The 53857-nt window shown below is 40.4% G+C and overlaps 3 protein-coding genes across 3 annotated transcripts; all 3 read left to right on the top strand.

The window, feature by feature from the left end:
• The first annotated feature begins 14819 nt into the window (after positions 1-14819).
• LOC122822061 (prostaglandin E2 receptor EP1 subtype-like) lies at positions 14820-23088 on the top strand. Its single transcript, XM_044100424.1, has 3 exons — positions 14820-15388; positions 17181-18043; positions 20026-23088. The coding sequence occupies exons 2-3, from the start codon at positions 17228-17230 to the stop codon at positions 20305-20307; spliced, it is 1098 nt and encodes a 365-aa protein (XP_043956359.1). The 5' UTR covers positions 14820-15388; positions 17181-17227; the 3' UTR covers positions 20308-23088.
• Positions 23089-23876: 788 nt separating this feature from the next.
• On the top strand, positions 23877-41378 carry ilf3b (interleukin enhancer binding factor 3b). The gene is made up of 17 exons (XM_044100287.1): positions 23877-24001; positions 25683-25780; positions 28640-28857; positions 28934-29108; positions 30016-30163; positions 32438-32534; positions 34668-34834; positions 34920-35017; positions 35092-35203; positions 35298-35411; positions 35500-35705; positions 36378-36545; positions 36621-36902; positions 38021-38126; positions 38202-38249; positions 39693-40070; positions 40580-41378. The coding sequence occupies exons 2-17, from the start codon at positions 25778-25780 to the stop codon at positions 40699-40701; spliced, it is 2442 nt and encodes an 813-aa protein (XP_043956222.1). The 5' UTR covers positions 23877-24001; positions 25683-25777; the 3' UTR covers positions 40702-41378.
• A 472-nt stretch (positions 41379-41850) lies between these two features.
• farsa (phenylalanyl-tRNA synthetase subunit alpha) lies at positions 41851-49650 on the top strand. The gene is made up of 13 exons (XM_044100423.1): positions 41851-42046; positions 42240-42377; positions 43564-43662; positions 43754-43872; positions 44923-45015; positions 46039-46167; positions 46253-46368; positions 46439-46523; positions 46599-46698; positions 47652-47820; positions 47994-48071; positions 48770-48884; positions 49315-49650. Exons 1-13 carry the CDS (start codon positions 41900-41902, stop codon positions 49418-49420), a joined length of 1494 nt encoding a protein of 497 aa, XP_043956358.1. The 5' UTR covers positions 41851-41899; the 3' UTR covers positions 49421-49650.
• Positions 49651-53857: the final 4207 nt, after the last annotated feature.

Below are 53857 nucleotides of genomic sequence, written 5' to 3'. Positions count from 1 at the left end.
CTATGGTCAGATTTGTGGGATTTTAATGATCTTGAATGGAACTCTGGATAATCTAAGATTATCTGAATCTCAGGTCACGTAAAGACTTTCCATAGACCCCTTCATGCTGCAAAACCACGTAATCCCCTTCTTTCATCCAAATCTGGTGTGTGCGGTCAGCAGGTTATCTCACACTAGTGACCGGTAAGGCGACAACTTGGTAACCCATTGGGTTTCAGTTCACATGCGCAGTGGAGAGTTGACTCTGCTGCATCTGGTCTCAATTGAAGAGGCCACAGGCAGGAGAGACTATTCCAACCCGACTGGCACTGGCTGAATGAGACCTTTATGAGACGTTTGGCTATACGTCCATGCACCAAAAAAAAAAAAAGAAAAGCTAAAAACAAGCCATTCAAGCCCAGCTCTGACATTTTAATAGGTTTCCGGCCAGAAGCTTGTCCTGCAACAAACAACAACTTGCTGGTAAGATGTGTGTGACGCTTTAAACAAACCCAGGTACTTCCTGTAACATTAACATATGAATCTTTATGTAGTGGCGCTCAGTAACATGTTGGCATCGTTGCTCTGTAACCAGAAGGTCTTGGGTTTAATCGCTGCCCAGGAGGTTCTTCTTCTTCTCCCCATGCATACGTGGCTTCTGTCCAGGTACTCCGCCTTTCTTGCACAGTCCAAAATATGACTGTTAGATTAATTTGTGATAACACTGAATTTGTGTGCATGACTATTGAGGGTGTACCCTATCTCTTGTCCAATGACTGCCGGAGCACAGAACCGGCAGCCCCTTAGCTCTCCTTGTGCCCCTCTGTATGGATAAAGTACATAAATGTGGAGGTGTGTAGGGGTTTGTTTATCTGGAAGGCTTCCTACGTCACACAAATTTGACACTAAAAAAAACAACACATTTTCAAAGAAGCTGTTGAGCATGCAATGTTGGAAGAATTAGCAGATGCTAATGGAGATCTGTTGAAGAAGTACCAACATAAACTCGATTTAAAAAAAGACATCCCTGATAAACTGGTGGCAGTTTATAGCATGATCAAGTAACTATGTCACCTTCAGTTGTTATAAAAATGCTACATACAGTACAGACCAAAAGTTTGGACAGACCAAAAGTCTGTACCAAACTTGGCTCTTCTATTAACCCTTTAACAATATTTTTTACCAGTGTTGCACTGAGAAGTAGCTCCTGTGAGCTTAGCAGATGCATCCATCAGGTGTTTGCTAATTGCTGCTGGCTAGTCTGAAGGAGCTGAGTAGGGACATTACAGGGGGGCTGCTTTGTGAGGTGGAAACTCAGAAGCTTGGAAACTGCAGCTCTGAGAAAGAGGTGCGCTTTGAAGGAAGAAGCTAGGTCCAACCAGGTGTTCTGCACAGCTGAATGGTTGCCATGGGAGATGAAAGTATTTCCCTAACTTGCATGAAGGAATCAAGACAACACTCCAGGAAGATTTTGATGATTGGAACAACATGATGTACACAAAAGTCAATTTTACATGCTACTGCCCCTTTAAAAATAAATAAATTAATTAATTAATTAAAAAAACTACTGGGTTCTTTTGTTCATATCCTACTGTCTCTGTCAATAGTTTTTCTCATACATGTAGGCTTTACAGAATTGTAAGACCTGCCCAGCATGTTGTTGGATGTCCTCTGCCTTGTCTAGAGAAAACAACTCCACCCAAAGGGAAACTAAAAACATTTGGAGGGACTACTCACACCCGCCCTCACAACTTGTTCCAACTGCTGCCGTCAGAGTGGAGACTCAGAGGCACTGAAGCCAGGAATGACCGACCAGAAGCAACTTCTTCCTTCTGCTTTCCGGGGCCTTAAATTCCAATGATAGTGATAATAAGGACTTTCTATTTTATTCCAAAATACTTGAACATTTTATTCTAACCCAATCATAACACCCCTACTAATCATTGCAGATTGCTTTTCATCACCTAAAGGGTAAAGACCCTTTTGGTGGCCTGTTTGATGAGAGACCACCAAACAGCCCAGCAGCAACATCAGTGTTTCATTGGAGCAAACTTTTTTCTCTCTCTCTCTTCTGACTGCTGTACTGTAAATCAAGCCACTAATAATTACATAGTAATTATCTTGTTTACAGCCGGATTATAAATTCCACACTACTAGCTGTTGTGTTCACTGCCTCCCCAATCAAATGCGGAATATCCACACTTAACACTCCGCCTCAGGCTGCGAAGCGATTTCACCATAATGCGTGCTGCGCAGGGAGTCAAATTATGTGTGATTGCTCAGGGTTTCACGCCGTCCCATCTCCGTGAAGCATTCATGGCATTCGCTGCGGCGGATTTTGGTTTCCCCACTTTAAGAGAAGTGGCCCCGCCGTCTCTCCTCCCATTGGGCGTCGTGTCAGGAAATCTTACGACCTGCTAAGTGGCAAATGGACACACACACACACACACACGCACCCACCCACACGCACACACACACCCACACACACGCGCGCACACACACACTGGCATGTAAAAGTTGAAACTGGATAAAGGAGCTGTCCGGTTTATCAAACAGTAGATTCGTAACATGATGAACAGATGTTTATGTAAGGGGATAGTTTAAAAATAATAATCTAAAGACAAGAAAAATAACACTTCTAACAAGTTTTAGTTGCTACACTCCTGAAATTTTATGTTTAAATTGATTTGTCATCAGTTTATTAATCAATCGACCCTTGCACGATCAGGGCTTTACACTGGAAAAAATGGAAGGTGATGTTGAAAAACAAACAAACGCAACACTAGTCATGCGTTAAAATGGCAAAAAAATAGATGTTTTAGACAATATCAAAGCACAAATGAAAATTTGTTGGACAATTTAAATTTGGAAAATGGCAGTTAATTAACTAGAAATTACTATTATTTCATCATTTTTTAAATTTGTTGATGTACTTTTTCTTGAGTACGTGGAGTCTGAAGTAAATTCCCGTCATGATAAAAACGTTTTGGTTTGATACTGAAGTCCCAGTCAAGGTCGTCTCGAATAATTGGTGAGGGTACTTCTAATTTATCTCAATTTCCAGCAGATTTTGTTAGTTTTCTTGTCAATTTTTTTTCCCGTTTTTGTAAAAATCCCAGCCCATTTTTATATGCTCAGCTTGCAAAATTGAGTTATAATGTGCATCCATTCCCCCCAAAAAATACATTTGGTTTTTACCTAATAGGCTAAGTGTTTTTTACTCTTCAGAATGACAGAGACACTGAATTGTCTGCTGCTGCTTTCGGTCAAACATTTGACCTTTGTGCTCAATCACATGTTTACCTATTTTGAGATTGATGATTTTTTTTTTCCTAGTGTTATAGGCTTGGTTAGCCAAAGCGCAATAATCAACAACCAGAATTAAGTTAATTATTGACATTTATTGTTGCATAGATAAAAAAAGATTCCCCGCTAACTTCATCCGTTCGTTGTCAACCCCGGTAATGGGGATCACGCCAAACGAGATATAAAAATTCAGGGAAGTGCCCAAAACAAACAATTAAACAAAACCAACAAGATAAATGAAAAGTTGTTAGCCCGTCCTCACACAAGTAGCCTACTACATGAAGAAAACAATCCTAACTGGGCGGACTAACAACAAAGAAAAACCAAACGCTAAAAGGACAGCAGGAGGCAGTGCAAAAACTGTAAAACAAAAACACAAAAATTGTTAAATGCTTATTAAATCATTTTAATCAAATCAACCTAAAACACTGCCTACCTGTGTTGCATGAATCAACACTCCCAGTTCAAACCGTGGAGTAGCCGATCTGGTGTAACCCTGACAAATAAAAACAATATATAAACATACAATTAGTTTCATTAAAAAAGACCAAGTATAGAGGCGACGAACAACCACGCCCAGGTAATGATACCGTCCGAACACCATCAGCAATCAACTCCACAGCCAGCGAACAACACCCAACACACAGCTGGTCTGACACACAGGAAATTGATATTTTGCCACCATCCTTATAGCTTCCCTTTTATGGAGGCTGAAGCAATAGAAAGAGCGGCACCTATTGGTGCCACCTGTTACACTAGGTTGAACAAAACCAGGGAGGCTGAATAAAATTTCACAATATTATTATTTATGAAAAGGTTTTAAAACCTTTCACACTCAATTAAGTTCTACTTTGTGTTCAGCCTCACAATATCTGAAAAAGTTCAGCGGGTTTAATGACTTGAGAAGGATTTTTTTTTTTTTTTGACTTAAAACGTCTATGTCTTCATAACTTTCCCTTCTTACTTGGTCATTTCCCAGCAGGACTTCTGTTTATTTAAAAGCAAAGCATTTAAAAGCCGATAAGCAAGAGCAGCAGCTCTGGTTTTTAGCAGCCTTCTGTTTACTCTGAGTGTATTTCCATCCGAGGTGAAAGGCACGATTCATCTCAAAGCCAGGTTTCACCTGGCAAAGGGGAGCACTGAGAGCGCTTTGTTCAATTTGGGGGGGGAAATAGTGACCGGATCTCGGTTTATACAACGGCACAATTTTGTAAGATGGAACCAAAACAGAACGCAGACTTTTCTACATGAACTTGGAGACCAAAGTTCATGTAGAAAAGATAAAGTGAGTGGTCCCCCCCAACTCACTTTATCATAACTGCAGCAATCAGCTCGCCTCCACATGCAAGGGCACAAATTAACTTGAAACCGATTTTTGCGCTCAAAGGTGACTAGACCAGATTTTCTAGTTTGAATTTCAGAGACGACGAAATGGTTACAAAAGTAACATTTGTGCAAATAAACAGTGGGACATCTGTGTCTTATTATTATTTTTATTTTTTTATTTTTTTACACCACCCACCACGATTTGCAGTGTCCACAGCGTTTAGTGTGATTTGCTGACAGTGCAGAACTCGGCAAGCCCTGGTCGGTGGACGCCGGTCTGCTGTGGTGCAGATAAAAGAGCGCGTGTTTAGGTCCGTGCCGGATCCTCCACGCTGCGTTGCTGGGCCTGACCTCAAACAAGTGGGTTTTCTTTTATGCCCAAAATAGCAGGAGAAAACAGGAAAACACTGAGCGGAACCCAAAGACGGCGTCTTAAAGTGAGAGTAATGGAAAACCGTGGCTTGGACTGAAATGTCAACACGGTCAGTCAGCTGGACGATCACATCTGTAGCGTCACCCAACATCTTTAACATCCAAATGTTTGCCGTCAAATGCCATTCAAAAATATATTTTTAATGAGCTTTTCGCAAAACACTGCCGCATTTCTCATTGTATTTCGGCTTGTGAGAGCAGTCTGACAACCTCAGCTTTACATCGCAACCATGCACCGTAGTGCATCTCAAAGAATTGCATATCTGTAAAATTGAAGTGCTGTTTCTACCAGTTCTGCACGTCCAGAGATCGAATTTGCGGAGCGCTTTCTTTCCGAAATAAATGAGCAAAGTCTTGTGGCACATTTTCAACTCATATTTAAAGGGACAGCATTATGTAAAATCAATGTTTTTGAGATTTGCATCATGTTATAATGAAAAACATACTTTGATTCTTTCATGCAGGTTTGCGAAATCCTTTAATATCCCGTGGCAACCATTCAGCTGTGCGAGACACCTGGGTGGGCCTAGCCCCGCCTTCGAGAACGCAGTTCCTCCTCAGAGCTGCTTTTCCAAGCACCTCTTCCAATCTGCTCCTTCAGACTAGCCAGCGGCAATTAGCAAACACCTGGTGGAACTGAGCATCAGCTGAGCTCGTTACAAGAGCCGCTTCTTGTTAAAGGGTTAATAGAGGAGCCATGTTTTGATGACTTCCAGAAGGCGGAGTTTCAAAAAGAGCAGGAGTTTCTTAAAGAGACAGAGACCCAAATTCAATTCATTAATTCTGAAGGTAAATTTCTTTTAAGTCTCATTTGATATATACACCATCTTCATAACAACTGAAGATAACATATTGATGTAATTGTGCCATAAAATGACACTAAGTGGCTGGAAAATACATAATACTGCCCCTTTAAAGGCTTCATCAACACTAGTCAAGGTTTTGACTAGGTCGTTATAGCGTATAATTATGGATTGATCTAAGTCATTTCATTGTAGCTAAAATTCATTGTCCTGATAGGAGATGAACTTCTACCCTAGTTTCAAATATTTCATTGAATCAAACTGGAGTTTTTTGGTTGTTTTTTTTTAGGATTGCCCAGGATAAAGCTTCACCCATCTTCCCATCAACATGATGTGGCATGATTCTGCCACCACCATGTGACTTCGGGGTCCAACTGGACCCCCTCTTACATTCCTGACTTGCCTCATATTAGCTGCATCTCACGTTCCCTTTAAAAAGTTTCGTGTTTAGTCTTCAAATATGCATTTTAAAGATTAGCATGAATGCGCGAGTTGATGAGAAACTTAAGCTAAATCTGCAACATCTGCAGGAGTTGCTAGATTAGAATAAAAACTGATAAAAATGAGCTAAACATAATACGAAATATTTCAACACAGTCACCTACCTCTGTATAATTTTTAAATATTTGTGTGGGGAGCAGAGCTCTGCGTCACCTGAGTGTAGCACTTCATAAAACAAAGAGTTTCTTCTTATTTTTTATTTTTAGTCTTCATATAAACACACCCAAACTCTGGTCAGTATTAGTTTGGCTGTATGCGCTCTGAAAAAGCATCATGAGCTCAAAGAAACAAATATCACTTTGAATAACTTCAGCAGAGAAATGAAGAAGAAGAAATAATTAAACGGACACCGTACATAAAGTAATTGTGAGCTGTGGCTGAGCGTTGGGATTTAATGAGATCAATATGAATCAGATAATCTTTGAAACTTGGATTTCAACACGTCTCGGTTTTTCCTACATGATCGTTTCAGGATGATATTGGCTGCATGCAAGTTATTATTCGAGTGAAGCGTGTCATTCAGTTTGTTAAAATTCGAGTTTCTAGGGAATCTTGAATTGGCTTCCTGAGAACGGCAGGAAGAGAATTCAAGCTGCCGCATTATTATGAGATACTGTCTCAAAATAAACATGCAATTATGTTTATTTTCAGTAATAGTTTTATATTAAATTGCCAAAACATACAAAAAGGAGTTACATGTTGGACCTCAGTTATTATGTCCAATGACGAGGGCTAAAACAGAACAATTAGAAACATGAGATCTGTGAGTTTTTGTGTTTTGTTGTAACTTGGTTTTATATTTGCATTACGTTGTTGTTGTTGTTGTTGTTGTGGTTTATTTTTCTTTAATGGTGGTCCATACAGAGTTTAGTCATTTTTGTAGACTCCATAGCTCTTTCTCGTGTTTCGTTCTCTGCAAACTGGTTTTGTGTCTTGATTTTTTTTCCCGTCTCTGTGATCATTTTGGTGTCCATCACTTTCCCTCAGGTTTTCATTTATGTTTCCCGTTCTCCTGCCTCGTCTCACACAGTTCTCATGTCAGTCAGTCGCCGCTAAAAGCCGCCCAAAGAATCCTGCTCTCTTGTCATCAGTCCCCGAAAGTAACTTTTTACCAAAGAAACACTGGCAGACGTATCAAGCACCCTAATAAACATGACTGTAATTTCCTTCTGTTGTCATGGGACGTTGGACCAGCGTCCTTCTCTTACAGGACGGGAACAGAAAGCCTGTGTCCTGGGTGGGATCCGGCCCCTCCTCATCTGTCTTACATTTTTCTGGACATTCTGTGAATTCTTGAGGAGCCTCTGCAGGAAACTTTGGCCTGTTTGGGTTTTCTCATGCAGAGAAGCTCTCACTTGAGCTTTCTTCAATATGCATGATGTTGAGCGACCACAAGAGCTCCTTTGTTTTGTTGAATCTCGGGAACTTAAGTCATAGAAAATCACTCCACAAGGTCACCGCTATAGAAGAAAGGAGGATAGGTCCCAGTTGATCCGACGTTATATTCATTTTCTTTTTATGTTTTTGTTGGTTTGATAAACATTAAACGCTCTTAAGCCTCCTGTACCAACAAGTCAACACCAGATCCTCTATCATTCCCAACCTACTCTATGTGTGTAACTTACCTGCTATCACTAGCATAATTTGTACTTAGCTTACATCATGCCAGTGTTATTACTGGTACTTTAACCTTACAGGAGTGGTGAACTACAAAAAAATAAAAAATAAAATAAAATATTGGGGAAATATTCTGTTGCATATTATTTCATTTACTTGAAACTAACATTAGCTAAACACAAAATTTACAGTACACAAGTTTTATATCTTATATTTCCCCAACAGCAGCAAACAGCAGGGAGATCAATCTGTTATTTCTTTACCACCTATAAAATAATATAGAAAATGATATTTCTGTGTGTAATACCACTTAGTTTGTATTATTCAACGTTATTTTAAACATATGCAAATGTTTTTTTTTTTTGTTTGTTTGTTTTATCATGCTAACTTGATGCTCTTGGGGGCCCCCTGGTGTTGTGGAGGCCCTGAGCAACTTCTTAACTCGCATAATGCTTGGGCCGGCTCTGGGTGTATTTTGTAATTGAAGGAAGGTCTCCTCACGCTCTTCTTGCTAGGAAAGTCAATCCGAGACCAGACCTCTTAAAATTCTTGGAAATGATATTTATGTGCCCTTCTGCTGTCTAGGTCTCTCACCTGGCTCATGTTGTAAGAAAAGACAGTGTTATTGCTAACTGTGGGGTTCTGGCTTTGCAGTCTTTCAGTGCTTTGATGCCTTTCCACACACTGGAGGCCTCTTTGTTTTTATATCCCTCCTCAGGGTTCCAGCTTCCCCCATCCTCTGGCCTTCTCCGTTACCCTTTAATACACGGCTCTCTGTGGGCTAGTTAGCGGGAGCTGCTTGCACGTCTTTTATATTACGAACATCTGCCGGTGCCTTGGAAACGCATTCACACCGCTCGAACCTTGTCACGTTTACAGGCAGAAAATTCAATGTGTCTGGTATTAGACGTGATGGGATCAGTGTAATAATTCCAAGTAAATGATCTGCATACTCATTCAGATCCCAATACGCTGATAATCCCACACAGAATTTAATGTAAACAACCGCTGTTAGAAACCTGCAGACGGGGCTGTCGCTCCGAGCAGGGCACCAAGCAATCGGACTTATACAGCCTGACTCCTAGTGACTGGCTAAAACATGAGCTTTCAAAGACACATAAAGACAATTGCAAAGTCAGCCTTTTACCACCTGAAGAACACTTCCAGTGTTAAAAGACTAACATTAAAAGGGAGACCTAGACAAACTCAACCATGCATTGATTACTGCAGCAGTGTCTTCACGGGTCTGCCTACAAAAATCAATCCTCCAGCTGCAGCTGATCCAGGACAAATTCCCACTAAAACCAGTAGTGGGAGACGCTTGTGGGAACCCTGCATGCCTCTCTGTGGCCTGTACACAGGCTCATCTGATAAAATCACGGGACAACTTTGAATTGAAAACAAGAAACCTAATACAAGTCGCCGTGAAACCATGAGGGCCTCTGTTTTGTTTTGGTTTTCTACCGATGAGCCCTAAAAAGGGCAGCATGCGAAGGAGGCCCCTGATGAGGACAAATAGACGCCAGTTCAGCAGAAACACCTTTTGGCCAGACAAGCACTGTTTAAAAAAAAAGGGTTTCTTGGAAATCCTCTCCTGCTGACCCCCACAGCCACGTAGCAGAGTGGGACAGAAGGATTTGGGAGGTTTTCATTCCTGAATCCTCAGATTTTTTGGGGCATTTCAAGTCAGAAACGTTTTCGTAGCCGCCCCCGCTATTTTATACAAACGCCTCCGGGCAAGGATTGTTTTCTAAAATTTCATTCATAATATTTACACACAAAAAAAATATCTGTTCTGGAAATGTGATAATTATGAGGTTCTCAGTCATTCTCTCTCTCTCTCTCTCTCTCTCCTGCGGTTGTGTTTCTGGCAGGTATGCAGAGAATGGCTTCTGTAAACCAAGAGCAGCCGATCTGGACTCTCACGTCCAACTGGGAGCGTTGACTTTGTTATGGACACACAGCGCGAAGAAATACAGTAAAAACAGAAAAAGAAAAGAAAGAAAAAAAGGATTCTATAGGATCTTGTGGGGTTTCTTATCAAAGCCCACATCTTTGGTTCTCCCTTAGATTTTTACCAGGTTCATGGAAACACCGAGGCTAATATTATTAAAAAGTATTAGCCCCCTTATATATTTCTGTTGTTTTGCTTTTCAACAAACATATAAATGCTTAAAATCAAATATATTGTAAAATCAGACAAATGAACAAGAGTAGATACATTACTCTTGGAATGGCGATCAATGCCATTCCTTTGGAAAGTAGAGTTCTTTTACTCCCAGCTACACCAGAACCATAGAAATCACTCAATTAGAGCCTCTCTGACAACATGAAGTAGGCTAAAAGATCTCAATATTGCAACATTGTGTAAAGATATCCAAGAACAGACGAAAAACGACTCAGTTTCATTTAAATCATCGCCTCATGAGCTGATTGTTGGGAAGCCAAAACTATCAGCTCATCGCAATTTGAAAAAAGAGCAATAAAGAGTAGCAGGTTAAATTAACCAACATTCATTCCATAAAGACTGTAGAAAGGATGATGAAAAACTTAGGGAGGAAAAAAAACTAAAAGGTTAGTGCAGAATTTAGCAGATTTTTTCCATGGTGGAGGAACCAAGGTGATGACAATACAGAGTGACAAGCAGAATGACTACAGCAGGTTAGCAAGCACTGCCTCAATATGCAGACTTTGCATAGAGTGTGTTTGTGTTTTTGGGTGTGTTCATGGGACTCAGAGCATTAAATGCAGCCTGTCGTTACACCATCCACGCATCAATAATTAATCTGCCCGATCAATTCAAATCAGTCCATACTGGCTGACTGTCACGTTTCTTTATTGCAAAAAGTTTTTAGCAGAAAGTCGGTTCAAAGTACAAATAAAAGATAACATCCGCATAGAAAAACTATCCAAGAGAAAACAATAAATAAAGTCAGTCAGTCACTTCCTGTGTGCTTTTCTTACGGTCAGTTAAGTTTTGTTTGTGTTCTAAGACTGAGAATGAGCTTATTATTTATGCTGTTAAGCAGCAGACAAACACGGTGTTAGCTGAGCTTGTGGAGTCGTAGAAGAGGGACAGGAAGAGTCAAGTAGGAGTAGGAGTGTCAAACAACGGCAGAAAAATAAATAATCTAAAAATATTATCCTTTCCCTTCAGCATGGCTTCGGAGGTTGTTTTTGTTCCCTAATATTTGCTCTGAATTTGACTGCCTAAACTTTTTGACTGATTTTCATTTTTAATTTTGTCATTAAATACACACACGGTAGTTTTGGTTGTTGGAAAAGAAAAATGTAGTTCCACTTTGGTCCGTTATGTGCTCTCCGAACCACACCAAAATTTCAATCCAGTCTGGAGTCCCAATGCCTTCGAAATGATTTCCCAGACTGATAAATGTCATGGAGTTTGCTTCCCATTTGTCCTTAAGTTTCCTTAACTCTGGGCATCATGTTGTAACTCTTCCGATCTGCTTCCTGTTGTTAGATTTCCATTGCAAATAATTTCCGGACTATAAGCCACGACTTTTGTCTCACGCTTTCGACCCTGCGGCTTATACAACGATGCGGCTTATTTATGAATTTTTTCTAACGGCCAGTAGGGGCGCTGGAGCAGAAAAGGTAAGCGTGAGACACCTGGAATATATCTGTAGAGGAAGACTAATGTAACATCGTGCTTTGTGCATGAATAAAATTAGCTTGAACAGACCCTCATCATGGAGAATGCAAGAAGAAATGCATATGATGCAGCTTTCAAGTTAAAAGCAATCAAGCTGGCCGATAAAGAAGGAAACAGAGCTGCTGCACGTAAACTGAAGACTTCCATGGTTTCAGTGCACAGGAGGAAGAGGATGACGGCTCTCCGTGACTTTTAACCGTATGTTATTTAAACCAGCCCTGTTAGTGTTGTTTTGCTATATTGCTGCTGTTCAGAAAGAAAAGCTACAGCATATTATTAAAACTTTAAAAACACTTTCTATGTACCGTCTGTCTTTGTAAATATCTCATGTTTCAATGTAGGCACATGCGGCTTATACACCAGTGCGGCTTATGTATGTACAAAATGTGTTTCCTTTAAAAATGTAGGGGGGTGCGGCTTATAATCAGGTGCGCTCTATAGTCCGGAAATTACAGTACTTTTCACATTAGGCCAGGTTGGTTAAATTGACTTTTTTTTTTCTTTTTTCTTTTTTTGAAAACTGTCTTCTACAGTTGTATTCTGTATAAGAGTATTTGTCTTGTATAAGAATTTGTCTCATGATCAAAACACCAAAAGCAGAGGAACTCTCTAAGGAGGGAACTTCTTTGCCACAGCACCGTTGAGCAAATTTGTACCAAAAATTGGAAATCTAAAGACTTGACATCTCTGACTGTTTGCCACACAGGGTAACACACTCGGTGGTTTTCTGTCTTTCTGTTCACACGGAGAAAACGGCACTCACCCTGACAAGAAAAAAAAACAAGACCTCCAAGTCATGTTTTGTTCGGTCCCCGCTGCCCTTTTTAGGGATTTGCTTACTATTTTTACATTTATTAGAGAAAGATTAAGAAAACATCTATTACAAAAATGCAAAAAGTTACCAGTTGCTGCAGAATAACCCTATAGTAATCGACATAGAAACCCTTAAAAGGAGTTTTTTTCTGATTTAAAAAAAAAACATAAAAAGGAAAACAAAACAAGCCCATTTGTTGTCGCAGACATTTGAAAAACATTCTTAAGGGAAGTCCTGATGAAGCGTGTTCATGTACACTCGCAAATAATCGTCTCTTTTCCCCGTTCCTCACGGGGGAGGAGGAGGAGTTCCTGTCTCCGTCCTAATGGCCAGCTTTATCAGCACACCACCCACTCTGCTCCAGGTTTTGTCCCAGGCTGCCCCTATGGGGACAGGCAGAGCCGAATCAGACGCCATCTTCCACATTGCTCCAACTCGCGCGTGCTGGACCGGCTTCATATGAAAACATGCGAAAGCAAAACCCAGATTTCACTCTGTGTTTTGGTACAGACTTACTTTTTTATTTTATTTTGTGTTTTTTTTATTATTATTATTGTTGTTGTTGAAATCCTCTGACCTTCAAACACACGCCAATCCCTGGTTTAGTTCTCGAACTCGGACGTGTTTAACCAAAGAGTCGCGTCGTGTAGGCCTATCTCAAAGCTATCATTTAGCAGCAAATCCCTCACACTGTTTTGACGTGAGCTGACAGAATATTAAGACTTCCTCTCAACGAAGGAGAGGATTTCACCTATCTGGAGGCATCTGGGATGACTCTCTGAATCATTTCATTCTTTTTTTACATTTTTTTTAATTTGTTTTATTTTCAGGTCTTCCAAATCCATTTCTTGTTACATATTTGAACCATTATTGTTGTTCGACTGTTGCGTTCGTGAAAGGAGCAGATGACTGGACAATTCCTGACGAATCAGGGGGGTGGAAACAAAGCATAAAATCATTTGCGATCGCAGCTGCGTCTCCAGGCTCCAGCAGGCGGAGAGGTGTTTTGTAGTGGAGAGAGAACAGAGCCGGTTCACATCTGGACGCTGACCCAGAACGGCAGGCAGTCGTTTGTTCTGAAGCAACTCTGGGTCTTGTTAAACAAAACAACAACAACACACACACAGACACACACACACACACAAAACAAAACAGCACCACTTTTTAAGCTAAATTTGATGCCATAAAGAAGGAAGGTGATCAAGGGGCTCAATCGAGACTGCAAAAAGGGAAAATCTCACCAGGCATTTTTGGTTTAGTTTATGGTGCAAATACACTTGAAATAAGGCAAAACTAATGTACAATTATCTTTTCAGCAAGCTGCAGCTTGTTTCAAGTGAACATATTGATGAAAACGTACTGGTTCCACTGGTAGATCATTTCACATAGCAAGATATTTTCCTCTGTCTGTCAGTGGAAGTAGAAGTTTTTCACCAAGGAATTATTGACTGAAAACAAGCTCCTATAACTACATACTTGTAAATGAGCTTTGTCTTAATTTAAGTGTACTAACTAAGATATTTGCACCGGAATCTAGGTCAAACATTTGTGGTACGAGTGTGTGCTTTTGCAGTGCAGTGTTGCTTTGACTTGTGTCACTAGAAGGTCATCACACATTTTTTTCTGGTGAATTTTTTTTTAAACAAAATTCACATTTAATTGCACAGGATAAAAAGTCAGTGATGAATGTCTAAAAAAAAAGCCAAATTGTCATGATGCTACTTTTCTTCCCTACATCTAAACCTTCACAGGACAGCTGTATTTTACTGATATTTTCATATCAATTGTCTTAAATAAAATAAAAAAAAATAGTAGAATAGTGAAAGATATGAAACTCAATAAAACACAAAATTAAGCAGTGGAACAGGGGGGCATAAAACTATCTAAAATTAAACGATTTCGGCTCAAGGCCTAAAGCAATTCAAGGTTTCCATGACTTTTGAAGGTCATTCATCGGGCTGGATTTTGTGTTATCAAACACAACTGCATACTGTACGTTTTAGTTTGTTTCTTTTGTCAAATAATAATAATAAAAATGAATAGAACCATCGATTCCTTTGTAGTTTGTGTCTGTGCCTCGTGCATCTGGTTCTAACTGTTACTGATTAGATTGTTGTCAGAATGCAGTCGGGCTGATCTGTGACTCAGCCTTTACACGGGTCATGATAATGTTCTTTTTATTTTTAGAACAAGAACACGAATTCAACTAATTGTTGACATCAGCCAAAAAAATAAATAATTAAATAAAATAATCAAATAAAAGTACCAACCACAATCAGACCAAAACTACTTTACGTGGCAAACCAGGACTCACGTCAGATTTATATGACGTACCAAAACGTAAAAGCCAAAGATTCACAGCGTCTCACGGTTTTATGTCTTTACATAATTTGTGCATCACTTCGTAAAAAAATGTAGCCTTTATAATAGAAGCTAATCATAGCTTCTATGATTAGCTAAATTTCTTCTCAGCAGTAAGGGTTTATAACTGAAGAGGTTTTGATAGTCTATAATTATCAGAGAGATCAAGTTAAGGTTAGCTGGGCTGTAAGGTTTCATTCGTCTCCCTGCCTGGCTTTTCTCTCCACAAAACTCACAAAGCGTCTGCCTGGGGGAGGAATTAGGGCTTCTCAGTGACGGAGACACCCACAGGCGATGGGAGCGCACTGCAGCTGTGGAGTATAAAAAGGCCGGTCAGCTCCACAGGAACACCAAACGCGCTCGTGCGGTGCATCCGGGTGAGTTGCCTGTCCAGCGGAGAGCAATGTCTGCCGAGGAGACGCTTCAGGCTAACGGCTTGTTTTACGCCGGGACATTTCTGGAAAACCTGGATTCACCGAGTTCCTGAGCAGTAGCGGCGGCGCTAGTTGTGGCAATTTCAACGGACTTGTCAAACTCCCAGCAGTGGTCCATCTCCATGGACTCTATTTTTACATGGTAGGTGAAATAACTACTCAGTTTATGTAGCTATTTGTTTATCCCTTTTAAGATTTAAAAAACCTGTATTTAATGCTACTGTTCCCAAAGAAAATTGGGTTAAATCCGCATTTTTAAATGAAACTCCCTCCTTGAACCACTTTCCCCCCCCAGTTTAACTTTTTTGACGCAAAATTATTTAATTTAAATAAATGTCAACAGAATGCGTCTCAGCAATATTAAAAAATATATTCTAATGAAACATTAAAGTAAGAAGTTGTAATATTGAATTCTATTCAGTAGAATTCAATATTTTATTGAAGCAATTTTCTAAGTTTCTAAAAACTTAAAAATTGCTCTTGCAATAAAATAGAAATATAATTTACTTGACATTGTGGACTCAATTTTAATTTATTGCCATTCCAGTGTCTCTCCAGTTCGCTGCTGCGTTTTAATGGAATGCGTGCTTTGTGCTCAGCAGCATGGCTGTCGGGACTTGTTCAGGATTCCCTCGTTATGAGGAAAAACAAAACTCGCACAGTGTTCCAAAAACAGGCTACTTTTAGGTTTGTTTGTTTTTTTTAAGCAAATGTCTAAATTATGCCCAAGTGGTTTTGAAGGTTTGGGATACCATCGAGAGGTCATAGGGCCAAAAAGGAGGGAGAGAAAAAAAATGATTGTTCTAGGTTTTGTGTGAACCAAACAAAATGTTGAAAAGCTTTAAGTGCAGGTGGGAATGCAGAGGGTGGGGTTGTAGTTGGAGATATTTACGCTTCTGGACGTGAGTCCTATCCGTCCTGATGGTCGACATTTTCTGTCTTTTAACTTCAATGTGGCTTGTGTTTCACAAGACTGGAAGGTTTTACTGAGGGATTAAAGCTATTTGCTCTGTAAAAATCAATTAAATGAAGACAAAATCCTACCCTCCCCAAAGCAGGTTTCCACAGGCTTCTTAACTCTGCATGACATAAAGAGCACAAGATAAACCACAACAGTTCTTTTGAGTACATACATTTGTATGATTTTTGTTTTTATGGTTCTAAATTGGGACCATAAAGTTTTTTTCAATTTTATTTTGAAGCTACACAGCTGATTCGAAACTGGAAACAATATTCAGTTGAAATAAGTCTTTGTCCAGTTTCAAAATTTTTTTTCAGTTTCTAAACTTTGTTTCTCCTACTTGATAAAATAAATTTTGTTTTGTTTTCAAATCCTTTTTTCCCCCTCCTCAGTTTATTTTTCTTTCAGCTTGAAAATAAGTTTAAACTTTCAAATATTTTCTTCAATCTGAGCACCTCTTCAGTTTAAAGTCTTTTTTTTTTTGCCTGAGTTTGATCCTTTATAATTCTGGTATTTTTTATGAATTGTATCCATTTTGGTTTTTAAATTAGCACAATTTCCACATAACTTAATATTCTTTGTCATAGAAAAAATATGGCAAAAAATGTGGCTGTTTTTGGTATATTTTTGGCACATTTTTGTTAAATATTTGCCATATTATACACTGACAGGTGTAATTTTTAAATATTCAACGACTGATGTTCTGATCAGTTATTCAGTACTTGAGTTACCTTTTTACCAAATACTGTTTTACTCTTGCAGTGTCTTGTATGGGTACTTTTTACTTTTACTTAAGTAAAAATATGTTGAAGTATTGCCACTCTTACTTGAATACAATTTTTGGCAACTCTACCGGCCTCTAGGTGCAGACTAATCTGATCTGTGTAGACAAAAACAAGGAAGTCTTCCCTTGATACCCTACAACATCCAATGACTCTAATCACGCTAATGCTTCATCTTTCTCCCATGTCAGTGTTGCTTCACCTAAAGGAACCACATGAAACCCGGAACCCAGCTGTCATGGAGATTAAACCGGACTCCAACTCTTCATACTTCAACAGCAGCAACATGGCACCCAAAGTGGACTGCCCGCATAACAGCGTTCCTTCGAACCCCATCATTGCGAGCCTCACGATGACTCTAGGCATCCTGTTCAACGTGATGGCCCTCATCATTCTCATCAAGGCTTATACCCGCTTCCGGCGGCGGTCCAAGGCGACCTTCCTGCTCTTCGCCAGCTCCCTCGTGGTCACGGACCTCACGGGACACGTGGTCTCCGGGGGACTGGTGCTGAGGAGATACTCTACGGCCAATCTGACGTCCCTGGATGGTCCGAGAGATCCAGACATCCCTTGTCAGTTTCTGGGAGGGTGCCTGGTGTTTTTCGGTCTGTGCCCGCTCTTCCTGGGCTGTGTGATGGCTACCGAGCGATGCCTCGGCGTCACCAAGCCTCTGCTGCACGCCCGGCTGGTGACAACAGCGCGGGCCAAAATAGCCCTGTCTATGATCTGGTTCTTGGCTCTATGCGTGGCCCTGCTGCCCGTTTTCCAACTAGGGGACTACACTTACCAGTACCCGGGTACTTGGTGCTTTATCAAAGTGGTGGACATAAATGCCAAAGATCTGACCTTTGTGACGCTGTTCTCTGGTCTGGCTTTGAGCTGTCTTGCTCTGGCGTTTATCTGCAACACCATCAGTGGGATGACGCTCATTAGAGCGCGGCTAAAGAAGAATTCCTATTCCCAGAGGTTCTCTGCTAGATCTCACGACACTGAGATGGTGGTCCAGCTGGTTGGCATCATGGTCACTTCCTGCATCTGTTGGAGCCCTCTGCTGGTGAGTCTCAAATGGAATGGAAGCTCAAATTATAATCAAGTTAAACCATTAATAAGTTAGTCATTATTAAGATAGAATTGATAACAAAATTGTTTTACCTGAATAATGCTGTTCAATTTTTGGATTTTCTATATTTCAGATTGGTGGGATTGAACTTTATGTTGATTCACAAAATATTTCTTTATTTTAATCAAATACAAAAAGGACTTTAAAAACTTGGAAATAAAAATGCAAAGTTAAATTTCCAAAAATGTTTATTTTAAATACAAAATTTTACCTTGATAAGCGTTTTCCATATAGTACAAATCTATCACTCTTTCATATGTGTTTATATTACTCAGATGAGACTTTATATGTTTGGTTTAACATTAAATCTAACATCATAATTTAAACATTAAATTCCTCTATATGAAGTTAGTTATTTCTAAAACAGGAAAACTAAAGTTAGTGGTTTGAAATAGAAAATATGTATAAACCCCCCAATTTAACATGTAAAGAGGAAATGTAATCAAATGTAATCAATAAAGTTATATTTTCACGAGCTAATGACATTAAGGGTTTTATAACATGAATATTGTATAGATCAGTGTTCTACAATGACCTGTTCTAATTTTTGGTAAATATCTGCTACAAGAATGGTTTTGTAATATTTTTTAGGAACCACTATTTTATTTCTATTTTTTTTTTCCTAAATAAAAACCAAAACGAGAAAGAAGCAGAAAAAAAGTGCGTCAATCCAAACTGTTCTTGAGTAAAATCTAATAACAAGTCTGGATATAAACAGTTAGGCCGATAACGTTGATGTATTTCTCGTCTGGTATTGCTTGTGATCTCAGTTTTTAGAAATTAGTTCCTCAACTCTTGATATAATTTTGCTGGAAAGTATGGATTTCCCCAAATACAAAGTATTGCGCATTAGTGATGCGTGATCTATCGGCACTAACATCGGTCTCAGCTGATGTTAGTAATTTTTTTTTTTAACATATCAGTATCAGTTCAATAGGTAAAACTTGGCCAATGATAACAATTGACACTCATATCTATCTTGTTGCTGTTTGTGTTTTATTATATGAAGGCTTGGCTATTGTTTGATCGCGTGACAGTAATGTTGATGCAGTGTAGGATTGTGGGAAAGCTAAGACGTATTGTCAACAGGGTGGCCATTTTACTTTGTCAAAAGGGTAGAGAAATATAAAACAATGGTAAGTACTGGTTACCAGATATCGATATCAGATCAGATTTTTATATTGGTATTATAGTAAAAATTGGGAAGCACCAACGTGAAAATTTTGACCGGTATCAGTATCCAATACAAACATGATCAACTTCCTCCCCTCCACCTCCAGAAATAAATGACAACAGGACAGAAATACATTTCAGTTGTTTATATTGGCCCAATTTTATTTATCGGACCCATACTGATTTGTTAAAAAAAACTACTGTTATCAGCCGATACCGATGTTAGTTCCGATATATTGTGCATCCATAGTGGAAATTGTGACTTTTGACAGAATTGAGTGTAAGTTCTAGAAATTGCTAATCCACTTCTACAATGTGAAGGCCCTTTTTACAAACAACTTTTGTGTGTGTTTTATTGTTGCCAAAGATTCATGAAGAAACTTGAAATTAACTACACAAAATAAAAGTCAACATGTTTGAAGGAGAAATTTGAATTAAAAAAAACTAAGTAAAATGCTTAAAAGTAAAATCTGTTGCCTTGTTCCGTTTATGATGTCATCACACGCGTGATGGGGTGATAGCTTGTTTTTGGGAGGGTTGATTTTCTTGTAATAAGATTCAGTTTTACAAAAAATGTAGTAAAGAAACTCACACTGATGTTGTTTCACGGTTCAACGTCTGAAGTGAGTTCAGGTGATTTTAGAGAAAACCCCTGTGAGTTACTTTAAAAGACTGAGTGTCAACAGGTAAACGAATGCGAAAACACAGAATTACTCATCACTGGGTCTTTTTTCTGTCTTAAGGTCTTTTCGTTAATGTCAGCCGCGCGCTCCTACAGCGAATCCCGCCTGGGCGAGGAACTCACCTGCACTTACAGCAAACTCATGATGACTGGCGTCAGAATGGCCACCTGGAATCAGATCTTGGACCCCTGGGTCTACATCCTGCTGAGACGGGCCATCCTCCGAAAAATCTACCGCATAACCAAAAAGCAGGCCAGCTTCAAGGGGAGCACCTTCCGCTCCGTCCGCTGGGACGTTAGCTCCCTCCAGAAGCCGGACAGTATGCCGGTGAAAAATACTTAACAGGAAACTAATAAAACAGTCATAAAGTCTGCCTCTGATGGTTTCTTTGTGTACAAAGAAGACCAAAAAATGGCTAAAATACATAGGTTTTCTATGTATGAGTAAATATACCACACAAAAAAGAGGACTTAATGAAAACTGCTACTGGTTTATTACAGTGCAATGGCAGCCTCTCCTTCCTGAAAGCACAAATACAGAGGGGCTTAATAGTCTGGAAAACTTTTGATGTTCAATTACATCATTTGGTATACTTTCTGATTAACGCCAGATGGTTTCCGTGATCTAAACTTCGAGTTGTGACTGAGTTTCCTGTCTTCGTAAACAGGAAAGACCGATCTTCTTGACGCAATGTACCAAAGTGCAATATTCCACAAACAAAGAAGATTTCTAAAGATTTGAAGACGAGACCACCAGAGCTGGTACTTCCATTAGCTCAGATGGAGAAGATAAAAATCCCCTGTGTCGGTATTACTACCTATAAATGATTGGCTAATGAAGATCCTTTCCAGAAACAGAAAGTGATGTCACCAAGACATCTCTCACATTGGCTGTGTTATAACTCACGAGCAATGATGCTGCTCATGGTTGGTTTATACTAGTGATTGGTCTATGAAATTGTGAGAAAACATTTAGAAATTTGTTTTGTGGACATATTTAACCAAACCAGCAATTATTTTTAATCTCAATAAGCAACAGGTTGAAAAAAAATTAAGAAATGACATCTACAAATGAGGTAAAAACTGCCAATTTTCTTTAACATGGTCAAAGGTCCAAAGTGGATTGATTTAATTCAACTGACTTGGGTCGTTTTTTGGTTTTCCACTCAAAAAAATGGGTTAAAGTGAACAATGAGTAGTTTTAAACAAGGAATAAAAGAAAGCATAACCAAGAGTCAGGAAAGGTTGAATTTTGGGGTTTGAGCCTGTGGGTGAACTGGTTTTTCCAGGGGTCAATGAGCAAAAGGCAAGAGACCACCTGGAAAGGTAACCAACCTGTAATAAAGCAACATGGGATTGAGCTAGACAAATAGCAATGCACCCACACGCGCGATACATGTTTTTAAATGGTAGGAGGAAGCCAGAGTACTCAGAGAAAAGCTGAGCATACATAAGGGGAGTTAAAATAAAAACCTACTAATATCCAATATATTTTTTTTTCTCGCAGAACCAATAATTTACATATATTCATGTTCGGTATAGAACACTGTGTAAAATATTGTGTGTTCATAACAAGCTTATGACCATTTCTTTGGGCAAAGTGTCTGTGATGACCCTAGCTAGCATTAGCTATTAGCATGTAAACACCACTGTCCCAAAAGCACAGGCGCAGCATTTGAGTTAACAAAAAAGCCCAGCAGTGGGTGTGTGCGTTTGTAAAACTATCTGCAAATTGTCACTGTGGTCTTATAATTTTTATGGCCTGTTTTTCAAAACCGAGCTAAGAATCTTAGCTCAAAGTAGCTTAGCCAAAGAAATGTTTTCACATTCAGAAGAATCATTAGCTCTGGCTTGTACCAGCGAAATGTTTGGAAATCCTGCTTGGACCAAATCTGAAGAGCATGTTGATCACCTTTAAAGACAATGAACATAAGCACTGAAAGCTAAATTGAAGATGAATGTTTTAACAAGTAATGCTAATGTTGAAGAAGGGAAAAACTTGAAGAGAGATTTGGAAAGCTAGATAAATCCAGGAACTAAAGTTATCTTGTTCAGAGAATGGGGATAAACACTTTAGTATGTAATACTGAATCTATTTACTTAACATAAGAAGCACTCTATATATTTATTGGCACCCCTGGTAAAGATGTTTAAACACTTTCAAATAAATTTATCGCATGCAGCTGCTGATCTCAAATGGAAAAAAAAAGCTGATTCAATTTGAACATATTTACGACATTTGAGAGGAAAATCCTGTAATAATAATTATTTTCCACAAAATCACAGATTCCACAGTTAATGGTTCCCCTAATGGTTACTCTCAAATAAAACAAAAGCATTTATGCGTGATGTGGCGCAGAGGCAGATTATTTTTAATCTCACCACAGAGAGAGGTGAATTAAATCTCCATAGCTCACCTCTAAAGAACTGCAGCAAACAGTGGAGTCTCCGTAGCAACTGCAAGAGGTTACACAAATCGGTGGAGGATACGGTAGAGGATCTGTGATGCTATGGGCCCGTTTCTCTTTCAAAGACTCTAAGAATTTAAGGGTGTCACACATCTTTACCGTAAATAATAGTAATAAATCTAATTCATGCAACTCTTTTTAGGATGTGAAGGGTGCTGTATATTCGCACTTAAAAATACTTGTACTCTATTGTCTGTAAGTTTGTTTCTCATTCTCAACTGAGGACATACCTAACTCTTAAGTTTTTTTTAAGGATGTAAAACTGTTAAAGTATCACTGTAAATAGAATCCATTTTTGTCTGAACTGTAATATATTCGTATTTGTTTTTGAGGTAAGACTTGCAAAAGTCTTAGAGAGAACGTCTCATTGTAAACGGCGGTTTGTTTGTCCGACTCTGTAAAAGTCAGGGACTTGTCCCTGTGTTCACATGAGAGTAAAAGGACAGGCTTTTACCTCAGCATGAAGATGTGAAAATTACGATGTGTGTAGCCCGTGTAGTCCTGTGACAGGAATGTAGATGTTGTGAATGTAATTACTGTGCATCTGCTTTCCCCCAATAGTCTGGGGCAGTGAAGTGAAGCTGACTGAATGTGATGCTGTTAAAAAAAAAAGAAATAAAGAATGTAAAATTGTTTATTAAAACTGATTTCTTCTATTCTTGTGTCCCCTTCTTCTGAGTCATAAAGAATGGAATGTCGTTTCTAGAAACAGGAAGCAAATCTTGTTTTAATTATTTAATTTTTCCTTTGTAAAAGTGAGAATAATGGGGGTGGGGGTTTATAACTATACAATATATTTTTTAAATCTACACCCACCCAAAATATGGAAAAGAAATGATAAGGGTTGAAGTTTTCCATATTGAAACCCAAAATTTGGGTTTCAATATGGAAACCCAAATTTCCATATTGGGTTTCCATATTGAAACCCAATATGGTTTCAATATGGAAACCATATTGGTTGACGTCTCCCCAGAATATATTAAAACCCGCCAAAACAAAATATATAATGAAATAAACCATACACGGCATAAAATTTGTTTCCACGTATATCTCTTTCACACTAGATGTTGCAGACGTTTTATTTAATGTTAATTAGAGAAATCTTCTCATGCTTTATGAACTTAATTTATCGCAGCAGCAGTAACTATTGAAGTGAAATTACATAGAAAAGTCTAATTAATTTTTTTTTAAAACAATCTTTTAATTTTTTATTTTTTATTTTATTTTTTACAAAGAAGCACATGGTTTCCAGGGAACTTTTTATCTTTCTGCAACTTGTGCCTTTTATTTTTTTTTATTTATTTTTTTTACTTTGCCTTTTGGAAGCGGGAGGGGAAAAATAATGACGACTTTGTAGATCGCCATATTTTGAGGCTTAGCCATACCCCTGAGCTGCAAATCCTTATTTTTCATTGGCTTGACACCATAGCATCACCCACGAGTTGTGCCCAATGAGCGCAAGTGATTTAGGGATCGTGGGCGTCTCCCTGTACGCTTGCGCCGCAGACTACAGTTTGAGCTATAGTGCTCTTCGACGGTGGCACGATTCGTGAGTGGAAAACGTTATATGTAAGTGTCAACAATATAATGTGTAGACTAAGTCCCCGACACATTTGTGATATAGCATAGAAATGTACATGCTTATAAATTACCACAATGGTGATATTTTTGTTAATTCCTGTGCTCATTCGTGTGCTTCAGCCGTTGGTATTTGGGGCTGGTCGGGGTCGGGAAAGCTAACGTGCTACAGCTAAATGTGGTCGGAGATTCGTGGGGTCTTTCTCCCGTCTCCTCGACCATTTTGGTGTCCCTTATTCAACAGAGCTGAAAGTAATTTGATGCTTTGAATATTTGTAGAATTATATATGGCCAATAGAAGCCATAGGTCCCTTGTCTGTCGTTTTTGGTCACAGGGGAGCATGCTAGTAGCATGAAACGATAGGATAGATTCTTTTTCTTTTTTTTTTTTTGGTCCAGGCTAACTGGACCGAAATAAGATGGCGTCTCCTTTTTGTTTTTATTTATTTTTTGACGCACAATTTGGATTTGTAGCAGACTGCATTTTTTTCTTTTAATTCTACATTTTGCAACAACCGTTTCATATAAAAGTTAAATCTACGTCAGCAGCGTTTTAGGCTCCCTTTATTAGGTCCGTTGGAGCGAGTTAATGAATGGAACAATAGATACGGTCGCGCTTTCACCGTATTATCTTTGAAACAGCGTTTTGACAATACGTACTAAAATTTCCACGAGTCCTTATTTCTATAAACCAATATTACGGTAACGGTAAAATGTTCCTGACCGGAGTCGGTTATATCAAGATTGTTATGGCTTCAACCGAAGGACATTGAAGGGGCCTTCAAAGATAAGCAGGTTTATGTACGTAGGCCCGAAATGTAGAAGGTTGTGCTTTAAAAAAATGAATAAGGGTTTATGTAATTAAACCTAAATGATAAATGATGTTAAATGATAAAAAAACAAGGTAATTCTTAACAAAATTGAAAGAATTTCTACTATTCTTTTTAGATATTGTCTTCAAACTTCAGACACATTCTCCCCTTTTTAGTTATTTTATATTTTATGCTGCTTTAAAACTGTAAAATTGTTACAAATGTTTAAAAACAAATCCTAAAAAGCAAACAAAAAAAAAAAAGAAAAGCTGGGCAAATTTAAACTGTTTTGCTGAACTAAAAATTCAGCTCAAAACTCCAGCAACGTCTTCAACAGGACTTAAAAAGAATAATAATCTTCTTGTTGTGCTTGTTTTGTCATATGTATTAGTATTTTCTCAACATAATCCACAATAGAAAAAATTAATTAATCAGTAGTTTTTCTGGCCATATTAAATATTTTAAAAGTCCTTAGTCTTAACTCCACCGAAGAGAGAAATATATAATCAAGATTTTTTTGGTGTACAACATATTATGTGGATATTTTTGTAAGTTAATTGAGGGTGAGGTCAGTCTGATGCACTGAAAATCCACATTCTCCAAAACAACCCATGCTGATTTATTATTATTAAATTAATTTCAGAAAAAGGGCAGAAACGAAGAACTAGAAAAGTAAAAGAAGAAGTCTTCCTTTTTCAGACCTATTAGTTGCACTAGGGATTATTTAACAATTTGACATCTTTAAATCAGTGACATGAAGTAAAATCGGTAGACGTTTTGCTGTTCTCCTACCAGAGTAGCCTTTGCTCACCACTTTTGTCTTTACTCCACGTCTTTTGATTGTTGATTTCCTCTCACAGAAACGAGGAGCAGCCGTGTCATTTCCCTCCAGAGAAGACACGTTTATCAGTGTTAATCACTGGGCAATAAAGTCGCCAGCTTCACTAAAAAGAAAATGGTAACGTTGCAGCTTTTGTTTCATTTTCTTGCCGTCAGCCAAAAGGCCGTGCTAAGAATTATTAATAGAAATGATCTACTAGTCTTTTTACGCAACTATCCGAATAAAAAAAATTATCCATCCATCCATTTTCTTCTGCTTTATCCGGGGTCGAGTCACGGGGGTAGCAGCTTCAGAAGGGAGGCTCAGACTTCCCTCTCCCCAGCCACTTCTTCCAGCTCTTCTGGAGCTGGAACAAGCTCCAGAAGAGGGTGTCTTCTGGACCTCCAGCGTGTCCTGGGTTTTCCCGGGGCCTCCTCCCAGTGGGACGTGCCCGGAACACCTCACCAGGGAGGTGTCCAGGAGGCATCCTGACCAGATGCCCGAGCCATATCAACTGGCCCCTCTCGACGTGAAGGAGCAGTGGCTCTACGCTGAGTCCCTCCCGGATGACTGAGCTTCTCACCCTATCTCTAAGGGAGAGCCCAGCCACCCTACGGAGAAAACCCATTTCGGCCGCTTGTATCCGTGATCTCGTTCTTTCCCAAAGCTCATGACCATAGATGAGGGTGGGAACGTAGATCGACCGGTAAATCGAGAGCTTTGCTTTTTGGCTCAGCTCTCTCTTCACCACGACGCCTGCTTCATGGCAGACGCTGCACCAATCCGCCTGTCGATCTCCTGCTCCTTTCTTCCCTCATTCGTGAACAAGATCCCGAGATACTTGAACTCTTCCACTTGGGGCAGGACACCCCCCTCAACCCGGAGAAGGCACTCTACCCTTTTCCGGCTCGAGACCATGGCCTCGGATTTGGAGGCATTGATCCCCATCCCAGCCACTTCACATTCGGCTGCGAACCGATCCAGCGAGAGCTGCAGATCACGTCCCGATGAAGCCAACAGGACCACATCATCCGCTAAAGGCAGAGACGCAATCCTAAGGCCACCAAAACGGATCCCCTCAACACCCTGGCTGCGCCTGGAAATTCTGTCCATAAAAGTAATGAACAGAATCGGTGACAAAGGGCAGCCCTGGCGGAGTCCAACTCTCACCGGAAACAAGCCCAACTTACTGCTGGCAATGCGGACCAGACTCTGACACCGGTCGTACAGGGACCTGATGGCCCCTATCAAGGAGCCTGGAACCCCATACTCCAGGAGAACCCCCCACAGAGTCGAACGCCTTCTCCAAGTCCACACGTCCACATTTGTGTTTTACAAATAAATTATGTTTAGTGAGATTTAATTTGCTGTAAAAGCGCGAGCAGGCGACCATTCCAGCATACCTTCAACTTTATGTACGTGTGCAAAAAAAGACTTTTGGTTGTTGGTGCACTCGGATTTTGTTATCACTGACATCTGATTTTTGCATTTAATGTGTCGCGAAGTTGTGCCTTCTTTCACCTTAAAGTCAAGTCATAAAGCAAACAAATAAAAAGCAGACCTAACTTTAAACTCTGTAGAATCTTATAAATGCTTTACCTTAAATAAATGTTTAAGGCTGATCTGGAAATAAAACAATTAAATGTATTCTATAGAGAATAGTAATTCCACAAAAATCGGTTTTAGTCTGCTTAATTTTTTTTGTTGTAAAATTATACTTTTAATAATTCTTGATGTTCTTTTACTTAAGGAAAAGCCAAGTTAAGCTAACACTGGTAATTTAAGTTGCAAATGGAAGCTTATGGAATTGTTTTAAATAAATGTTTTATTTGTTTGCGCTATCTTTTTGTCTGGTGAGTCCCATAATTTACACAGAATTTCTAGACCCTTTGAATAAAAAAAAAAAAAATTCTGAAATAAAAAATGAATTGAATCACTGGACTCTGAAAGATTTGCATCTCTAGTAAAAAAAAAATAACATTGTCTTTTTTTTTGAAGTAGCTTGGCATATTAGACATCTGTAACATAAGCATATGTTAAAACACAAAGAGAATATTTGAGGGATGTTTGCACTGATTCACATTTAGCTGTAGTTTTACTACACCAGGGTCAACACAGGGAAACCTCTAAATACAAATTAAATACTTTTTTAAAATGGCTACTTTTGACAAAATAGAGTAATGATTCCTATAACATTGCTAAAAGCACTGCATGACAAATTACCAAAGAGAATTAACAATTTTTTTTTTTTTTGAGAGCCACTTGTTTGACGGGAAAACTTTTTTTTTTTCTTCCTTACAGTTAGGACTAACAACTTTCATTACGACTCATAGACCCTAAGGTGGTGAGCTCCACCTTAGAGCTCCCAAAACCCAACACAAATATACAAATTGTGGCATCAACAGCTTTCCATACCAACTGCCTTGAACACTGACAGAAATTGCGTCACGATTTTGCAACAGAAAAGAAACTGGTACCGTACCGCGCGCTTTTTCCTGCAGTTTAAAATGTTAAGGCCACATTAGTGACATTGTTATTGCACAGAGTAAGAGAGAGCGTTCACGGAACATACAGTACAGTTGTATGTGGTGGCTAATGTAGACTCAGTTTTAGTACGGTATTTTGAAATACTGCTGTGATAACTAAAACGGTCAAATAAAACCATTTATTGCTCCATTTGTAGGTATGTTCATGGCCACGACTCATCGCCACTGAAACTTGAATACTGCTCCTATTTGATGTCGCCTTCTTTAGGACACTAGTCCCTAGTTCCATCCTGGATCACGTGTTTGCGATTTACATTTTACACGTTCGTAGTTGGAAGAAAATTCGTAAGCGACACAGTCGTGTTCATAAAACCCCGGAATCAGCTGCGTTCCTATTTAAAGGTTTCTCTGTAATGTATTTCATGTGCCGTGTTTAGTCTGTGTTGCTTCAACTTATGTGTTTTGAAGAACCCCCTGATTAAAATCCTACCTCTCCTGTTTCCGACCCCAGCCTCCCCTCGTTCGCCACAGAACGATGCGCGTCTTCATGAACGGCGACCGCCACGTCATGGCCAAACATTCCGCCATCTATCCAACACAGGAGGAGCTGGAAAGCGTCCAGAACATGGTGTCCCACACAGAGCGGGCTCTGAAGGCCGTTTCTGATTGGCTGGACAAGGAGGAAAAGGGAACTACAAAGTCTGAATTCGAAGACGGTGACAAAGACAGGTCAGGATATAGTAGATTCCTCTTGGTTACTTGATGACAACGATGTCGACGTCTAACTTGCTTCGTCTTCTAACAGTGAGCAGAAGGATCAGGCCACCCGGACTCTGCGTGGCGTAATGAGGGTGGGTCTGGTTGCTAAAGGTCTGCTGCTGAAAGGAGACCTGGACCTGGAGCTGGTGCTTCTCTGTAAGGACAAGCCCACAGTCGGTCTGCTGGGAAGGGTGTCTGAAAACCTTCTTGCACAGCTGCAGGTATGACTGACCTGAGTGAATCAAACCAAATTGTGGTCAAACGTTTGTGTGACACAAATTTTTGTTTCGTTTCAAAGATACTAATAAGCGTTTTCAGAGGCTATGAAAGGCTAACTAACCTCTCCGCCTTTTATAAAATAAACAAAATTGGAGTCCATCAACTCTGCTGCGTTTGTTCTGATAAAATTTTCATTTGTGCTGCTTTTGTTTTTAAGATATTAAGTTTAAAGCTCAAAAGGGCCAACCAATAATTTTGCAGCACCAGTGTGTTTACAGAGGTCGCGAAAGGTCAACTATCCCCTTTCTCTCCCTTTTACAGAATCAAAAACAAAACTGGAGTCCATCAACTCTGCTGCGTTTGTTCTGATAAGATGTTCATTTGTGCTGCCTTTGTTTTGTAGATCTTAATTGAAGTTTAAAGGTCATAAGGTCAACATCCCCCCCTCACTTTACCCAAATCAAATTAATGCCAAACATTTGTGCCATCAAAAACTTTAATTTGTGTTTATTGAATAATGATAATAATAATAATAAAAATGTTTTCATATGTCAACCAGACAAAATACCTTTCAGTAATACCTTCAAAACAAAAGCAGCAGAAATGTTTTTTTTTTTTTGTTTTTTTTTTCACCACAAAAAAACGTAACAGAGTTGGTCGACCTCTGTTGAACCCTGGAAACGATTTTAAAAATATCTTTAAAATGCAAACGGCACAAAAATAAAATTTGCCGCACAAACTTCTGACAACACTTTGACTTGAAGTAGGTTGGAGCCGGTGGGGGGGGGGGGGGGTCTTCACCCAGATGTATGACTGGTGTATTTCTGTTCCTCCTGTAATCTGCTCAAATGTTTTTTGTTTGGTTTTGTTTTTTTAAAAGTATGCCCTTTTCCCGTTTGTTCTTCCCAGACGATAACAGAAGATAAATACATAGTAACGCAGGACATCCATAATGCGAGCATCGTGATCCACAACACAAAGGAGCCCCCTCTAACGCTCACAATTCGCCTCACATCCCCTTTGGTCCGCGAAGAGATAGAGAAGGCGACCTCTGGAGGTAAGCCCACCCAAACAGAGGCCCCTGTCCTTCATTAGTGCTAACCTACTTCCAGCTGCGAGGCCAGGCAGGCAGCAAGGCTAGACAGATATTGTTTATTGGGCCTTCAATGGAGCTAGGGGACAAGAAGACCTTCAGATAATGAAACCCTGCTATGCTTGTAGCTCTCTAGACACTCTCGTAGTTCCATGTAATGTAATCGTACATTTTTGATGGCCCAATACACAGTAAAGGGCAGGCAGTGTAACTATTGATGAAGACATGGTTTCTCTTCCCCTTTTAAAGAGCAGGTAACCAATGAAATGAAGGCTTACTGAGAATTTACCCGAATACAAAACCACTGAGACCACTGTGTTTGCATGTGTTTTTTTTTTTTTTTTAGCATTGATGATGAACGGTTCGCATTGCAGCAAAAATGAGTAGCAAAAACCCAAAGTCTTTGTTTGACCCCCACAGTGGGCTGTTAACCGCCTCTGTCTTGCTTTTTTGTGTTTTTTTTTTTTTCTTAGCAGGAAAGGTCCAAGGTTACAGGTAATGACAAGGGGCACAGGAATTTGGCATGTACGTCAACTGTTGTAGAGGTCCTAGCAACCCGTCTTAGCTTCGCATCATTGAATAAAAAGTTTGGTGAAGAGCAGGCTCTCTGGTTTCTGCCTTTTAGTCCGAGTGCTCAACAGCAGTAAGGCTTGTGCCTTGACTTTACCTGTAGCCCTGCACTAACAGCGACGCCCCGTTTGGGCCTTCGTTTCTGAGCCATCAGTTTTGCTGCAGTGTGGACTTGTTTTGATACCCACTTTTTGTGCATCTGATAATTTCTGCCTGTGGTTCCAATTCTGATTCTCTCTGTCAAGCCTTCTAGTTTGTCAATTTTTAGGGACGCTGGACCTTTGACCAACTGGCCGCTCTCTGTCTCGGAAGGGGCAAAGTGCAGCGTACCCAGTATGGGGGGCCGAGGGGAGGGGTTCCACTTCCTGTTAGTGTTGGAGAGAAAGCATCTGTTTGAGCTGAAACAACCGTGGAGACAACCTCCCATTTGATACGTTTTTTTTTTTCTTTTTAATTTTAGTCTTTACATATTTTTTAACTTTGAGTTTTTACACAGCTCATGACTTAAGACACAACCCTGTAAGTTCGCTGGGTTTCAAACAGGGATGCATCGATCAGAGGTTCTACGGCCAGTTCCCAGTCTTTGGCTTTGGAAAAGCTCCGACCTGCTGGTACTGACATAGAACTTCTAACTCATAGTTCTATGTGAGAACTATCTTGCTTTCTGGATTAGGGTAAAAAAAAAAGTTTAATATCTTAATACTGAAATTGATGATATAAAAACAAAACGTTTTAACGAAAGCATCTTCAGATACAGGTTGCGTGACAAAAATAACGACAACATTCCTTTGGGGAGGCTTTAAGTTGCTTCTGTATTGACTCCTTCATTTTGCATTTTGTAACCACACAGAAATCTTTCTGTCTTTATTAATTACTATTTATATTCCCATGAAATGTGACATCATAGAACAAAGACACCGATCACTCAGAATGGCTTAATCTACCCTAACGATCTTTCATTAGCAATTAGCATCCTCAATGTTAATTCCTACAGGGAATGAATTATACATTTCCTTTAGAGTTGGTGTGCCCTTGTCTTAAGCGTAATATTTCCACGAGGGCCAACGTTTTCAAATCCAGCATGTTAAAAAATAAACTCTGTTCTAAAACATTCTACTTCCTGTTTGTTGACGCCTAACTTCCTGTTGTGGTGTCCTGTGTGAAAAGCCGACATGCCTCTAGGGGTAAAAAAAAAAAAACACATCAGTACAATACTGAAAAATGAGTACGCTCGAATCTTCGCTCCGTAAAAACGTCCTCTCTGAAGAGCAATATTCACCTGTTTTAGTAGCACTTGTGATGCATTAACTGTCAGAAAAAAAAGATGGGATGTTTAGCTTCTGACCAACGATAAAGCGTAAAATTTTTCTAGTTCTGGCCGCCATCGAATTTCTCGATGCATCTCTAGTTTCAGGTGTCTGGGGGGTTTTTTGTTAGATTTTTTTGTTTGTTTGTTTTGTTTCTTTTTGTGGGAGTGGGGGGAGGAGGTTTGTAAAACAACATTAACTGGGAGGCTGAAAGCTTTGGGCGGTTCTCCAGTGGAGGGATCCCCTCCCCTTCCCCCTTCCTGCCTGTGGTTTGGGAAGGCTGCCTGTGTTCCCCCTGGCCGGCTGACAGAACTCCCCTTGGTCAAACTGTACCTTGTCTTCTTATTCCACCTGCCAATAGAAACGCTTTCAGTCATCGATCCCCCGGATGTTCTGGACAGGCAGAAATGCCTAACTGCCTTGGCATCTCTACGCCACGCTAAGTGGTTCCAGGTTTGAATCTTGTCTTTATTTGTCTCTAAAACAGATGTAGCTTTGAGTTTGGTTTTATGCTCTCTGTTCTTATATTATTTTTAAAATTTCTTACATTTTCTCTCTCTGTTTTTATTTACTTATTTATTTTTTTTGTTTCCTCTTTTGAGGTGTACTTCCTGTAGTATAATTTGATGACTTGGGTGTTTGTTTTTTTTAGGATATGTGTGTCATCACACGCTTCTGCCGCTTCACTCACTTTTACAGGTTCTCTGCCAGTTAACACTGACACCAAATAGAAGCTGTTGCTTTTAGCCTTTAGGTTTCATTCGCTTGCTCATTCAGCGACACTTTTCGTTTTTAACTCCAATCAACCAAATCCAGGAACTAATAGCCAAGCATCCAGGTGCAATATTTCTAGAACGTCATCGTTGCTGTGAATGAGTCATTTTTTATTTATTTTTTTCTTTCCCATAACTGTAAACGCGCAAGCTACTTACGGAGCGCTTTTTTCTTTCTTTCTTTTTTTTTTACTTTTTTTTATTTTAAATTTTCTTCTCCGGTGGCCCATGCGAGAGGACGCGCGAGACGAACTGTTTCCATGTGGTTAACTGTGTTTTATCCCTCATAGTCCTGCTGCCTGTGTCACCTCTGGCTTGTCACACTGTAACAGTCAGTGCTCCGTCTCAGCAGCTTGTTAAGTGTAGAGTGTGTGGGCTCGACCTCTCCTGCTCTCCTGGCTGCTTTTGTTAGTGTGTGTGCGCCACAAACTCAACAGGAATATTGCACCTCAAGTCCTTTCTAAGTATTTCTGTCTCTAACTCAACCGTGACCCCGAATCCCCCTCCTCTTAAAGTGTCGGCACACGTTTTTGCACAGCCTTTTTGTAATGGTTTAACTTGTGTCTCACATTGGCCTAGAATTGAGTTTGAGGTGGTTTTACTCACTTCTTTTCTTCTGATCTTTGTTAGATGCATGTCCTCCCCGGCCCCCTTTCTCCCAAAGACAGAATTTGTTTACACCTGATAACTAAAACCATCAGTTATTTGTATGTGTGTGAACTATGTGATCATGATCATACGATCTTACAAAGCAATCCTTTAACACCTGGGGAAATCTTCCATAGCGACAAAGCTAAGCTGTAATAGTCTGTGGCTCCATTTTTATTCATTTCTGTTACGTGTTGGTATTGATCATGCTTGTCTCATGTAGTTGTCTCTAACTCAACCGTCCCCCGAATCCCCCTCCTCTTAAAGTGTCCAGGCACACGCTTTTGCACAAGCCTTTTGTAATGGTTTAACTTGTAAGCTCACATTGGCCTAAATTGAGTTTTTTATTTGAGGTTGTCTTACTGATTATCTTTTCTGGGCGGGGCTGTCTATGTGGTGTGCTGATGTATAACTCTCTCCATCAGTTTGTCTAAAATGTATCAACACCAAGAGTTTTGTTTAAAAGCAAAACTCTTGGTGTTGAGTTTGATATTCAGCATGGCTGCACCGTATTAAAGTTTTACAATAGCAAAAAAGGAAAAGAAAAAAATCTGAAGTTTTTTTTTTTTTAGCAATATCTCAATTTCTCCCCTGTTGCAGCCAGCATTTAACCAGTTAATCTGATAATGATGAGCCTGATGACTTCCATCACATAATTTGGTTTATTTCTGGTTCAAATTTTGATTTATTTTGTGTGTTTAAAATGTCTTCCAGAGCCACTGTTAAACGTTCTTTAATAAATTAAAGTTTATTGGTATTTAAGAGGATGAGGTAAATATTTATTTGAATTACTAAGCATTGTCTTACTGATTATCTTTTCTGGGCACTTTGTCATGTGGTGTGCTGATGTATAACTCTCTTAGCTTGTAGTAAAACCTCTGAGAACATCAATTTTCAAGTATGAAAGATTCCAGTTTGGCCTGTTGTAAATCATGCATTTTGGTTCTAAAAAAAAAAAATCTCGAGTCTTTCCTCGGCTTGAGCAAAGTTTTCAGCGATATCAAACGGCAGCATCACTATAACGATGATTGTCCAAATGGAAATTCTAAAACTCATTTTAATTTGTCATGCAATCGATTGATTTATTCACTCGTTGTCACCAGATTAGTGCAAATCTCTGTTACATAAATGTCAATTTAAACATATAGGAGGTAAGTCAAAAAGTTGAAGTGACACTGCAGAGAATCATCCCGTCAGGGAGTTAAAAACTTTTCGTGCTTCACAGCCGCTGGAGCTGATCTGTGAGAAAGCAATCGGCACAGGGAACAGGCCCATGGGGGCAGGCGAAGCTCTGCGCAGAGTTTTAGAGTGTCTCGCTTCAGGGATCCTCATGACAGGTATGCACTCAGCTCCTGGGCGTCCCCTTGAGTGTTTTGTGCCTTTAATTCGTTCCAAATCACATTCTGAATTGCCATTTTGCAGATGGTGCTGGAATTTATGATCCATGTGAGAAGGACCCCACAGACGCCATCGGTCACCTGGATCGGCAGCAGAGAGAAGACATCACAGCGAGCGCTCAGGTGAGTCCAGTGAAGTCCATATTCAGCTAAGTAATCCTGTGATTTACTAAAATGTCATCTCCGCTGATCACCAGCACGCATTAAGGCTGTCGGCTTTTGGGCAGCTCCACAAAGTTCTCGGAATGGACCCGCTTCCGTCAAAAATGCCCAAAAAACCTCGCAGCGACACCCCGATTGATTACACAGGTACTAGAATACTACAACAACAACAACAACAACAACAACAAGAGCAGGTTTTGGGTTTGACTTTGTTGTAACGGGATGATTCTGTGTTATTCAGTGCAAATCCCACCCAGCACAGCGTATGCCCCACCTATGAAGAGGCCTATAGAAGAAGAAGAAGGAACCGATGATAAGAGTCCAAACAAAAAGAAGAAAAAGCTGCAGAAGAAATGTAAGAGCTGGGATACCGAGATTCACTGTTTCTGTTCTTTTGGACGGGCATGAAAGATTAAAGCCCTTTTTCTGTTTGGTTCCCAAAGCTGGAGAAGAAAAGGCAGAGCCGGCTCAGTCCATGAACGCCCTAATGAGGCTGAATCAGCTGAAGCCAGGTCTGCAGTACAAGCTGATATCTCAAACCGGTCCGGTTCATGTTCCAGTGTTCACTATGGCGGTGGAGGTGGACGGAAAGACGTTCGAGGCTTCTGGTCCATCCAAGCGAACCGCCAAGCTGCATGTAGCTGTCAAGGTGAGCGCCGCTTCCTACAGGTGTGGTTGGACACATGTATGAAGCAAATTGGGTCATAAATTTGCTCAAAAATGTTTATTGAAATTGGGGGAAAAAAAGTTAAACTTGAATAATTTTTTTTCATTTCGAAACTTTTTTTTTTGTTCAAATGTTGTTTTTCTGTTTAAATTTCTTCCTAATCCAATTTTTTCTTTTTTCAGTTACAAATTTCTTTAGTTTCAAAAGTTTTTCAGCTGAATTTTTAAAATTTTTTTCTCATTTTCAAACTTTACAGTTTCTACATTTTCTGTTTGAAAAAAATGATTTTTTTTTCTGTTTCAATTTTCTTTTGTTCAGTTTAAAAAAAAAAATCCTGTTTGAATTTTTATTCTCCATTTCAAATATTTTTTTCATTTAAATTATTATTATTTTTTTTGCTTTTCAGTTGTAAGTTTTATTCTTGTTTTGATTTCTTTTCAGCTTCAATCATTTTCATTATTTTCAGCTTCAAAATCAGTTTCAAATTCCTTTTTCCCCGTCTAATTTTTCTTTTCGCATTACATGTTTTTATTTTTTTAGAGTGTCAAAAACCAAAATTGAGCAAAATTTCTTTGGAGCACAATTTATCTCCACTATACATGGTAGTTTTCCGTTTTTCTCTAAATGAAAGTGAATTTCTTTGGGTGTGTTCAGGTGCTGCAGGACATGGGCCTACCCACCGGGGTGGAACTGAAGAGTACTGAAGTCGCTGTGAAATTGGAAGAAACTGTCGTACCAATCGCTGCAGAAGAAGTAAAGCCAGTAGTAACCCCCACCGAATCGTCCACTGCCGCAGCCGGCGCCACTCCAGAATCTGCCGAGGTAAGCGTCGGCTGGCGACGTCGGGCAGTGTTGCGTAATCAGACCTGCTGTCCTCACCCGTCTCCTCTCCATCAGACGGCTCGCCAGCAGGGACCAATCCTGACCAAACACGGCAAGAACCCCGTGATGGAGCTGAACGAGAAGCGCCGCGGCCTCAAGTACGAGCTCATCTCTGAGACGGGCGGCAGTCACGACAAGCGCTTCGTCATGGAGGTGGAGATCGACGAGCAGAAGTTCCAGGGCACCGGGTCCAATAAGAAGGTGGCCAAGGCGTACGCGGCCCTGGCTGCTCTGGAGAAGCTGTTTCCTGAAGGCTCGGCTCCTGAGCCTGCTAAAAAGAAGAAGGGACCGCCCATGGTAAGCAGGAAAAGATCGTTTCTCAATAGCTGAGGGTCCAGACCCTCTGAACGAAGCAAAACGCGTAGGACCAGATTGGCGTCTACTTTCTTACCGCTCTGTTTCCTTTACAAATGTCAGTACAGTGAACCCTCGCTGTAACGCGGTTCTCCTTTCACGGCCTCGCTGCTTCGCCGAGTTTTTTGTGCAGTTTTTTTTTCACAGTGCGTTGTGTTCTGCATCCTGATTGGCTAAACAGTCTCCGCACTTCTTCTCTATATACCGTAACGTGCCAATAACGTTACAGTATTTAAATATACGTAATGCAGCTGGGCAAATTTTGGCAAATGTTTTTGCCCAGAAGAAAAAAGAGCGACAACAACTATAGATAACTCTGTTCTCCTCTCGAAAAAAAAACACACCTGCACCACAGGCTTCAGAAGAAAAAGACACTAGAGAGCAGAATGAGGCCACAGCGTCACAGTCAGAGGAACAGTGAAATACGCAAGTCACAATTTGTCCTAGTGTACTTCATATTGATGGTTAAAATGATTATTTTATTGTAGTTATTTGTAACACAGTGTTATATTTGTTTAATGAAATGCTTGGGCCTAGCGTTCACCTTCCTCTCTGCCCACCAGGTCATGCCTACATGTGTGCGGTCACCAATGGTCATCCCACTGTTGCTAACTTGGCAACTTTGTTGCTGTGTTTAGCTTTTTTTTTTTTCTCTACTAACATGTTTTTAAAAAAGTGTGGCTGCTTAGCTGCAAATCGTTATTATTTTTTTAGGTTATTTCATTTAGAGAGGAACGGCTTCAACTTTTATTTTTCAGAGCACTAGCTTATGTTTTGTAATGGCGTCGGTCAGTGTTTTTTCACAAAGTGAAATTGGAACAACTAAGGTGTGTTGTGACCTAAAATTACCTGACATTATCAGTTATTAAAAAATTTTAAAAAATGGTATCAGTACTGGCCAGAAGAAGCCATCGGTGCATCCCTACTTTTTTGGGGGGGTTGTAATACGACAAAAAAGGATTAAGAATACTCACAGCAGGGTACATTTGTTGTTTGTTTTTTTTGTTGTTTTTTTTTTTTCTTATATGATTAATTTTACAACATTTTTGTATCCATTTCAGCACCAACCGTTTGGCCTGGACGCCGGCATACCCAGAGGCAGAGGGAGAGGCCGCGGCCGTGGAAGAGGCAGAGGCTTCAACAACGGAGGCGGCTACGGTCAAGGAGGTAGGAACCGTCTCTCCCTGTTTTTCGCAGACTTAACTGGACCTGCAGCCGCTAAACGTGTGCTTTCCTCGTCAGGTGGATTTGGAACGTACGGATATGGGAACAACGCCAACTCTGGCTACAGTGAGTATTTTAGTTTCTTTACCTCTATTGTTTTATTCTTGATGACAGTAGAAATAAACCGTGTGGAGCATTGTGTTGGCAGAGATGCTTGTGCGTCCTGCAGCTTGTTGCAACCCACCAGGGCAGGAGGCGGGGTCCGGTTTCTGTAAAAAAAAAATAAAATAATAATTTAAAAAAAAAAGCTCCTTAATGCCTTGCTGGGATTATCCTAGCTGAGTGATTTTACATTTCTCTGCTTTAAGCCACAGGGGTTGAATCAGTTTTTGTTTTGTTTTTTTCCCCTACAAGCCTCCTCTTATGAGTTTCCCTTTCTTCATTCTGGCAGCCTGGTTTGAAGACTGACCTACCTGAGCGTGACAGGAGCAGAGAAATCTAAAAAAAAAAAAACAAACCCCAAAATATAATGTCCAACACAATAAAAAAAATAAATCTGACCTAACAGCCTGCCATTTTTTAAGGCAGAAGAAAAATTCAAAATAATCTAATTTTGATATATTTTTTTTTGTTCCCTCCCCTTCTCTGCCCTGTCTCACTCTTTAGGTGACTTTGTCTCAGACTACTATGGCTACCCCGAGTTTGCGACATAGAACTCCCCCCTCCCCTAACTCCAGTGTTAGAAAATAATAATAATTTTAAAAAAAAGGAAGAAAAAAAACAACCTGTTGAGAGGATTTGAACGGACAAAAATACTCAGTAGTGTTCCAGCGGGATCAGAAAGTCGCGTCACCATCAAGTCCACAACCCCCGGGGACAAAGTGACTCCATCTAACCTGTCTTGCCAAACCCACTTGTCACGTCCGATCCGCCTCTGGGGAGACGATCCTCCACTGCATGCACGCAGCCATAAGACGAACCTCTGTACCCGTGGATGCACCTGAACACGCCGGACCCGTTTTAGCTCAGTGTCTTCTCGTAGTCCGGACGACCTGTGGGGAGCCGAACGACACGTACTGCCTTTCGGGACGTCTCTGCCTCCACACGTTCCGATGAAACGACTCGTGTCGTCCTCCTCTTTGTTTTTAACTGTGTGTCTCTCGTCACTTCCGACCTCAGTTGACCTCATTTTAAAGAAACTCTGGATTTTTTCCTCATCAAATCTGTTATTTCCCCGTCTTGTTAGCACCGCAGAGTTAAAAATAAACTAGCTGCATGAGGATCTTACTCTGGCACAGTCTAGTTTTTCTCTGCTTCTCGCCCGATCTGTATCTGGCGGCTGGCAAAGACGAACGGAGGCCTGTTTGTGCTCAGACTGGATCATTTTAAGAATGTGTTTCGTGTGGGAGGATTTCCTCACTTTTAGCTGTTTTTATATGTGTTCTTTTTATTAATAAATGTTGCATTCATGACTGACTTCAGTTGTCGGTTGCCTGTTTACATCACACAAGCTGGAGCGCACCAAATATCTGCCCCATTTTGAACCTGTGCCATGCTGTCGCTCCATAGATTACTACGACGACGGGGCAAATGGCAGCGCTGGGCTATCAAGCAGCCTCTCGGGCGGACTTCCGTTCAGCTCCACAGAACCTCCGGCTCCAGGCTCCTATGGATCATATTATCAAAATGAAGGATCCTACGCTGCCCCGGCGGCCATCAAAATGCCCAAAAAGAAACCCCCCATGCAGAAAGGTGGTCCACCGGGAGGCTATCAGTCAAGCGTCTCCATAGGGCAGGGGTCGTACAACCAGTACGGGCAAACGAAGAAGAGTTTCAACCAGAGCCAGGGGGGTGTGGGTGGTTATTCCTACAGCACCGCCTACCCCAGCCAGGTGACGGGGGGAGCGGGTGCTGCGGCTGGGGGTAACCAGGAGTACAGTTACGAAGGTGAGTTTCATCGGGTTTTAAAGCTTTAAAAACGCTCCCTACACACCCTGGGAAAGTTCGACATTGTATTGAGAGTTACTGTTGGAAAATGTGCTATAAATAACTTAAATGCTGCGTGTTAAGTTTGGGAATTTTCATGTGAAAATGCAGGAAACAGAGTTCGTGCGTCCCTGTAAAGTCTTAAAAATTAAGGACTTCAAATGTCTTTTGAAAAAATTAAATAAAATAAAATTTGGCCTTAAATGTTAATCTCATGTCTTAATCTCATGGCTAGCTTTTCTCGAACAACGTTCGTCTTTAGCATTTTCTCACTTTACTGTCAACCGCATTTTTTGGAAAGAAAGGTGGTGATTTTATTTTATTTTTGTCTGTAGGTTATGATCCGTTTATAGTTGATGCGTAAATTGGAGCTGTGTTCTCCTAAAACAAGCCTTCTAAAAGTTCTAATATTTTTTCCCACCTGTTTTTTTATTTTTGTTTTTTGTAACATCTCTCTTTCCGGCTTCCAGGTTTCACCCCCCAAACCAATTACAGCACACAGGGAGGTGGCAACCAGGGCTTTCCCGCCAACCACACCCAGTACCCCGGCTTCGGCAGGAGCGACGGCAGCATGAGTTACCAGTACAGATAGGTTGCTTCCAAGAGGCCCGTGAAATCACCCTGCATCAGTGTCTCAACCCTTCTCCAAAGAGAGCGATGGAAGAACTGCCTGTGCTCCTTGCCTTTTTCCATGTCTGCTTCCTATGTGCTTTGGGGTTTAGATGTAGCACATGTTGCCACACTTTGAGATTTGTGGACTTTTTAAATGTCGAATCCCAGCTGTGGTTGAAGTTGGTGGTCTGTTTCAGTATGATTAGTTCAAAGTTTTGTTTCTATTTATTTTTAATTTTTTTGTTTTGTTTTATGCTCCTGGTCTTTACCACTAAATATAAAGACTAAAAACCTATTTTTAAGACAAGACTTTAGTTTTTTTGTTTTGTTTTGTTTTGTTTTTTTAATGGCTGGACAAATGTGAAAAATGGTTTCACCTTTTCTTTTATTATTTTTGCTCCACTTTGTGGTAATGTTAAAATGTACGCTGATAGCTTCTTCTCTCCGGCAGTGGTTGTGATTTTTGACCATTTTTGCTAATTTCCTGAAGTGAGGTGAATTTTTCACCATCTGATATTCGAAGATAACTGGAACATATATTCTTCTGTTAAATCCACATCTCTGCTCAATGTAGCTTTTAAACTGGGTGGGGTTTTGCTCTTGTTAATGTGTAACAGAGTGTTTGTATTAATAAATCCTTTTTATTTTGAATTAACAGTTCTGTTTATAGAGGTTGGATCTTTGTAATGTAGGTAATTATAGTTGACATACTGTAAACCATCTTTTTTTTGCTAACCTTACCAAATTATTGAACCTCAATGTAGTTCAGTTTTAACAGGTTGTTAATGAAGGCAACAGTTACATGTAATATTGAAATTAAGGTAAAATGTTGAAAGTATGAACTTAAAAACTTTAAGTGGTTAAAATTCAAGTAACCTCAATTGAATTTTGGTTCTTCCACAATTCTTTACCTCAGTCAAAAAACAAAAATTAATAAAACTTGAATATTTAGTAATTACACCTACAGATAATAAAAAGTTAAAATTTAGCGTCTGAAAAATTGAATTTCATATAACCAGCAGATATCGTTTTATTCACTTTTTAACTATTCTTACGTTTCCCATTGACGAGTATATGCCACTCACAATATGGCGGGGTATACCTTACGAGACTGGTACGTAAGTTACTGAGATCGTGACGTCACATCCCGTCTCTTTCGGGTACCACAGGGCTCGAGCATGGCGGACACCGGTGTGGTGGAAACGTTTCTTCAGCGGATTGAGAAGGTGGACGGCGGAGCGGACAGCCTGGAAGTGGCAGCCAGCCTCGGGGTGGACCACCAGGTCATCGTCGGAGCTGTGAAGAGTCTGCAAGCGCTTGGCGACGTGAGTTTTTCCGGTCTGAGAGTCGGCGGAAGTTGGAGTGTCACTGTCAACATTTAGCGCGACTGATGCAATGGTGTTTTAAGGAATGAGGAATTGGAAATAAGTCAGCTAAATGAAGGAGCCGAGAGGAATGAGCCTCAGTCTCGGTTGTTTTTATGCGTGATAACAGCAATTGTTGCTCTCTGCTGCTCAGGTTATCTCAGCGGAGCTGCGCTCTTCCAAACACTGGGAACTGACCGAGGAGGGCACCGAGATAGCCGAGCAGGGCAGCCATGAAGCCCGTGTCTTCAACTCCATCCCCCTGGAGGGTCTGCCACAGGCTGAGCTCATGGTGAGGGATTTATTTCTATAAGTTGTAGTTATTTTTTTCTGAAATGATAATGTAAACTGTCATCATTTGTGTCTGTTCTTGTCCAATTAAAACAAGCGACTCACCTTATTCATAAATTAGCCTACGTTTCTGTTTCACAGCTGAGGATAAAGGATTCAACAGTAATGCGCTTTTCAGCTGGAAATGTCCAAAACATAATTTAAAGTGCTCAGTTACTTCTAAAAATAAACTATTAGTGGGGGCACCAGGTGGCTCTGGACTGGAGGCAGCTGTCGCAGGTTCGATTCCCGACCGGGCCATTTACTGCACCTAAAGCTTCCTTCTGTGAAGCTACTAATGATTAAAAGTTACTAGTGCTAATTTCACCTGAATTAGTTAAACAGTTAGTTATCACGCATTAGATTTAATTTTATTAGAAAGGCAATATATTGCAAGTGAACAAGTATAATATGACTTATTGTGAAGCTTTTATTGTGGCACAAAATAAAAAAAGAAATTACAGACCCAAATCTGCTTTAATGTAACCTGTAAAACCACGCCAGAAATCCAGTCTAATCCACACAAGTCATTTAAAAATATTTTTATTGTTTTAAAATACTTTCCAAAATTTAATCTCATTAGTCACTTTTTTTATTATTGATTTTTGCTTATGAACCATTTTAAGCCACATATACATTTTTATTTAATTTTTTTCTTGGTTTTAAATCTCAGTAATTTAAAGTATTATTATTATTATTATTATTATTATTATTATTATTATTATTATTATTATTATCATCAATTATTTAAATGAAATTCCAGTAATTGCTAAAAAGTGTGATCAGTGCACACAGTGCAAATTATTTACATCGTCAGTAGCGATAATAAAAAAACAAAAAACATATTTCCTGATTATTGTCAAATATAATTGTGGCAAATTATTTTTACCATAAATAAAAATAAGTCTGGTAATTCCAATAAACCTAAAACAAGAGACGTTTTGTCTGATTTAACATCAAACGGTGGCAAAAAAAAAGTCAGCATCTTCATTCGTTGCATGGAAACTTCTGTATGCTTTATATATATATATATATATATATATACTATAACATATTTTAAAACCGACTCAGCAGAAACAGAGCCGTTTATTTTAGCCAACGTTGCAGGACTCCCAGACGTCATTGCCGTCTTCCTGTCTCTCGCGTAGAAACTCTCCTTCGGGAAGATCGGCTTCAGCAAGGCCATGTCCAACAAGTGGATCCGCGTGGACAAGTCCCACGACGGAGGCCCCAGGATATTCAGAACCGTAAGAACCTCCCTCGTACCAAAGCGGGTCTTTCTGGACCGTCGTGATGATTCTGTTCAAGGCGACGGTGTGTCTGCGTCCGTTTCCTCAGGCGGAGAGCATCCAGGACCAGGTCAGAGAGAAGCTGCTGCTGGCCAAACAGGGCGACGCGGCACGGCTCGACGAGAAGGAGAAGAACGAGCTGAAGAAGAGAAAACTCCTCGCTGAAGTGTAGGTCATTCCTCTGCCAGTAGGGGGCAGCAGAAGGAGCACGTTTGTGCTAAAATGATTTATGTACTCACCAGCTTGCACAACTTCACTGTTGTCAGCGTTTCTCTATCCAGGATTATATAAAAAGAGTTCAGGATTATTCCTCTGAGCTTGGATGGGAACATTTGGATTTTCATTTTTGGATGACTAAAAAAAAAAAATAAAAAAAAATGAATATGCTGTGGGTTTATGTTTTCCCTCCAAATCCTCTTACCCAAGAAGTCCGGCTGCCTGACAGCCAAAATGTAAACGTGCAAAGCAGCTCCAACTCATTTCATCCTCAGGAAATCTTCCTCACTGAGCCCAGCGAACACGGCTTTTTACTGCCGTTCAGATCCTCCTTACACCTCCAACTGATGAGCAGATGTGGAATTATTTTTTCACGCTTTAAGGCGAAGAAGGGAAACACAAATTTCCAGCTCCAATGACATTTATTGGCATCCCTGGTAAAAATGTGTAAAAAAAAAAAAACATAAATAAGAAATGTGTTTTTCATTACTTATATTATCTCACAGATAAAAAAAAAAAAAAAGAAAATACTTTTCATTAGAGTGGAACATTTAAAATAACCTTTTTTTTTTAATGAAGTCTGGTTTTAAGAAAATTTGCTGGTGGCCTTAACAATCCTCTTTCAAATGAATTTAAACTGCAGCATTTTAAAAATTCATATTTCCCTTTTTTTTTTTTTATATTAGTTGACCATTGGCAATCTTCTTGTTTTTTGGGGGGGATATTAATATGACATGGAAACATCGTTAGCATCTTATAGTCATCAAGTCTCCATAGCAACCATCAGACATGGCAATTTGGGAGTGATTTCAGGTTAAAGTGCATGAAGTTTTGCTAAACGTTTGAAACTCTAGGACAACTCAAAATGTCTTTAGAAAAGTCTAAATATTCATGTTGGCAAAGGTTTTCAGCTTTTTAGACTTTGTGTCTTTATTATTACACATTTTATTGATTTATAACCCAGAATGCCAATTTATGCCTTTATTCCTATTATTTGTTCAGCACCGTTAAGTCTTACTGGATCATAAAGGGAAACTCCTTCAGCGCCACGGTAACCAAGCAGGAGACGGAGCTGACTCCTGAGATGATTGCCAGGTGAGTGTGTTTGTGGAGATGGAACACACACGCGTCCGGTCTGGCCTTCCCCCGTCGGCCGGTGGCGGGGTCAGGCTCTCAGACGGAGGACGCAGAGGAACGTCTGCTCTAACATGGGGACGGGTCCAGAGTTATGGACACCTCAGTCCTAAAGGCAGAGCGGGACAGACGGATGTTTGTCCTTCAGAACGCGTCGCCGCTAAACCGATTCACTGCCCTAAATAAAGCCTGGAGTTCGTTTGTTCCAGGTCTGGATAAGTAACGAAGAAGAAAAAAACAATAGATTTCCAGACTCCCTTCTCTATCGTTCCACTTGTTCCTCCATGTTTGTCCATTCGTCTTCCTGCCTCCATGTTTTTTCCAGCTTCCATATGTAAATCCTGACTACTGTAGAAATCTCGTCTCGCTTTGCATTTGTTTGAAAATGTTCTAGAGATCGGATTTTTCTAACAGCAGCATCCAGATGTGCAGAAATTGTATTATAAGTACATCAATATGAGGCTTTCTGTGGTTTTAGCTAAGACGACATATCCACCATATGTGGATTGAAATATCCACCATTGGGGATGCACCGATATGGGGAAAAAATGTACCGATAATATTACTGTTATCGCCGATATTTACAGATTTAAGTAGGAAATATTAAATATATATTTTTTTATGAAATATTCAACACCTTGACCACATTTCATCATTGTGAGATTGAAATAAATGCTAATATTGGCCCAATTCTATTTATCAAAACAAAACCTATATGTTAGAAAATATCTAATATCAGACCAGTATGGTATGTTTTTAAAAAAAAAAGTAATATCGGAATATACAAACATGTAAAAAAAAATTTTTTTTTAAATAAAATATTGGCTGATACCGATATGATAAAATTTCTAATACTGGACCAATACTGGTACTAGTGCAGATATGCGGTGCATCTGTAACCTCCATGCACAGGAGTTGGGTTACTGTTACCTTGAGCAGGAGGAGGGTGGGGTTACATGTTTGATCTTCTTTGTTGTGACACAGTGGCAGCTGGAAAGAGAAGAAGTTTAAGCCGTACAACTTCGAGGCGATGGGCGTGGCCCCCGACTGCGGACACCTCCACCCTCTGATGAAGGTGCGGACGCAGTTCAGGCAGATCTTCCTGGAGATGGGGTGAGACTCTGCTCATCACTGACATGCAGGAAACGAGGGATCACCAACCGATCTAAAAACGAGCAACGCGAATCTCTTCCTCTAGTTTCTCCGAGATGCCGACCAACAACTTCATCGAGAGCTCCTTCTGGAATTTCGACTCTCTGTTCCAGCCTCAGCAGCACCCGGCCAGAGACCAGCACGACACCTTCTTCCTGTCCGGTGAGTCTCGGTCGCGGCTCCCTCTGCCTCCGCCGCTCCTCTCTGCTGATTGGTGACCGTTTGGTTTCAGACCCGTCACTCGCTCACCACTTCCCCATGGACTACCTGGAGAGAGTGAAGAAGGTCCACTCAGAGGGCGGCTACGGCTCGCAGGGGTGAGAGCTAGCTAAGCTAGCCAACCGATGTCAAGTTGTGTAGCAGGTGTGGGTCAACGCGATGTTGCCTTTCAGGTACAAATACGACTGGAAGATGGAGGAGGCTCAGAAGAACATCCTCCGAACGCACACTACAGCTGTTAGCGCTCGCATGCTGTATAAGCTAGCACAGCAGGTGAGCAGCACACCGACCAATGAGCACGAAGGAGCCCAGCACACCGACCAATGAGCACGGAAGAGCCAGGTCTCCAGACAGACACAGTTATTAAGGAGATGTTTCATCAGGCCTTAGAGCAGGGAGGTCAAACTCTTTCAGTTTGGGCCAAATCGAGATTACAAATGTTCTCAAGCCCCGGTTGTGCCAGAACGTGTTGATGAAATGGTTAAAATATTAATAAGTAGGTAAGATAAAATTGTTGCCCGCTTGTCGTAGTGGCAATCAAGCTCGGCCAATCGGGAAAACATGCCAACCTTTAAGAAGGAAGGCTGTCATCCAAAAGTCCACCTAAAGAAAATAAAAAACGTAATCAACAGAAATGGAAAATGATACAAAATATGACCATTTATATAAATATTTTTTACTTTGAGCCTCATGCGTAACTGAACAAATTAAAGTGGATTTTGGTGGATTAATCAGGCTAACTTTAATGTCTTAACATCTCCTTGATCTCAGAGCTACAAAGAAATGTATGTGATTTTATGTGATTTATGCTTAAAGCCTCAAAAATAAACGGTTTTAAATAAATGAATGACTCGGCTTGGAAGAATGGCCAGAAATATGCATTAAGCTTCCTGTCAAAGTGTTTAAAAGTTATCTAAATGTAAGGTCAAATGATTTTTGGTATGTCCAGATATGTGACGATTGGTGAAATCCTTCTGCAGCTCACAGATACTCAGGAAACAAAGACAGTCTAACATTCTGCTCTCCCTCAGCTCAGTAGAAAACTGAGATCAGACTTTAAATGTGAGTCTTTACCAAAAAAGCAGTTCTCTTGGTCAGCTTAGTTTCACAACTGTTGTCTCTTAAAAAGGAATCCATTCCATCTGGACTCCTAATGACTGTCCTTGTACTGTTCTCACCCACGATGCACCTCTCCTCTCCTCTCCTGACGCCGTCTCGTCCTCCAGGAAAAGTTCACCCCTGTCAAGTATTTCTCCATCGACCGGGTGTTCAGGAACGAGACACTGGACGCCACCCACCTGGCAGAGTTTCACCAGATAGAGGGGGTGGTGGCCGACTACGGCCTCACGCTGGGGGACCTGATGGGGGTGCTGCACCAGTTCTTCACCAAACTAGGTATGGATGAGAGCATTGGATAAAGAACAACAGGGAAAAGTGACGTCTGTATTTACGTTTCACTAAATCGACAGCATTAACGCTGTTTCACCAGAGGCGAATGTGGAAATAAACACCGAATTTCCTCTTTTTGTGTGCAGTTTAAATTTTTTCTTTTTTATTTTTTCTTCCAGGAATAACCAAACTGCGCTTCAAGCCAGCTTACAACCCCTACACAGAGCCCAGTATGGAAGTGTTCAGCTACCATGAAGGTACGCTCTGTGTGTCATCAAATATTGATTTATTTATGTATCTAAATATGCAGGAATTAATATCTGATCAGAACGAGATTCACCAATCCAAAATGTTAGAAAAAAATCTCCATTGGGTATCAATTACAATGTGAATGACCCATAAGGGCAGATCTATTCAGTCTAATTCTATGCTGTGTGCTTTACCATTTATTCTTCTTTCTGTTTCATAATTTCACTTTTTGAACCATGTTGTTGCAGCTTATTGCCCAAGATGATCAACCTTTTTTTTTTTTCCCCCACTCTATTTATTATTTATTGTCCATTGGCTGCTCTTCTCCTCAGTGAACTGACTGAACAAATTAAAGTTGCTTTTCCATTTTCTGACCAGGCTTGTGGAGCTATTGGTGAATTTAAGTGTGATGTTCCGGTGCAGAGTTGGAAATACATTTGTAATTAAGTTGCTTTTAATTTCTGTGTCTGAAAAAAACAGAAACCTCTAAAGTCGTCTTTGTTTTCCTGTATAATAACCCCGAGATATCGGTGTTGGAAGTGAAAAAAGTGAATCGGTTCATCTCTATTCAAAATAAGGCTAAAGTTTTGAAAGGAGTCCCTTTTTTAAGGCGTCGTTTTTTGTTTCTGTCGACTGCGCTGCTCGAATTTTATCCTCACGTTCGTTTCATGCAAGGTTTTAATCTTCTGTCTTTCTGTGGGTTCAGGGCTGAAAAAGTGGGTGGAAGTGGGGAACTCTGGGGTGTTCAGGCCAGAGATGCTGCTGCCCATGGGCCTCCCGGAGGACGTGTCGGTGATAGCCTGGGGTCTGTCTCTGGAGAGGTGAGCCACTCGCTGCGCACAACAAAGTTCAAATTGTACGGACGTCTGTCCGATCACCAATATTTTAAAAAGCCTCACCTGCGGATTCGATTTCTAGCTGATACAGATTTTATTCATTTATTTTTTGTCTGAAAAATTGCTAAATATATAGCAACAAAGTTAAGTTGGCAGTGACTATTGTTAACTGTGAAAGGGGAAAGCGACCGTTTGCGAAAGATCAGCTCCTACACGGTCTTCAGCTAGCGTCTTGCTAAAGAGTTGTTGTTTGTTGAAGCGAACCAGAACCAGAACCAGAGACCCGGTCTGTGTTTAACGAGTAGACGACACCCGGGGGTCATGCGTGTTAGTTAGTCTGATTTTTAAAAAACCTCCTCCTTCTCTCCGTCTGCGTTTTCCTCTTCCTCACTCGGCCGTCTCCTCTGCTCCGCAGGCCCACCATGATCAAATACGGCATCAACAACATCAGAGAGCTGGTGGGACACAAGGTGAACCTGCAGATGGTCTACGACAGCCCCATATGTCGACTGGACTCCTGAGTCTCACCTTCATCTCTTAACATTATCCACGCCTTGAGCGGACCCGTTTTGCCCCACGCAAAACATTTCCACAGTGGAAAGCCCCTTCCCTCCCCCAACCTGTTTTCCAGCCCAACCCAGAAGTAGCGTAATTGTGGCCTCCATCTTTGTTACACCCGGCAAACTCTTTCTGCACCATCTTGTCCAATTTGTACAGGGAAAAAAAAGAAAAATAAATCTTTTTCTAGCAACTCTGTCACCTGTCTTTATTTAAAAAGTGTGTTTTGTTTCCATTTTGTCATGCACACAAATATAATGCCTTCAAAAAACTATTCAAACACCTTTAAAAATGAACCACCAGGTCATGGTTAGTTTCATCTCTGATGTTGGAAAGCCACAACTATAAAACACGTTTCACTTCAGCGTTTCCCTCCAGAATATCCTCACAGAATGAAAGTCAGCTAATTTAGAATTAGGAATGTGGTTTTGGCACGTCAGGTTGTTTAGTTTTTATTTAGTTTTTAGTTTTGCACACTGGATTTCATTTATGAATCTGAGAGAAAGAGGGAGCTGAACACAAATAACTTCAAAACCTGTTGAATGCTTTTGCTGTAGGAACTCAAAGTTGAAGCAATGTCACCAATTTATTTTCAGAAAAGCATTAGGGTCACTGGAAAAACAACAAAAATAAAAACAATAAGAATTGACTTTTTTTTCTCAGAATTCTGATTTTAATGTTTTTGAGAAACAAAAGTCAGAAACCCTTTTTCTTTTTGGAGCAGCTCTTTATCCTCTTGCTTATTTATTATTATCCATTTTACAATCGTCCATAAAAACTGGTCAGAGCTCAAAACAGAACAGGCATTGCATTATTTAAAAGGACGGATTTTACGAAGTCTTTGGTGTTCAAAATACCTTCAGTTGATTTGGTTTCTGTTGCTCCAAACTTGAGCAGATTCAACCTTTGATCATCCTGATTTGTGAGTCAACTATTTTTGCCTTACTCGATGTCACAACTTGACAAAATCTCTAAACAACTGTGATTGCAGACTGTCACATATTCTGTTTTTTTATTGCTGTTTTTTTTTCCCCCTAATGCCGATTACTACCCTATTTTTATTCTCTCTGCTAGATCTGTTGGTCTGGCAGACGTACCTACTTGGGATTCTAAGAATATTGGATTAATTCTGTCCTTCCAGCTTCTTGGAAGGGGTTGGGAACAGGAGAATGGGGTTAGAAATGCTCCCCACCTACACGGATATGTATTTTTTTCCAGTACATTCTTCACTGACATTGCTTTTATTAAGTCATCTTTCACTTCAACTTTTTCCTCCAGAATAACCTCACAGAATAAAAGGAGTTTGTCACAGTTTGTCTGCGGAGGCTCATTCATGCCCCAACGTAGCGCCTCCGTTATCCGTTTGTTGCTCGAGAGGAAAGTTCAGAGAGAGGTCAGACGTCGGGTTACCTCCGTAAGCTTATGCTTTACTCAGATGCCACTGAATTATTACTGAACACATTCCAACTGTGTGTAATTTAATCTGACAAGTTAGGTGAGGAGATGTTAGTGATTTCATCATAGAAGCATTGGTTTCTCTGGAAGAGCAACAGAGATTCATTGCTCAAGTGGGGAAATCTCTGAACAACATCTTTGGCCTTAGAGTAAAGAGAACAAAGCCATTAGCCTTGTCTCCATTACAAATGTGTGCAAAACTTTTGTTTATTATTGTTCAACTACTTCCTGTCGTCTTCTTCTTTGTGGTTTGTGCCAGCGGCAACATCCGGTTGTTGTTCACGTGACTCGTGTGATGCGCAGTTTTGTGAAATAAACCAGTTTCGGGACTGAAAAACTGTTTCATCCTAGCGCCAAAATGTTTTATTTAAAAACGATTTTTTTTTTTCTGTTATTAAGCATTAAGCAAATTTATTTAAAAAATATCAAATTCCACGATTATACGGTCAGAGAAAATGCAGATATTGTTGACGGAATGCCATAAGATGTGACGTTGCAGCAAACGTAGAACTACCAAACCAAAACTAAACATAAAGGGTCTCCATCTCTGGAGAAAACTGACTATAACGTCCCCATAGTGAAACATGGGAGAGGCACGATTATGCTCTGGTGCTGACCTGAGTAGGAACAGGAAAAGTGGAAAAACTAAACAAAGGTCGATTTTTGAAGAAAGATCCTTTTTCCAGCAGGACAACAGCCATCAATTTAAAGCTCGAGTTTTAATGGAGTATTAATTTGAACATGAGCAAATTTAAAAAACTTTAAAACAGAGTTTCCGGGTCGCCCGGTGGCTCAGTTGGTTGAGCGCGTGCACCAAGTGTAGAGGCTAGTCCTCAACGCGACGTTGTCCTGGGTCCGACTTCCGGTCTGCTTGTCTTCCCTCTCTCTCGCCACCCCTGTTCCCGTCAACATACGGTACTGTTAAATCCACTCTATAAATCCTATTTCTTTTCTCTGAATTAAATTGAAAAACGTCTTTTCCTTTTTTCTTCCACTTTATGTGTCCTACTCTTCGACTGTCCTATAAGATTTTGCTGAAAGACACAAAAATGTTGTGGAGTTAGAAGGTACAAATTCTTCCGCAGGGCGCTGTTTTTCCGGCAAACCTTCTAGAAAGAGGTTCGGAATACAGCTGCAAAGATAAGCAGGGATTTTCAATATGCCCCTCTTCTTAAGAAGCCCCGGAAGTTCCGCGAGCTGGTATTTGACAACAGCTTAACCTCGCTAGCTAGCAAGCCTCGTACGCCTCGGTGCCATAAGCCGCATTGTTTGGCTCGGGTCAGACCGAGGGAATCCACGGCTGCGTGCGACACCTGCGATAAGGAATGTCGGATTAAGGCGTCTCGTCTGCGCACATGCCGAATCGCCAGAACTCCGTTAAGTCTTCCTCTTAAACTAATCTCTCAGTGCCTTGAAATAACACTCAACAGAGCACCGGATGCCAGTCGGTGTGTCTTAATAGGATGGAAGCAGCTTTGGAAACTTCCAAAACCTCCAATTATGTAACCTTAACAAGCACCACGCAGAAGGTGTGCATTTCACATGTACAGCATGCCTTTTTAATATGAAAACATCTACATCTGTGCTCTGACTTTTACAGCTAATCTCTTGTCACATAAATGGATTATAAAGGCAGAACAGATGGAGCAGTCTGTCAGCCCGAACAGAAAGTATTTCTTCCCAAATGGAGGTTACCACTCTTGGTTTTTGCCAGGGGAATAACAAAACTCTACACAGACAAGAGAAAGCAGTGTTATATATTTTCCAGGCACATAGTGCCATTTTGTATCACAATCAAGTAAGTATGTTACCTACCGTTGTTATATAAATGCTATAAATAGATGAAATATGACTTTAAAAAATTTGACCAACATTCTGCCTCCAGAAAGTCATCACAACATGGCTCCTCTCTGTCTCTTTAACAGCGTTTTTCAAGCGTTGCACTGAGAAGTAGCTCCTGTAATGAGCTCAGAAGACGCACAGCTCCTCCAGGTGTGTGCTAATTGCTGCTGGCTAGTCTGAAGGAGCTGAGCATGTGAGGGCTGCTCTGTGAGGCCTGGAAACCGCAACTCTGAGGAGGAGCTGTGTCTCGAGAGCGGAGCTAAATCCACCGAATGTTTTGCACAGCTGAATGGTCGCCATGGAGATTAAAAGATTTCTCAAAACGACACTACAGGAATGTCTTTGATGAGGGAATAATGTTATAGTGTTAAGCTCAAAAAAGCTGATTTTGGATATATATATATATATATATTTTTAGCTCTAGTGGCCTTTATTTAATAGTTAATTGACAGGAAGGTGGGTAATGAGAGAAGGGATGCAGCAAAGAGCGCCAGGTCGGGAATCGAACCTGTGACAGCCACGTCGAGGACTAAGGCCTCCATATGTGGGTTGTGCTGAACCCCTGCGCCACCAAAGCACCCCCCATGGCGCCCCTTTAAAACAAAAAATTAAAATCATGATCAGAGAGCTGATGTTTGTATCTACTCAGATTGTCTTTAACATTCACATTTACTGGATGATGTGAAACATTTAAATCTGCAAAAAAAAATAAAAAATGCAAAAACTGATTAAATCTGCTTCACAGCACATCCATTTTTACAGCCCTTCCTGTATTTGTGACAGCAGAACGTCGATCGGCCATTGCAGTCTTCCGCTGCAGACCATCTCGCGTGTTCTCGTACAGTTCACACACGGGACGCAGTCATCTGACTCAGAAATCCCCCGGGAGGACGGCGGTCCCCCTGACGGGTCCCGGACTGTCCAAGGGAGCCAGAGGGCCGTGGCCCAGCGGGCTGTGAGGGTGTGGCATGAAGGACGGGATGTAGGGGATGGCGGCCAGCAGCAGCGGGCTGTTCTGGGGGCTGTCCTCCGGAGACAGGGGGATGACCACGTCGTCCTGGTCCCACACGTGGAAGGCGTTGTGGGCGAAGGGGTGCGGCGGG

This window comes from Gambusia affinis, linkage group LG19 (genome assembly GCF_019740435.1).
Source record: "Gambusia affinis linkage group LG19, SWU_Gaff_1.0, whole genome shotgun sequence".
Taxonomy (NCBI): domain Eukaryota; kingdom Metazoa; phylum Chordata; class Actinopteri; order Cyprinodontiformes; family Poeciliidae; genus Gambusia; species Gambusia affinis.
This window is presented reverse-complemented; position numbering and strand designations above follow the sequence as displayed.

Excerpts from the sequence above, each read along its gene's own strand:
- farsa (XM_044100423.1), top strand. The coding sequence starts at position 41,900 with ATGGCGGACACCGGTGTGGTGGAAACGTTTCTTCAGCGGATTGAGAAG. Across the intron at positions 42,047-42,239 it reads GTCTGCAAGCGCTTGGCGAC|GTTATCTCAGCGGAGCTGCG; the intron begins GTGAGTTTTTCC and ends TCTGCTGCTCAG. Across the intron at positions 45,016-46,038 it reads ACTCCTGAGATGATTGCCAG|TGGCAGCTGGAAAGAGAAGA; the intron begins GTGAGTGTGTTT and ends GTTGTGACACAG.
- LOC122822061 (XM_044100424.1), top strand. The coding sequence starts at position 17,228 with ATGGAGATTAAACCGGACTCCAACTCTTCATACTTCAACAGCAGCAAC. Across the intron at positions 18,044-20,025 it reads TCTGTTGGAGCCCTCTGCTG|GTCTTTTCGTTAATGTCAGC; the intron begins GTGAGTCTCAAA and ends TTCTGTCTTAAG.
- ilf3b (XM_044100287.1), top strand. Across the intron at positions 35,018-35,091 it reads ACATCACAGCGAGCGCTCAG|CACGCATTAAGGCTGTCGGC; the intron begins GTGAGTCCAGTG and ends GCTGATCACCAG. Across the intron at positions 38,127-38,201 it reads AGGCGGCTACGGTCAAGGAG|GTGGATTTGGAACGTACGGA; the intron begins GTAGGAACCGTC and ends TTTCCTCGTCAG.